General features: G+C 40.3%; 1 protein-coding gene across 1 annotated transcript; it reads left to right on the top strand.

The window, feature by feature from the left end:
• The first annotated feature begins 27209 nt into the window (after positions 1-27209).
• On the top strand, positions 27210-69710 carry A2ML1 (alpha-2-macroglobulin like 1). The gene is made up of 36 exons (XM_079714499.1): positions 27210-27292; positions 27780-27963; positions 28274-28436; positions 29161-29213; positions 36646-36666; positions 37387-37546; positions 38178-38262; positions 38755-38881; positions 39366-39480; positions 39815-39924; positions 40927-41094; positions 42598-42825; positions 45217-45277; positions 45525-45670; positions 46131-46280; positions 46869-47063; positions 48342-48426; positions 49075-49186; positions 49802-50030; positions 50198-50324; positions 51469-51590; positions 52157-52208; positions 52571-52654; positions 54283-54459; positions 54622-54703; positions 55063-55219; positions 58024-58098; positions 58280-58442; positions 60031-60245; positions 62849-63064; positions 63447-63574; positions 63762-63852; positions 64156-64224; positions 68327-68429; positions 68863-68904; positions 69425-69710. Exons 1-35 carry the CDS (start codon positions 27228-27230, stop codon positions 68901-68903), a joined length of 4359 nt encoding a protein of 1452 aa, XP_079570625.1. The 5' UTR covers positions 27210-27227; the 3' UTR covers position 68904; positions 69425-69710.
• Positions 69711-72089: the final 2379 nt, after the last annotated feature.

Below are 72089 nucleotides of genomic sequence, written 5' to 3'. Positions count from 1 at the left end.
CTATCCTCTGGTATACATGCTCTATCTCCCTTTAAATGGGACCTCTGAGTATGATGAACTATCATCTTGTGATTAGGTTATGTTATATGACAAAGGTACAGGGATTTTGCAACTCTTAAAACCTCTAATCAGTTGGCTTTAAATTAATCAAATGGGAGATTGTCCTTGGTGGGCTCAACCCAATCAGTTGGGCTGGTTAAAAGAAGCTCTAGAGGACAGAGAGGAGAAATTGGATTTGGAACAGCAGAGACACCCCTGGTGGCCTTGAAACAAACTGCCATGTGGAGGGGAGAAGAGAGGGCGAGGAAGAGAGTCACAAGGAACTGAATTCTACCAAGAATTTGCAAGAGGAGCCTGAGACTCAGATGAGATTGCAGCCTCCTGACACCCTGAGAAGACCTGTGCCCAGACTCCCTACCCGTGACAATTGTGAGATAATAAATGTGAGTTCTTTTAAATCCCTAAATTTGTGGTAGTGAGTTATACAGCAATAGAAACCTAATACAAGTATCTTTATAGTAAAAATATGTATGTAAAATAAATATATACTTACTATAAATGTATATTTACATGTAATATATTTTCAATATAAATAATGTTTTAATCTATGTATAAATATACTTTATATAAATATTTATAGTATATAGGTGCTGTGGCAGATTTGTGCTGCCTTGTCTGATAGTGGGATAACATGTACTGGGCATAGCTTATAGCTTCACAGGCACAGGGGTCTAGTACATTGAATGATTTAGGGCAGTAGCATTGTGTAATGGAAAGAGCAGTGGATTGAGAGACAGGAAATAGTATTCCGTGCTGCCTCAGCCATTGACTAATTGAGTAACCCTAGATAAATCACTTACTTTTGAGAAGCTTCAGTTTCCTCATCTGGAAAGGGAAGGAATTAGACTGGGTTAATTCTGATGTCCCTTCTGGCTCTAAGCTATATTAAATGTGTCAGTTATATTGTACGTAGGATGTAGTCAAACCTGGAAGGGAGGATAAGCTTTCCAAAGTGGTGACACAAAAATATTCAGGAACAAAAATGTCCTGTGTGCGTACAAAGACCAGGTCCGAAAAGGGAAGCAGCAGGGACAAATTTATGAGAGTGATGAGGGATGAGGACAGGGAGATTTGGGGGTGGGGGGAGGGATGGAAAGAGAGAATCTATAGGAGGTGAGTGTGAAAATAAGGGAAGAAGTGAGTTTCTCCATGCAGCTGAGATGTGAGTTGTGAGAAATTGAACTTGACAATTTATGGCCACTCAAAGGATGACAGGCAATAAATATTGTGTACCTTCTATAATTCTCTGGCCTAAATGGGAACACCAAGATAATTACTACCTTGGAAAGCAAAAACCATGTTTTAGAACTGCTGCGGGTACTATGTGCTGCTCTATCTTGAGCAGACGGAGACCTCAGCCCACAAACTGCTGCCAGCTTCAAATGAGGTGGCCCACCGCGTAGAACTCCACCCTTCTCAAGGCCGGGAGAATTGGTACTGGCAGATATCACAGAATGGAAGAACGGAGGAACCGCCAAGCAGTCTTCCTAGTAAGGTATATTTGAAGGAAAGATGAGATCTGACGTTATGGAAGAGGATTGAGTCTAGGACACATGTTTTTCTTCTTAGACAAAGAGACCTGTAAGTCTTTCTGCTTCAAAGACAGAACACAAGATGTGGTTGAATCACACAGAGAATTAGGAGGTCCTCTGGGCTTTATTCATGTTTTCTCCTGCTTTTACTTATACTGTATAACTAATCTCTTCAGGATATTGAAGGAAGAAGTTTCTTTTTAAGTCAACAATTATATAGGTGGATAAATACTTTTAGAAAAAATTTTTGTTGCACTTTTTTTGTTGTTTTCATTTAAGAATGGTGGTATTGAGGGAGTTTCCTGGCAGTCCACTGGTTAGGACTCAGTGCTTTCACTGCCGAGGGCCCGGGTTCAATCCTTGGTCAGGGAACTAAGATCCCACAAGCCCTGCGATGCAGCCAAAAAATTAAAAAAAAAAAAAAAAAAGTTATATTGAAACAGTTCTGGAGATGGATGGTGGTAATGGTTTTACAGCAACGTGAATGCACTTAATACCACTGAACCGTACCCTTTAAAATGGTTAGAAGGGTAAATTTTACGTTACGTACAATTTACCACTATTTTTTAAAAATTGAAAAGTTTGCAACACAGTTCTACCGTTAGTTTCTAAGGTCCCATTTCACATCTTCATCAGCATTAAAAATCTTGACAAATAGGTTTTTAAAGAAGAATGGTGGTCTTAAATAACAAGTCTTCAGATAATTCTAGTAGGAATAATATTTTCCAAGTACACATCCAAGCTCCTCCTGAAGTTCTGCTATTAGACATTTTTGCCCTTTGAAGTCATGTTTTTGAGGTATTTCAGGCTGAGCTTAATATCAGGTCCTGCTTCCCACAGTTTGCGTCACTGTATCCCCATCTCAGCCCAATCTCTAGGTTAAATTCTGCTCTTCGGTAAAACACATTAAATATCTCTCATCCAACAATAACACTTCACATCAAATGATCTTTGTTACTGGCAAGACTCTGATATTATACTCCATTTTTGATAATTGGATTTCTTTTTTGTCTCCTGTGGCTGAGTGCCTGTTTTGTAACTTTCCTAATACCCTAAATGCTCTGTGATTGGGCTCAGAGTTTCATCCAACAAATATCTAAGGGATCTACTATGTGCCACACACTATTTTAGATGTTTGGGTTAAATCCTTGCCATCACTTGCTTTATGGTACAGTAGGGGAAACAGATAGTAAATAGTAAATGTTCTTAGCTGGAAGTGTGCCTGGAATGTTTGAGGAACAGCAATGAGGTCAGTATGGATGGAGCACAGAGAGCAATAGTAGAAGAAAGGTATTTAAGGACCAGATTAAACGGGCCTTAAGATAACTGCAGAGACGTTGTTTTATTTTGAGAGAAATTGAGAAGCATTGGACAGTTTTGAGCAGAGAAGTAATATGATCTAACTTACATTTTTAAAGGATCATTTTAACTCCATTGTTGATAATAGACTCTGGACAGGTAGAAACAGGAAGACGACTGCAGTAATACTGGCAAGAGGACTTCAGCTTCTGGCCAAGATGAAGTACCAGAGACTGAATTTACCCTGCCATCTGAAACAACTAAAAAATAGGACATAGTCTATATAACAGTGGTTTTCAAGCACTGGACATCAGTTAGCCCATGGTAATGATCCCTTAGAGATGGAAAACAACTCGGGTGAGCCCTGTGATTGCTCCATCTTACTACATGGGGAGTTTTCAGGTCACAGTGCAGGGGAAGGCAATCTTAAAGGAGCTTAGTGGTCCCACTGAGTTGAAGAAATGGAGTTGAGGGTTAGAGGGCCAGCCTGCTGGAATTCTCAGGGCAGAGTACCAGAGAGGAAAGATGACTACAGAGAGAATGCAGAGATTTGCAGAGGGTCTTGCTGAGTTTTTCAGATGAGTCTTACCAGCATATGCATGCGAAGAAACTACCCAAGGGCATCAAAAGAACCACCTGAAATTATTAGTAGGAATGGTCCCTGGGGCTAACAAAAGGACTGGAATAGTTTGTATTCCCACCAGCCACAGTGGAAAACCCAAATATATCATGGGACAAAAAGTAGAGAACTCAGAAGGGTATTGCATCAGGAGTGGGAAAAAATTGCCACAGACTACAAGCCATTCAGGAACTTCCCCGATGGTCCAGTGGGTAAGACTCCACGCTCCCAATGCAAGGGGGCCTGGGTTCGATCCTTGGTTGGGGAACTAGATCCTGCATGCATGCCACAACTAAGAAGTCTGCATGCTACAGCTAAAAGATCCCGCATGCCACAACAAAGATCCTGTGTGCCGCAGCTAAGACTCGACGCAGCCAAATACGTACATACATAAATAAATAAACAAATAAATAAAAGCCATTCAATCACACAACAAAGCTTAAAACCAAGCCTTAACAACAAGGACCTACTGTATAGCAAAGGGAACTCTACTCAATATTCTGTGATAACCTATATGAGAAAAGAATCTAAAAAAGAATGAATATATGTATATGTATAATTGAATCACTTTGCTGTACACCTGAAACTAACACAACATTGTAAATCAACTATACTCCAATAAAATTCAAATATTAAAAAGACAAAAAAAAGAAGCAAGCCTTGATCACAGCTGGGGCAAACAACAGATTAACCAAAAAGCTTAAAAGGGAAAAAGCTGAAGGGGCTTCCCTGGTGGCGCAGGGGTTGAGAGTCCGCCTGCCGATGCAGGGGACACAGGTTCATGCCCCGGTCCGGGAAGATCCCACATGCTGCGGAGCGGCTGGGCCCGTGAGCCATGGCCAATGAGCCTGCGTGTCCGGAGCCTGTGCTCCGCAACGGGAGAGACCACAACAGTGAGAGGCCTGTGTACCGGAAAAAAAAAAGGAAAAGCTGAAGAATGAATTGACCATAGGGGCTTTGAAAGCTTCAACATATTCCTGGAATCTAGGAGGCCATGTGCATGAGTCAGGCTGTGCACATGCTCAGGAAGGACTGTAAGGAAAAAAAAAAGAAAAGAAAAAGGGAATTCCCTGGTGGTCCAGTGATTAGGATTTGGCACTTTCACTATTGTGGTCCTGGATTCAATCCCTGGTCAGGGGACTAAGATTCTGCAAGCCACACCCCACGACAAAAAAAAAAAAAAAAAAGGAAAGAACTGAGAAGGCCCTAAGCTCTCGCCTCTGACTGACCTTGAGACTCTGCGCAAGCAGGAAGTGAAGACTAAGATACTGTTGCAAACTGCCTGGCTAAATCTGAAGATATGCTCCAATATAACCACAGAGCTCCTCAGCAAGACTGAGAGGTTTATTGGTTTGAGGACATTTTTTGCCTTAAAGAAATCTCTCTCCAGTTATTAGTTGACCACTAAGCTAACTGAGTAAGGACTTTGGTGGCGGCACACAAAAAAGAATATAGACTTTACAGAATCAGTACAGGAGAGTCACTAAACCATCAACAATTACAAGAAGAAGAAACAACAATGAACTGGGAAGAGGAGAGACTCTGACTGCCAGAGTTGCTACATTATATTACTTGAAATGCCCAGTTGCTGACAAAATGTTAGGACACATTAAATCAGCTATTTAAAATAGTTCAAAGAAGTAAATGAAAACTTTGTCTGAAGAACTAAAGTTTGAGAACAATATCTCATCAAATAGAGAATACCAATAAAGAAATAAAAATTATAAAAGGAGCCAAACAGGAACTCTGGAGTTGAAAAATATAACACCTGAAGGGAAACAAGCACTAAAGGAAATCTGAGCAGGAATAAGAATCAGCAAACTTGAAGATAGGTCAATTGAGATTATACAGCATAAACGTAGGAGGGAGTGGAGCTATGTAAGAGCAAAGTTTTTGTGAACTGTTGCAATTTATATTAATCCAAGTTAGATTGCTACCAATTAAGGTGTTAATAGTAATCCACAGAGCAACCACTAAAGACATAATTTAAATATATGCTGGGACATAGTGAGAGAGTAGCATTGACATATACACTACCAAATGTAAAATAGATAGCTAGTGGGAAGCAGCTGCATAGCACAGGGAGATCAGCTCGGTGCTTTGTGATGACTTAGAGGGGTGGGATAGGGAGGGTGGGAGGGAGACGCAAGAGGGAGGGGATATGGGGATATATGTATATGTACAGCTGATTCACTTTGTTATACAGCAGAAACTAACACAACATTGTAAAGCAATTATACTCCAATAAAGAAAAAAAACATTTAGTAAAGAAACAAGGAAATTTAGTGATATCTACAACAAAAAGGAATGCAGTAATGGAGGAATTGAGGAACAAAAAGACGTATAATAAGCAAATGGCAAAATGGCAGACATAAATCCTAACTTATCCTTTTTCTTTTCCTTTTAGCTTGTTTATTTTTAAATTTTTTCTTTTTTTTGAATTTTATTTATTTTTTTATACAGCAGGTTCTTATTAGTTATCCATTTTATACATATTAGTGTATATATGTCAATACCAATCTCCCAATTCATCACACAACACCCCTCCACCCCCACCCCTGCCGCTTTTCCCCCTTGGTGTCCATACATTTGTTCTCTACGTCTGTGTCTCAATTTCTGCCCTGCAAACTGGTTCATCTGTACCATTTTTCTAGGTTCCACATATATGTGTTAATATATGATACTTGTTTTCCGCTTTCTGACTTACTTCACTCTATATGACAGTCTCTAGATTCATCCACGTCTCTACAAATGACCCAATTTCGTTCCTTTTTATGGCTGAGTAATATCCCATTGTATGTATGTACCACATCTTCTTTATCCATTTGTCTGTCATTGGGCATTTAGGTTGCTTCCATGACATGGCTATTGTAAATAGTGCTGCAGTGAACATTGGGGTGCATGTGTCTTTTTGAATTATGATTTTCTCTGGGTATATGCCCAGTAGTGGGATTGCTGGGTCATATGGTAATTCTATTTTTAGTTTTTTAAGGAACCTCCATACTGTTCTCCGTAGTGGCTGTATCAATTTACATTCCCACCAACAGTGCAAGAGGGTTCCGTTTTCTCCACACCCTCTCCAGCATTTGTTGTTTGTAGATTTTCTGATGATGCCCATTCTAAGTGGTGTGAGGTGATACCTCATTGTAGTTTTGATTTGCATTTCTCTAATAATTAGTGATGTTGAGCATCTTTTCATGTGCCTCTTGGCCATCTATATGTCTTCTTTGGAGAAATGTCTATTTAGGTCTTCTGCCCATTTTTGGATTGGGTTGTTTGTTTTTTTAATATTGAGCTGCATGAGCTGTTTATATATTTTGGAGATTAATCCTTTGTCCATTGATTCTTTTGCAAGTATTTTCTCCCATTCTGAGGGTTGTCTTTTCATCTTGTTTGTAGTTTCCTTTGCTTTGCAAAAGATTTTAAGTTTCATTAGGTCCCATTTGTTTATTTTTCTTTTTATTTCCGTTACTCTAGAAGGTGGATCCAAAAAGATCTTGCTGTGATTTATGTCAAAGAGATTTCTTCCTATGTTTTTCTCTAAGAGTTTTATACTGTCCAGTCTTACATTTAGGTCTCTAATCCATTTTGAGTTTATTTTTGTGTATGGTGTTAGGGAGTGTTCTAATTTCATTTTTACCTGTAGCTGTCCAGTTTTCCCAACACCACTTATTGAAGAGATGGTCTTTTCCCCATTGTATATCCTTGCCTCCTTTGTCATAGGTTAGTTGACCATAGATGCATGGGTTTATCTCTGGGCTTTCTATGCTGTTCCATTGATCTATGTTTCTGTTTTTGTGCCAGAACCATATTGTCTTGATTACTGTAGGTTTGTAATATAGTCTGAAGTGAGGGAGTCTGATTCCTCCAGCTCCGTTTTTTTCCCTCAAGACTGCTTTTGCTATTTGGGGTTTTTGTGTCTCCATACAAATTTTAAGATTTTTTTGTTCTAGTTCTGTAAAAAATGCCATTGGTAATTTGATAGGGATTGCATTGAATCTGTAGATTGCTTTGGGTAGTATAGTCATTTTTACAATATTGGTTCTTCCAATCTAGGAACATGGTATATCTCTCCATCTGTTTGTATCATCTTTAATTTCTTTCATCAGTGTCTTTGAGTTTCCAGCATACAGGTCTTTTGTCTCCCTACGTAGTTTTATTCCTAGGTATTTTATTCTTTTAGTTGCAATGGTAAGTGGGAGTGTTTCCTTAATTTCTCTTTCAGATTTTTCATCATTAGTGTAAGGAATGCAAGAGATTTCTGTGCATTAATTTTGTATCCTGCCACTTTACCAAATTCATTGATTGGCTCTAGTAGTTTTCTGGTGGCATCTTTAGGATTCTCTATGTATAGTATCATGTCACCTGCAAACAGTGACAGTTTTACTTCTTTTTTTCCAATTTTTATTTCTTTTTCTTCTCTGATTGCCATTGCTAGGACTTCCTAAACTATGTTGAATAATAGTGGTGAGAGTGGACATCCTTGTCTTGTTCCTGATCTTAGAGGAAATGCTTTCAGGTTTTCACCATTGAGAATGATGCTTGCTATGGGTTTGTCATATATGGCCTTTATTGTGTTAAGATATGTTCCCTCTTTGCCCACTTTCTGGTGAGTTTTTATCATAAATGGGTGTTGAATTTTGTCAAAAGCTTTTTCTGCCTCTATTGAGTCGATCATGGTGTATGATCCTTTTAATCTGTTGTTGGATGCTGTTTGCTGGTATTTTGTTGAGGATTTTTGCATCTATATTCATCAATGATATTGGTCTGTAATTTTCTTTTTTTGTAGTATCTTTGTCTGTTTTTGGTATCAGGGTGATGGTGGCCTCATAGGATGAGTTTGGGAGTGTTCCTGACTCTGCAATTTTTGGAAGAATTTGAGAAGGATGGGTGTAAGCTCTTCTCTAAATGTTTGATAGAATTCACCTGTGAAGGCATCTGGTCTTGGACTTTTGTTTGTTGGAAGATTTTTAATCACAGTTTCAATTTCATTACTTGTGATTGGTCTGTTTATATTTTCTATTTCTTCCTGGTTCAGTCTTGGAAGGTTATACCTTTCTAAGAATTTGTCCATTTCTTCCAGGTTGTCCATTTTATTGGCATAGAGTTGCTTGTAGTAGTCTCTTAGGATGCTTTGTATTTCTGCGGTGTCTGTTGTAACTTCTCCTTTTTCATTTCTAATTTTATTGATTTGAGTCCTCTCCCTCTTTTTCTTGATGAGTCTGGCTAAAGGTTTATCAATTTTGTTTATCTTCTCAAAGAACCAGCTTTTACTTTTATTGATCTTTGCTATTGTTTTCCTTCTCTCTATTACATTTATTTCTGCTCTGATCTTTATGATTTCTTTCCTTCTGCTAACTTTGGGTTTTGTTTATTCTTCTTTCTCTAGTTCCTTCAGGTGTAAGGTTAGATTGTTTCTTTGAGATTTTTCTTGTTTCTTGAGGTAGGCTTGTATTGCTATAAACTTCCCTCTTAGAACTGCTTTTGCTGCATCCCATAGGTTTTGGATTGTCGTGTTTTCATTGTCATTTGTCTCTAGGTATTTTCTGATTTCCTCTTCGATTTCTTCAGTGATCTCTTGGTTATTTAGTAACGTATTGTTTAGCCTCCATGTGTTTGTGTTTTTTATGTTTTTTTCCCTGTAATTGATTTCTAATCTCATAGCGTTGTGGTCAGAAAAGATGCTTGATATGATTTCAATTTTCTTAAATTCACTGAGGCTTGATTTGTGACCCAAGATGTAATCTATTCTGGAGAATGTTCCATGTACACTTGAGAAGAAAGTGTAATCTGCTATTTTGGGATGGAATGTCCTACAAATATCAATTAAATCTATCCGGCCTATTGTGCCATTTAAAGCTTATGTTTTCTTATTAATTTTCTGTCTGGATGATCTGTCCATTGGTGTAAGTGAGGTGTTAAAGTCCCACACTATTATTGTGCTACTGTCAATTTCCTCTTTTATAGCTGTTAGCAGTTGCCTTATGTATTGAGGTGCTCCTGTGTTGGGTACATATATATTTATACTTGTTATATCTTCTTCTTGGATTTATCCCTTGAGCATTATGTAGTGTCCTTCCTTGTCTCTTGTAACGTTCTTTATTTTAAAGTCTATTTTATCTGATTTGAGTATTGCTACACCAGCTTTCTTTTCATTTCCATTTGCATGGAATATCTTTTTCCATCCCCTCACTTTCAGTCTGTATGTGTCCCTAGGTCTGAAGTGGGTCTCTTGTAGACAGCATATATATGGGCCTTGTTTTGGTATCCATTCAGCGAGCCTGTATCTTTTGGTTGGAGCATTTAATCCATTCATGTTTAAGGTAATTATTGATATGCATATTCCTATTACCATGTTCTTAATTGTTTTAGGTTTGTTTTTGTTGGTCCTTTTCTTCTCTTGTGTTTCCCACTTAGAGAAGTTCCTTTAGCATTGTTGTAGAGATCGTTTAGTGGTGCTGAATTCTATTAGCTTTTGCTTGTCTGTAAAGCTTTTGATTTCTCCATCATATCTGAATGAGATCCTTGCCCAGTAGAGTAATCTTGGTTGTAGGTTCTTCCCTTTCATCACTTTAAATATGTCATGCCACTCCCTTCTGGCTTGTAGAGTTTCTGCTGAGGAATCAGCTGTTAACCTTATGGGAGTTCCCTTGTATGTTATTCATCATTTTTCCCTTGCTGCTTTCAATAATTTTTCTTTGTCTTTAATTTTTGCCAATTTGATTACTATGTATCTTGGTGTGTTTCTCCTTGGGTTTATCCTGTATGAGACTCTCTGTGCTTCCTAGAGTTGGGTGGCTATTTCCTTTCCCATGTTAGGGAAGTTTTTGACTATAATCTCTTCAAATATTTTCTCGTGTCCTTTCTCTCTCTCTTCTTCTGGGACCCCTATAATGTGAATGTTGTTGTGTTTAATGTTGTCGCAGAGGTCTCTTAGGCTGTCTTCATTTCTCTTCATTCTTTTTTCTTTATTCTGTTCCGCAGTAGTGAATTCCACCATTCTATCTTCCAAGTCACTTATCCCTTCTTCTGCCTCAGTTATTCTGCTATTGATTCCTTCTAGTGTATTTTTCATTTCAGTTATTGTATTGTTTATCTCTGTTTTTTTTTTTTTTTTAATTCTTCTAGGCCTTTGTTAAACATTTCTTGCATCTTCTCAATCTTTGCCTCCATTCTTTTTCCGAGGTCCTGGATCATCTTCACTATCATTATTCTGAATTCTTTTTCTGGAAGGTTGCCTATCTCCACTTCATTTAGTTGTTTTTATGAGGTTTTACCTTGTTCCTTCATCTGGTACATAGCCCTCTGCCTTTTCATTTTGTCTGTCTTTCTGTGAATGTGGTTTTTGTTCCACAGGTTGCAGGATTGTAGTTCTTCTTGCTTTTGCTGTCTGCCCTCTGGTGGATGAGGCTATCTAAGAGGCTTGTGGAAGTTTCCTGATGGGAGGAACTGGTGGTGGGTAGAGCTGGGTGTTGCTCTGGTGGGCAGAGCTCAGTAAAACTTTAATCCCCTTGTCTGCTGATGGGTGGGGCTGGGTTCCCTCCCTGTTGGATGTTTGGTCTGAGGTGACCCAACACTGGAGCCTATCTGGGCTCTTTGTTGGGGCTAATGGTGGACTCTGGGAGGACTCACGCCAAGGGGCACTTCCCAAAACTTCTGCTGCCAGTGTCCTTGTCCTCACAGTGAGACACAGCCACCCCCCACCTCTGCAGGAGACCCTCCAACACCAGCGGGTAGGTCTGGTTCAGTCTCCTATGTGGTCACTGCTCCTTCCCCTGGGTCCCGATGCACACACTACTTTGTGTGTGCCCTCCAAGAGTGAGTCTCTGTTTCCCCCAGTCCCGTCGAAGTCCTGCAATCAAATCCCGCTAGACTTCAAAGTCTGATTCTCTAGGAATTCCTCCTCCCGTTGCCAGACCCCCAGGTTGGGAAGCCTGACGTGGGGCTCAGAACCTTCACTCCAGTGGGTGGACTTCTGTGGTGTAAGTGTTCTCCACTTTGTGAGTCACCCACCCAGCAGTTATGGGATTTGATTTTATCGTGATTGTGCCCCTCCTACTGTCTCATTGTGGCTTCTCCTTTGTCTTTGGATGTGGGGTATCTTTTTTGGTGAGTTCCAGTGTCTTCCTGTCGATGATTGTTCAGCAGTTAGTTGTGATTCTGGTGTTCTCACAACAGGGAGTGACCTAACTTATCCTTTAATACATTAAATGTAAGTAGATTAAATTATCAAAAGGCTGAAATTGGCATACCGCTATATAAAAGGAAAAAAGTGATCCAATGATACGTTGTCATTTTTGATTCAAAGATGCAAGTAGGCTCGAAGTGAAAGGACAGAAAAAGATATGCCATGAAACAGTAACCAAAAGAGAGCTAGAGTAACTATACTAATATTAGACAATACAGACTTTCAGACAAAAATTGTTACTAGAGACCAAAAAAAGGACATAATGACAAAAGGTCAATCTATGAAGAAGAAATAACGATTATAAATATATGCACCTAATAACAGGTCTGAAAAACAAGCAAAAAATGCACATAATTGAAGGAAGAATTAGACGATTCAACAATAATAGCTGTAGAATTTTATATCCCACTTTCAATAATAGATAGAACAACCACAAGGAAAATCAACAAGGAAATAGACTTGAACAACAGTACATCTAGCAGACATCCATGGAACACTTCAACACCCAACAGCAGCAAAATGCATTTTCTCTAGTGCATATAAAACATTTTTCAGGATAGAATATATGCTTTACAACTTCAGAATCTCTATTTAGGTCCTTTAAAAACTTTCTATCTCTTTATTGATATTCTCTATTTGATGAGACATCATTCCCATACATTCTTCAGCTCTTTAGACATGATTTCTGTTAGCTCTTTGATCATATTTAAAATAATTGACCCAAAGTCTATCTAGTAAGTACAACATCTGGGCTTCCTCAGGGACTCCTTTCTTTCTTTCCTTTCTTTCTTTCTTTCTTTCTCTTTCTTTCTGGCTGTGTTGGGTCTTCGTTGCTGCATGCAGGCTTTCTCTAGTTGCAGTGAGCCAGGGGCTACTCTTTGTTGCAGTGAGTGGGCTTCTCATTTCTCATTGCGGTGGTGGCTTCTCTTGTTGCGGAGCATGGGCTCTAGCCACACAGGCTTCAGTAGTTGTGGCACACGGGCTTAGTAGTTGTGGCTCTCGGGCTCTAGAGTGCAGGCTCAGTAGTTTTGGCACACGGGCTTAGTTGCTCTGTGGCATGTGGGATCTTCCCGGACAAGAGCTCGAACCCATGTCCCCTGCACTGGCAGGCAGATTCTTAACCACTGCACCACTAGGGAAATCCCAGAGACTATTTCTATTGATTGTTTTTTTCCCCTGTGTATAGGTGATACTTTCTTGTTTCTCATAATTTTTTTTTTATTAAACATCTCAAGTAATAATATGTGGCAGCTCGGGAAAGCAGATTCTCCTGCCTCCTCAGGGTTTATAATTTTGCAGCTTTTTAGACTAGTTATTTGTTTGTTCAGTGACTTTTTCAAATAATTCCAAAGAATTTATCAGTGTCAGAGTTTTTCAAAGTCCCTATGGATATCTCACGCCTCAGCTTTTCTTGTTAAGCTTTCTGGTTAGTCTACTGTGTGTGTCAACATCTCAGGCAGCTGTGATGTTGAAACATTCCGGAAAAGCTCTTCCCTCCCTCCCTAAGGTGGTTAGTATCAGGCAAGTTTGTGTGAAGTTGAATAAAGAGCCTTTCCAGTGGTCTTCCAGGGAACCCCTAGCAGATAGATCAAATAATGACATTTCTTTGGGAATGAGATCATTTCTGCTCCCTGCCAGTATTAGAAGTGCAGGCTGTTATTTTAAGGCTGCCATGGAACTGGGGGGATGGGACTAAGGTAAGTTAAAATGCCACAAACCTCATTGCTGTTACCAGGGTTCAGCTCTTTTTCTTAACTAAATGTTCCTTGGATCACTGAAAGCCTTAGGTTAATTTTGAATTCTAGAGCTGATTCTGACCATTCTTGCCAGGCTTTTTTGGTTGCTTTTATGGAGGGACAAACTTTTGGAGGTTCTTACTGTATGATTTTTGCTGAAATCACCTTAATTAGGCCTTTTTGCTCTCATTATTTTTTTCATTCTTTCCTATTTATTAAATGCCTACCACAGCCAGACACTGTTCTAAGAGGCCTGAGGATACAGTGTGTTCTTCCCTGGGGCTCACATGTTATATAACCACAGTAATAAAATAGTGGCTGGTGGTATAATGTAATTTTATCCAGTATCTTGCTGTGAAGAATTTGTGTCCTGTTGGTTAAGTAGTCAACAAAAACGTATTGAATGCTTACTATGTGCCCAGCATTGCTGACTTTCCAGGAAAACTTTTGTTCCACTCTCACGTCAATCCCTTATGGTCTACTTCTCCAGAAGGAAGGTTATACTTCACAGGAAGCACTTACATCTGTTCTGCTACCTCTCCCCCTCCTCCCCCCTCCCCCAAATAGTCCAGTCAGATGCAAAAAGAGTGGCTTAGTATGGATAAGACAGTGCCTCAGTCAAAATAATATGGTTAGGCCTGAGGAGGAAGGTCCTGACTTTCAGAAAAGAAGATTTTCTTTTGTTGAGGCGGAGGGGTGGGGGGGTGGGCAGTAAAGGATTTAAAGTTAAAAAGTAAGAGCGATAAAGGCATAATGAAAACCTGTATGAAAGAGGTTCCCTGAAACTTCTCAATTACACACTGTACTCCTTTGAACTTTTCCTTATAACTCTAACCCAGCCCACAGGTCTGTCTTCTAAATGAGTAATACCTGTAGCATGCTTTAGGTACTAAATCATATGCTATTCAAGGCATTTCTTTAGTATTTTTCTTATTTGTTATTAGACTTTTTGTGTGTATCTTATGTTATGAAATATTTTCTTTGAAGTCAAAGAAAAGGTCTTCAAATATTTCCCCTATTATGTCTGACATGCTGAAGGTGTTTTATATATATAAATCAAATACACACACACACACACACACACACACACACATACCATTTATAACTGGCTCATGTGATTTTGGAGACATGTCCAAAATCTGCAGGGTCAGCTGGCAGACTGGACACTAGCTACAAACACAGTCACACTCTGAGGTACTGATTGGGGTTAGGGCTTCAACATATAAATTTTGAGGGGACACAATCCATTCTATAACATTGATCAATAGATATTTGTTGGAAAAAAGTCCTTTTCCCAAGTATAATCTGAGCACGTGATCTCTCTGTTTCTCCTTTGCCTCTTTTATTAGGAACTTTCAGTTTTCTTTCATTTCTTGCTTAGGAAACTAAATGCTGGCTCAGGTACTGTCGAAGCTTGGGTGGGGTTGGGTGGCAACTGCATTTGCCCTGATGCATTCATATTTGAACATTGACATATTGCATAGTTCACTTGAATGGGTTTGGAAAAGAAAGAATTGAGCCTATAATTAGTAGGGAAGGGTGGAGGAGACCCAGAGATAAGCAAGGAGTGGCCCCAGCTTCGGGTGGTTTTCCCCTTCCATTTCCTCAATAGTATGACTCGCTTTGGTTACTTCCTGCTCTCCAGAGGTGTAGTCTCAGATCAGCAGACCTACAGTGGGACAGAAACAGGCTTTCTCTGCTGGCTTCCTCTGGAATGAGGAGAGCAAAAAGCTGGCTTGCTGAGAATATCATAGTACTAATGTGTATCCTAGGAGACTACCAAGTAAAGAGAGCTACTCACATTTTGGACAGCAAAGTATTCAAAGAAAATGTTAGCAGATGGAAGACCAAAGAATATGTGTGAAAAAGTGGAAATAATCTGGAAATGAGAAAATAACATCCTGGAGCAGAAGGGTGTGGGACAAAATATAAAATATATAGAAAAGGATCAGGAAAGCTTGGATGAAATAAAGAAAAAAATTCCAAACACACCAGAACAAATTTTTTCCTTAGTTGTACTGAGTACTTATTACCACTATTTTTTTGTTTTTTTTTTTTTGAGGATGAATAGGAAATTTTTATGAGTACCCCTTAGTTATGCCTAAGATAATACATAGAATACTATAATAAGCTATTAGGATAAGATAATAAGATAATCTATAATTATATGATATACTATTGATATAATTCTTACTCCAGAAATACTTTTATTGTTTACAGTAAAAGGTCCGTGGACAAGAACTCTTTCAGATAATATATTATGACATCTATTTAGGCTAGCACTCTCAAGTCAGGATTCTAATACCCAAACAAAACCAAGTGAGCTAACTCTTTTTAAAATACCCTTTAACACAGCTGCTTTTTCTGTTTGTACCACATGATATGCCAACCACAAGACTTTATGCAGCCTAACTTTTGGAGATTTTTACACCCTCGACATTTTCCCCCGCCAAATTCCAGGCATATTATCAGGCTGTTAACTACATTTACATAGATTTTAAAATGGATCATAAAAGAAAAAAATAATTGGTGGGCCAATTTGACTGACAAGAGCGGTAAAGGAAAATAAACAACTTCCAATGGAAGATCAGTTAGGCTTCTACAGAGGAGCTGGTATTACTGGAGCTGGGCGATTCTCCTTACACAGAAAGCAGAGACAGAGTGATGGACAAAGGAGAGACAGAACTTGCCAAAATCAAGCTTCAATCAAGTTCCTATCACATGCCAGTGTTACCGGCAAACCACATTCATGGGGACTTCAGGGAGTGTTTATGCTCTGGAGTTTATTCAAATTCAGCTGCAGTTTGATTGAAATTGAGAGCAGAAATGGAGAGGTTTCCTGATTTTAACTCAAAGTAGTGTATTTGGGCTACATTAGTATTAATATAATACTTAACTAGTGAAGCATGTTTGAAGTTTCTTTTTCTCCCCAACCTTACTGATATATAATGGATAAATAACAGTGTGTATGATGAAGGCATATAATGTGACGATTTGATAAATGTATATGTTGGTAAATGGTTACCACAATAAGGTGAGTTACCACATCCATCACCTCACATAATTATCATTTTGTGTGTATACGGTGAGAATATTTAAGATCTGTTCTCTTTGCAAATTTCAAATAGACAATACTGTATTGCTAACTATAGTCATCATGCTGTACATTACATCCCCAGAACTTATTCATCTTATAACTGAAAATTTGTACCCTTTGGCCAACATCTCCCCATTTCTCCCACTCCCCAGCTCCTGGCAACCACCATTTCACTCTGTGTCTATGAGTTTGAGTTTTTCAGATTCCACACATAATTGAGATAACACAGTAGTTGTCTCTCTCCGTGTGACATTTCACTTAGTGTAATGCCCTCAAGGTACATCCATGACATCTCAAATGGCAGGTTTTCCTTTTTATGGCTGAAAGTATTCCATTGTATGTATGTATATATATATATATATATATATATCACATTTTCTACATCCATTCATCCACTGATGGGCACTTAGGTTGTTTCCATGTCTTGGCTGTTGTGAGTAATGCTGTGCTGAACATAGGGGTCCAGATGAACCTTAGCGATAGTGATTTCATTTCCATTTGATATATGTGATATATATAAGTGGGATTGCTGGATCATATTGTAGTTCTACTTTTAATTTTTTGAGGAACCTCCATACTGTTTTCTATAGTGGCAGCACCAATTTACATTCCCATCAACAGTGAACAAGGGTTCTCATTTTTCCACATTTTTGCCAACACTTGTTATGTCTTTTTGGTAATAGCCATCCTAACAGGTGTGAGACAATATCTCATTGCAGTTTTGATTTACATTTCGCTGAAGATTTGTGATGTTGAACACCTTTTCATGTACCTGTTGGCCATTTCTATGTCTTTGGGAAAATGTCTATTCAGGTCCTTTGCCCAGTTTTTTTTTTTTTTTTTTTTTTTTTTGGCCGCACTGCACAGCTTGTGAGATCTTAGTTCCCTGACCAGGGATCAAACCCGTACCCCCTGCAGTGGAAGCGTGGAGTCCTAACCACTGGACCACCAGGGAATTCTCTCTTTTGCCCATTTTTTAAATTGAATTGGTTTTGCTATTTTGCTAGTTGTATAAGTTCCCATATATAGTGGATATTCACTCCTATCAGTGTGCAGATATTTTCCCCCATTCCATAGGTTGCCTTTTTATTTTGTTGATTATTTCTTTTGCTGCGAAGAAACTATTTCATTTGATGTATTATTTATTTTTGCTTTTGTTACTTATGCTTTGGGTGTCATATCCAAAAAATTATTGCTAAGACCAAAGTCAACGAGCTTTTCCTCTATGTTTTCTTATAGGAATTTATGGCTTCAGATCTTACATTTAAGTCTTTAATTAATTTTAATTTTTGTGAGTGTCGTAAGATAGTATTCCAATTTCATTCTTTTGCATGTGAATATCCAGTTTTCCCAACACCATTTGAAAAGACTATACCTTTCCCAATGAGTATTCTTGGACCCCTTGCCAAATATTATTTGACTGTATGGGCTTATTTCTGGGCTCTCAATTCAGTTTCATTGGTCTATGTTTCTGTTTTTATGTTAGTACTATACTGTTTTGTTTACTATAGCTTTGTAATGTAGTTTAAAAATCAGAAAGTGTGATGCCTCCAGCTTCGTTCTTCTTTCTCAAGATTGCTTTGGCTGTTTGGGGTCTTCTGTGGTTTCATATGAACTTTAGGAGTGTTTGTTCTATTGCTATAAAAGTGCCACTGGAACTTTGCTAAAGATCACATTGAATCTACAGATTGCTTTGGATAGTGTGGGCATTTTGACAATATTAATAATTCTGATCCATGTATATGAGCTATCTTTCCATTTATTTGTGTCTTCTTCAATTTCTTTCATTAATGTCTTATAGTTTTCAGTGTACAGATCTTTCACCTCCTTAGTTAAATTTATTGCTATGTATTTTATTGTTTTAGATGCTGTTGTAAATGGGATAGTTTCATTTTTTTTTTAGATAATTTGTTTTTTGAAATTTCTAAAGTCACGACTGGCCCTATCAGCAGTTAAAAAAGCTATCTGATACTACCCTTCATGGTCACCTCAGGGAGGGGTAGATAGAAAAGGAAAGGGTTGGTTTAGGATAGAAGCATATACTTAAAAGGAAGTAGTTATTAATAATAGAAAAAAGATGAAATACAGTTCAGGATATCTCAGAATTCTGATTTCATGTTTCTCTAAATTGGTATTCATTTTCATATAAACTTTCTGTAGACTATGATTGTATTTGTAATAAAACTGATTATTTACTTAAGAATTTATTTAATGTAGAATAAAATGTAAATTGGATGTACTGGTTTTCCCTTCTGTCCACATCAGTCAGAGCCTGCAAGAATCAACCACAAAATGTTCCATACCTAACAAAAAGCTTTGGCATGTGCATGTATTTGTGTGCCTATTGTGTGTATTTGTCCTAGGATCCCACAAGCCACGCAGTGGCATGGCCCAGGGGAAAAAAACAAAAAACAAAAACCAGCAACAAATACAAAATTGCAACTGAGAAAAGTGTTACAAAAAACTTGTAAGAGATTTTATTAAAGGAAGTTGCACAAGTAAATGGGTGTCAGAGGAGGTCTTTGTGAGCAGAACTTCCCTCAGACCCTGGGAACTGGGCTCCTGCCCAGGTTCTGTGCCTCAGTAGACCCAAACTTTGGAATGCTTTCCTCAAAAATTTACAAGCCCCATTCTGATGCCTGGGACAAGCTGAGGCTGTAGGAATGAGGGGAACATGGACGGATTATTTTAGACTGTAGATAGGAGTTCCCTAGTGCATTCCTAACAAGGATCTGATGGGATATTTATGGACGATCCAATCATGATCTCATCAATGCCCACCAGTATTGACTGATTAACTGAAAGTTCCTAGGTGCCAGGTACTATATTAAATGTGGGAGATACAATAATTAGCAAAACAAAGTCCCTGCCCTCACAGCTTATATAGTCTGACTGTGCACACTGGAGAGGTTTCCAAATGAATTTAGATGTGACTCTTACATTCTGGGCCTTCAAATGCTAACTACTCCAGGGTGTAGCTTTAAGTTAATGTTCACTGTTTTCCTTATGCATCATTGCTTATATGGATATATCTTAAAGAAAATAGTAGACAATAAAGCACAGAGGCAGCCCTTCATATTTTTCTGAGCAATTCTCCTTTCCCATCAAGGGAGAGTTCATTTGGATTCATTTCACAAAGACCTCATTAATGTTGGCATCTTATTTCTTCTATCCCGTATGGTTACTATTTTCATTTTATTCCAGGTAGCAGAGTGCCAAACTAAAGAAGTCCTAGGAGGACCAAACTAAAGAAGTCCTGGGAGGACCAAACTACAAGAGACAGAGGATGAAGAGAGAAGGAAGACAGTTTCATGGCCTCTTTCTTTTTTAAAATTTTTATTTTTTAATTTTTTATTGAGGTATAGTTGATTTACAATGTTGAGTTAATTTATGCTGTACAGCAAAGTGATTCAGATATATATCTATATATAGATATATATATCTTCTTTTTTAGAAATATTCTTTTCCATTATGGTTTATCATAGGATATTGAATATGGTTCTCTGTGCTATACAGTAAGACCTTGTTGTTTATCCATTCTATATATAATAGCTTACATCTGCTAATCTCAGCCTCCCACTCCATCTCTCCATCCCTCCCCCAATCCCCTCCCCCTGGAGTCTCTTGGCCTCTTTCTATTGGGCTTTGGTGGGAGCAGTGCAGAAGAGAGGTTGACATTCTGTACCTTTATTATCAGAACTTTGCTCTAAACTCCAGGAAGCCTTTCTGACTAAACTGCTCTTAGAGCCAACATTACAGCGCAGTTCTCAAAGTGTGGTCCCTGGACCAGCAGCATCAGCATCACCTGAGAACTTGTTCAAAATGCAAATTCTCAAGCCCAGCTACAGACCGATGAATCAAAAACTCTGGGACTGGGGCCCAGCAAGATGTATTTCAACAAACATTTTTTTGTGTCCCCCTTATTAATAAATCAATTAAGACAAAAGATGGGTTCTTCTCCCTATAGTATATGAAGTATGTGAAGTTACCTATAAGAAAGAATAATTACTTAATAATGCCACAATCATAAAGTCATACCAAACAAGAGCCCCAAAGAGGGAAGGACCATTGAAAGGGTTTGGGAGAGCAGGAACCAAGTGAATTATTTTGAAGGTAATGAAGAGATGGATAGGATGAGACATAATTTTTGCCCTTTACTCCTCATTTATGTGTTTATACTGAGTACCCAGGCTAGGAGAAGGAAGACGGTTAAGCTTTAATTCTCACTGTAAAGAGTTTGACAGTATGGGTGGGGAAAAGAGGCATGTAAGTAAGTGACAAGACAAGGTAGATAGTGCTGTGGTCAATTCACTAGGTACTGAAGTTTGGAGCAGAGAAGAAAGGAATTAGTTCTATCTGGAGCAGTGGAGTATATGAGGTGGATTAGGAATGCCTTCATAGAGGTATTAGTTGAATCTGGAAGGACAATGAGAAATTCTCCCAGTAGAGAAGAAAAGGCAATTCAGGCAAAGGGAATGGTATGAACAAAAGCATAGGTATGAAGAAGCAGTCTTTCAGGTTTTTTCCATCTGCTTTGCTGTGTCACTCTGTGCCTTCTGCTGATCATGTGGAACCCTCAATGCCCCAAACAGAAGTAAATATCTTTCTACAAATCTTTTTCTTTTTAATGAAAGTTGCAAGTTTTTTAATTTAAGAAATACTAGAACTAATTTAATTTGTCCTATTTTTTCTGACCTCCAGATCTTTATTGATTATCAATTATTATATTTTAATTTTTAATTGCATTAAAATACATAATATAAAATATACCCTTGGGCTTCCCTGGTGGCGCAGTGGTTGAGAGTCTTCGCCTGCCGATGCAGGGGACACAGGTTCATGCCCCGGTCCGGGAGGATCCCACATGCCGCGGAGCGGCTGGGCCCGTGAGCCATGGCCGCTGAGCCTGCGCGTCCGGAGCCTGTGCTCCGCAATGGGAGAGGCCACAACAGTGAGAGCCCCGTGTACCGCAAAAAAAAAAAAAATGTACCCTCTTCACCATTTCTAAGTGTACACAGTTCGGTGTATTCACATTGTTATGTCACAAGTCCACAGAGCTTGCCTTATTTTACTCTTCAAAATGTTAATTGCTTGAAAGTTGCTAACCCTACGAAAGGGTGCTCCATCATAATTTTTAATAACACTAAAGCAAAATTTGCAAAAAGCTTACTATGTGCCAGACACTGTGCTAGGCACTTTCCATTCATCAAGTCATTTGATTTTTATACCAACTCTATAATATAGGTGCTATTATTGTTCTCATTTTATAGATGAGGAAACAAAAGCATAGAGAGGTTAACAACTTGTCATGGGTCACACAACTAATAAATGGCATCCTCTGTACAGATTCTTTGCACAATTATCTTTCTTCTGCAAGCTTGGTGTCTTATGGTTGCTGGAGCAGTAAATAGATGTTTTAAATCTCCCTTAGCAGTGAAGTTAACTTCCTAGGTATCCAAGTTAAATACATGTAATGTAAATAAGCACCCCTCCCTAGCTTAGGTATTACTATTTTTTCATGGCATAGCTAATATATTATTGGACATGCACAGCTGGAACCACACCTGTCTCCATTCTCACTTCTCTTTTAGATCCACATGGTTGGAAAATGTTCAGCAGAATCCCAAAGTTAAAAAATCTTATAAACTAAAATCAAAGGACCAGGGTAAAAGAAGATTCTTGGCTGAAGAGAATGAAGGTGTATTTCTGTGATTTTAGAAAAGCTGTGAGAAGTAGATGTGTAGTGGTGGGCCCTGAACATGTTACAAAGGGAAGAAGAGGGGAAAAATTTTAAATCAGGAAATTCAAAGTAGGAGGAGAGACGGAAAAGGTGCCAAAGGAAGTATGCTAAGCAGGTTCTACAAACTTTCTTTCTTCATTTTTCAGTTCCTTTGTTTTGACATGTGAAACATTACGTCTACATTGCAGCTCAGAATGAATTATATTTTTGCTTTAGGCAGTCATTTATCTTTTAGAGTGATTAAAAATTGATTTAAATGCCTTTTATATTTTATTTGATATAATTTCCAGAGATCTTCATTTATTTGTGCAGTTTCTGTATGGTGTCTTATTCCAGGGGTCGGCATTTACTTTTTTCTGTAGATAATCAGATAGTAAATAATGCAGGCTTTGCATGCCACATAGTTTCTAATAATCCCGCAAATCTACTATAGCACAAAATAGACACTGATAATATGTAAACAAATGAATATTACTGTGCTCCAATAAAACTTTATTTACAAAACCTGTGAAAGGCTGGATATGACCAACAGGCCATAGTTTGTCAACCCCTGTTTTATCTTCTGACTTAATTAAGAACTCCCTTTAATATTGCTTGTAGCATAGATCTGCTGGCAATAAATTCTCTCAGCTTTTGTTTGTCTGAAAAACTCTTTATCCCCTTCATTATTGAAAGATACTTTTGCTGGGTATAGAATGCTGATTTCCATTTATTTTCCCCTCCTTTTAGTACTTTAAAGATGTCAATCCACTGTCTTCTGGATAATATTGTTTTTCATGAGGAGTTTGCTGTAATTCTTTTTTTTTCTTGTGTGTAGTGTGTCTTTTTTTCTCTGGCCACCTCCAAGACTCCCTATTTATCTCTGGTTTAGAGAAGTTTGAACATGATGGATTAGGTGTGTTTTATTTTAGCATTTATCCTGCTTGGACTTCTCTATGATTCCTGGATCTATTGTTTGATGTTTTTCATTACTTTTGGAAAACTCTCATGTGTTATCTCTTCAAACATTTCTTCTGCTTGTTGTTTCTCTCTTCTTCTAGGATTCCAATAACTTGTACATTAAACAATTTGATATTGTCCCACAGCTCTTGGATACTCTGTTCTATTTGTTTCTCCTCTTTTCTCTTGATGTTTCAGTTTGGGTAATTCCTAATGACCTATCTTCAAGGTAGATATTGGTTTATTATTTCCTCAGCTGTGTCAGGTTTACTAATGAGCCTTTAGGAGGAGCTGCTCATCTCTGATACCATAGTTTTTATTTTCAGCATTTTTTTTTGCGATACGTGGGCCTCTCACTGTTGTGGCCTCTCCCGTTGCAGAGCACAGGTTCCGGACATGCAGGCCCAGCAGCCATGGCTCATGGGCCCAGCCGCTCCGCGGCATGTGGGATCTTCCCAGACTGGGGCACGAACCCGTGTCTCCTGCATCGGCAGGCGGACTCTCAACCACTGCGCCACCAGGGAAGCCCTATTTTCAGCATTTTTATCTGACTTTATCACGTATGTCTTTATTCTCAAATTCCTTATCTGTTCATGGATGTTGTCCACTTTTTTCATTAGATCTTTTATAAGATTGCTCCCAGCCATTTTAAAGTCCTTCTTTGATACTATTAACATGTAGATCATCTATGAACCTGGTTCTGTTAATTGCTTTGTATTTTGAAGACAGGTGGTTGTCTTCTTCGTTATTTTTCTTTTGGTAGATTATATAATTTTTGATTGAATGCCAGACATCTTGTGTAGAATAGGAGGGATTTAGGTAAACACTATTTGTGCCTCTTCTCAGGCAGTTTAGCATGGTGGATAGAGTCAATCTAGTTAAAAGGTGAGGTGGAGTTAGGTTTTGCTTTGCCGAGATTACTTCCAGTGCACCATAAGCTTCAAATTCCTCTTAAGGTATCTTAGGCGTAGGGTGGGGTCTGGAATGCTGGAAAGATCTCTCAGTGTTTGTTCTCCACCCTCAACTCTCAACCTTCTTTATACACCTTGTAGGAGTATACAGAGGTAGTTTCTCTCCAAGTTCTTGCTCCTCTGCCAGTGGCAGACTGCTACTACTAGTTACTTGGTGTTTGCTAGGGTAGTGGTGAGGGGTAGGGTGGTTCTCTGTGGTCCTCTTCATTTTCAGGCTTAGGTAGTTTCTATATACCTGGACATTGGAGAATGAGATTTCTCAGGATTCCTGCCTCTACTCCCTACCTACCTCTGCTGTGTATCTGTGGCGGGTCTTGTGTGGGAAAGATTTTCCTGCCCCCCCTTCAGTTTTAGGAGACCTCTGAAAGTACTGGCCTAGAACTCTTGGCTGAGGACTGTTTCTTTTCCCTCCCCCAGGGTAGATTTTTTTTCCCTCTATCCTTTTCTTGGCAACAGTGGGTTTTTACCTGTGCAACAATGGGGGCAACAGTATTTGCTGCTCCTCCCCAGAGGCTTAAGACTTTTGAGAGAAGAGTATGGGCATCTGGGCCCTTTCCTGCAGTGATAGATAATATTGTCCACTCTGCCTGTACTACTAAGAGAGGCTTAATTTAGTCTGTCATCCTCTCCTAGTCTTTCTTGTGAGCACCTGGTCAAGGTCTTGGAAAAGAACCCGTGAGTAACAACAAACTTCCCTTGCTTCTGTTGCACACAGAGGTTTTTTTGGTAGTTACTCAAGCCCACATAGGCCTTTAGTAGTTCATTAAAACTTTAGCTGTATTTTTCTTACTTGCTTCTATGATGGCCCCAATACATCCCATGTTCTGGCACAGATGAGACAGTCCACACATCCAGTCTCTGCTCTGGAGGAACTGTGTCTCCTTAGATTTCAGGGTACTTAGTTGAGCTGCAGCCTTGACTCAGCTCTCAGATTCAACTTTTTGGTTCAAGAAAAGTTGTGATTTTGCAGTTTGTCTGGCTTTTCCTCACTGCCAGGGAGAGAGCAATGTTCTCTCCAGTTGTTTTTACATCTATAAAAGAAGTAGAAATTCCTAAAAATTGTTTTGTATCATATTTCCTCCCCCACCACTTCAGTTAGTATTGCAAACAATTCCTTTTGTCCTGAAAACATTATTTTAAATGGCTGAATAGAATTGCTTTGTATTAATATGGCAATTTATTCAACCAAGCTCATATTATTGGGCATTGAAATAGACTTAAAGTTTTATTTCCCCAGCATCTTTACCCCAACTCACTTCTTTCTTCCTTTTTTTTTAAACTGTGATTTTCTTCCTCCCTCCCTTCCTTTCTCCCTCCCTCCCTGCCTCTCTCCCTCCTTCCTTCCTTCCTTCCTTCCTTCCGGCTGTACCGGGTCTTAGTTGTGGCACACAGGATCTTTTAGTTGCAGCATTCGAACTCTTAGTTGTGGCATGCATGTGGGATCTAGTTCCCCGACCAGGGATTGAACCCAGGCCCCCTGCAATGGGAGCGTGGAGTCTTACCCACTGGACCACCAGGGAAGTCCACAACCCACTTCTTTCTTTAGAGAATTTCTCCTCCCCAATTCCATGTGGCTCTATGGGGCTGTCAATCACAGTAGCCTATCACTCAGGCCTCAGAATGACCCAGGAACTCCCAGTCATAGTAGCCTGGCTACAATGATTGATTCAGAAGTGAGCATGTGAAAGGAGGAACAAAATCTTCAGAAATTTCTATAACTTAGATGAAAATTTTTATCTACCAGGATCCTAGAGCTGGAGATTCTGGATTGAGGACTCACAGCTGCCATCTTTCCCACCACTTGAAGGAAATCCTATGTGAGGCAGGAGATGAGCAAATAAGACAGAAAGATTGGGGGGTGGGAGATGAGTCCTGGCAGGATCAAGTCTCTAATTCCAGGTCATAAAGTTTTCAGAGTTTCTCTGGTTCAGTTCTTTCTTTATGTCTGATCCTCCCCAGTTATTCAAAACTCTTTTTTGTTTAAGTTGGCTTGATTTGGGTTGGTCATTGGTCCTAGAAAGTATCCTCACTAATTTATACTTTAGGTGGCTTTCAGGTCTTGCCATTATAAAGAACACTGGGAAGAAACTCAGAGTGGACACATTTTCTGCATACGTGCCTGCCCTCATTCCCCATAAAAATACGTTCCCAGAATAGGAGTCAGAGAATATGCAAATCTGAAAGGCTCTTGATGTGTATTGTGAAATTGCCCTTTAAGATTGTCCACTTTGTATTTCTTCTATGAGTTTATATGTTCCTATTTCCATACAGTCACAATAATACTTATTATTAATTTTAAAAATTCCCAATTAGAGAAATGTATACGACTTTTGTATTCATACTGCTCCCATTCCTGTGCTCCCAAATATGTCTTTTTTTTTTTTTATTTTAAGTGAGTGAGTTTTTTTTTTTTTAATTTATTTTTGGCTGTGTTGGGTCTTCGTTTCTGTGCGAGGGCTTTCTCTAGTTGCGGCGGGCGGGGGCCACTCTTCATCGCGGTGCGCGGGCCTCTCACTGTCGCGGCCTCTCTCGTTGCGGAACACAGGCTCCAGACGCGCAGGCTCAGTAGTTGTGGCTCACGGGCCCAGTTGCTCCGCGGCATGTGGGATCCTCCCAGACCAGGGCTTGAACCCGTGTCCCCCGCATTGGCAGGCAGACTCCTAATCACTGCACAACCAGGGAAGTCCCCCGAATAAGTCTTAATAGAATAATAAAAAGAGAAAAAAAGATCCAATGGGGATGGGAATTTGGAATAAAGCCAGAAAAAAGGGAAGGATCTAAAGCTTGTTCTTAGAGCTTTACCGCTATGAATACTCAGCACGTTTTTTTCCCCCTCAAACAGGTTTTATAGACTGGCTGAGCCAGTGTGAATGTTTCAGGGAGAAATAAATTTGAGGAAGTGAATAGAAGCCCTACCTTGGTATACCACCTCTGCCTGAGGCCCCAAAAGGTGATTGGCTGCGGCATCAGCCGTAGCTCCATATATATGCTACAGTGGGTGAGCAGACCTCTGGTTCCTGGGCCTGAGGAATCTGTCCCACCCACAGAGATGTGGGCTCAACTCCTTTTAGGAATATTGGCCTTATTGCCAGCCATGGCAGAAAAACAACCCCTGTAAGTGACTGGTGTCAGCGTTGATTTAGGGCAGGCGGCTTCTTTGTCTATCCTTCTCAAATATAATTATGGGGAACAGGAGATAACCTCTGGTTTATTTTAATTTCCTTCTCATCTTTTCCCTTCTTTGGTTTCACTTTTCCTTTACCCAGAGAGAAAAGGTAAGATGACAGGAAGAAACTTAAAAAAAAAAAAGATATTAAAATATAGTAGCCTTCCAGTACCCTGTTCTCTGTAAGAGAACTAATTTCCTCCGTGGTACCCTAGGTCCAGGTTCTCAATGATGGTCTACTGGTGGGAGGTTTAAGGCTGTACACTGAGTTATCTGTTACTTTTCTGCTTCTCCCTTATAGAAAATAAGGTTCATAAAGACAGGGGCTTGGTCTGTTTAATTCATTGCTATAGGCTGAGTGCTCAGGAGAGGGATTAATTTTGTATTAAATAGATGAATCATTACTGCCCTGAAATCCTTTTGCTTCTTCAATAGAAACTACCTGGTGACGTTACCAGCTTTGCTTAAGTTCCCTTCTACTCAGAAGGTTTGTTTGGATCTGAGCCCTGGGTACGATGATGTAAAATTTACTATTACTTTGGAGACCAAGGGCAAGACCCACACCTTGCTAGCACATTCTGGATCGAAGACGAAGCTCTTACATTGCAAGTCCTTTTCGGTAAGTACAGGCTTAGCCCAACTGTAGTCCTCAACTTTCCTATTCTCCTCCCTGGGTATTCACTATAATTTCTCTTTAAGTATGTTTTCTGTAATTTTACTTTTGCCATGGCCTTTAAACCTATCTCTCCTAAACTTTAATTCCTGGACATAACTTCTGATATTATTCTCTGGCCACTTTTAAATGGCTCTACCCTTGCTACCCCCATCTAACTCATTTCTTTCCTTTGATTCTCCTTCTTGGGTTGAGACGGGTTGATTCTGTTCCCCCAATCTCCTACTCCTCCCCTGAGCTCCCTTGTCTTGGCCAGGTACCAACTCCTTCGGGTGGCACAGAAGAAGTAGCCACGGTCCGGGTGAGAGGAACTGGAAATAAAATCAACATTGAGGAGAAGAAAAAGGTTCTAATTCAGAGGCAGCAGAATGGCATCTTTATACAAACTGACAAACCTGTCTATAACCCAGGGCATGAAGGTAAGAGGCACACAGGTGGGATGAGATAAGAGCCTGGGAACAGCTGCACCCATCGGTAGAGGGGCTTTGCAGGTTGGTGGCAGGCCGATGGACCAAGGAAGAGAGGGGGGTCTGGAGGGATGAAGGGTTATGGGTGTTGAATACATGCAGTACTACAAACGCAAAAGACTAGTTGGTGGAGTTGCTACTGTGTGTGTGTATCTAAAACAAAATACAGGGAATTCCCCTGGTGGTCCAGTGATTAGGACTCAGTGCTTTCACTGCCTTGGGCCTGGGTTTGATCCCTGGTCGGGGAACTAAGATTCCACAAGCCGAGTGGTGCAGCCAAAAACACAAATAAGTCAATAAATAAAATAAAACAAAATACACATTTCTCTTGGAATGGAATTTGGCAGGTGTAACTAGATCCCTGGTTCTCACAGCAAGCTGCTTGTGTGCAAATCAGAAAACATCATCAAGGGCATTTGGCTGGAGCCCTGCGATTCGTATTTGTTCCTTCTGCCTTAGAAGGGGATTCCATTCTGAGGTTTCAAAGTCAGGAGCCATGAAGAAAAACTGTTTGGGGCGTGAGCTCTCTCTCAGACTAGGTTTTATTACAAAAGTAAAACCTGATGGGATTTCGCTGACTAAGAAGTATGTGTGCGGAAGCAGAAAGGGTGGAAGAAAGAAACATTCTGAGAGGGGAAAAAAATCCCCTTTGCTAATAATGCCTGTTTCCTTCTAGTGCATTTTCGCATCGTCACCCTCACCAGCAACTTTGTTCCAGTGAATGACCAGGTGAGAATTTAGTTGGGAAGAGGGACAGGGAAAGGGAAAGAGGTAGGGCTGACTGAGAGAGAACAGGGAAGAGGAGAAGAGATTCTTTCCAGGGGGGGAGGCCCTCTAGGTGCAGAACGCTTGTGGGAACTGGAGTTCTAGACTCCGAGCACACATCCAAATCGTCCCCGCCCTTGTCTGCCTGAAAACATGCAGAGGCATCTAGCTGCCATGTTTGATAGCTGAGAACATCAATTAGGTTAACATTCCTGAGAGATGGTTCCAGTTGCTGCTGTTTTTTAAGAGTTTCTTGCAAACTTCAAGACTTTCCCTCCAGGAGTGACACCTAGTGGCTCTGCAGTTCAAATACTAAGAAATAATTCAGGAGTGTATTTAACAGAAGGAAGAAATAAGAATATCCACCCCCACCATCTTTTTTTTTTTTTTTTTTTGCTATGAGGCAAGGTAATTTATAGAGCAGACAATTCTTTTAAGGTAAAGTTCTGTTGCCAAAGGTAAAAATGTGGTAACATTTGGTGAATACTTAAATTTTCCTTGAACTACTTGATCGCTAGAATCATTAGCCTTATGATAGGTTTGCTCTCAATTTTTTTTTTCTTTTGTCATTTCTAAGTGCTTTTGAAAGACCTCTCAGACACTCCTGGCTGTCTTCTTTTTCCTTCAGTTACAGCCCATGTATTCAAATGAAAATTTTAAAGATAATTTTGGAGAAAGCATTACTTATATTTCCATCTCCATGTTTTCAGAACTGCTGTTTCCTTTCCCAGTTCACAGGGAAGCTATAAGCTTATTATTAATTGGTAGCCTCCTGCAACCACTACTTTCTTTCCTGATTTAGAATTCTTTTCAGTTTCTTCTTCCTATCAGCTGTATTCTTTATCAGTTGGGTGTAATATTAAGTACTTACTTCTTAAACAGAGTGTTGATTCCAGAGCTGAAAAGAGGGTATGCAAGGGTTAAAGTGTAGCCACAGCCAGTTATTTTAGACTCTACTGCCCCCTGGAGGTTGATCTCATTAGCTACCCCTCTTACATTATCTTTCCTCTGCTCAAATTGAGCCGAATTGCTGAGAGGTGCTCTGATTTCCATAGCTATGCTCTATTTCTGTTGTCAAATTACTCCTTCCTCCTCACACCATTTCTTTAGTCAGCCCCCGCTCCAAGTTCCAACTTGAAATACTGAAAATTTGAAACACTGAATTTGAAACTCCAAATGAAACACTGAAAGTAACTAAACATTTTTTTACTAGGCAACAGAGTGGCAAAAATTGTGAGTTTACAAAGCTCAAGATTTTATCCTCAAGCAACTGAAGGATACATGACACTAACTGATTCTATCTAGCTTGGTTGCTGTACCCATTTATTCAGAAGCCTCAGGCAGCTTCCAGTGCAAATGCTATCTTCCTAGTTGAACACTTGTTTCCTTCCAGAGACTGCTTCTGCCTGACTGGTGTCCAAATCTGCTTCTTGACTCCCTATGTGAGAAAAGTACTTTGCTATCTGAGGAACTGGGTTTTTTGGTTTGTTGTGGGTTTTTTTGTAGAATTTATAGCAATCCACAGTAATCTCAGTGATACTTGCCTCCTTAATGTGTAAAGAGCCCGGTTTGTACATGTCCTATTCTTCCTTTCAGGAAGGAGGGCAGAATATTCTCCCCACCCCTTAACTGCCACCCCAAATGTGCCACTTTGGCATGTGGATTATTTTGAGCTGAAGGCAATCAAGGTCCCAGAGAGTCAGGAGAAACTTTTACTTCTTTCTTAAATGCCTAAAAGAATGTAGATGGGGGTGGGGGGTGTGTATGGGTGGGATTGGGCCAGAAAGAGAGCTATTACCTGAGATAACTTTTTTTTACTTTCCAGTTTTATTGAGATATAATTGGCATACAGTACTGTGTAAGTTTAAGGTGTACGATATAATGATTTGACTTACATCATGAAACAATTATTACAATAAGGTTAGTGAACATCTATCATCTCATATAGATACAAAATTAAGGAAGTAGAAAAAAATTTTCCTTGCGATGAGAACTCTTAGGATTTAATCTCTTAGCAACTTCCATATATAACATGCAGAAGTGTGAATTATATTTATCAGGTTATATATTACATCCCTAGTACTTATGTTTCCTGTAACTGGAAGTTTGTACCTTTTTTTTTTTTTTTTTTTTTTTTTTGTGGTGCGTGGGCCTCTCACTGTTCTGGCCTCTGCTGTTACGGAGCACAGGCTCCGGACGCGCAGGCTCAGCGGCCATGGCTCACGGGCCCAGCTGCTCCGCGGCACGTGGGATCCTCCCGGACAGGGGCACGAACCCGTGTCCCCTGCATCGGCAGGCAGACTCTCAACCACTGCGCCACCAGGGAAGCCCGGGAGTTTGTACCTTTTGACCATCTTCATCCAATTCCCCATCCCCCCATCCCCTGACTTGGTAGCAAAAAAATCTGATCTTTTTCTTTGCCATGCCTCATGGCTTGCAGTATCTCAGTTCCCTGACCAAGGATTGAACCTGGGCCTTCAGCAGTGAAAGCGCCGAGTCCTAATCATGTACCGCAGGGAATTTCCAAATCTGATCTTTTTCTATGAGTTTGTTTGTTTTTTAAGTATAATTGACTTACAACACTATGTTAGTACCTGTTACATCACATAATGATTTGATATTGCTAAACATTTCAAACTGATCTCCATAAGTCCAGTTGTCATCTGTCACCCTACAAAAATATTACATAGATTTGGGCTATACTCCCCACACTGTACATTTCATACCCATGACTCATTTATTTTGCAGCTGGAAATTTGCACCTCTTAATCACCCTCAACTATTTCTTTCCTTTCTGCACCCCACACCCATCTGACAACCACCAGTTTGTTCTCTGTATCTATGACTCTGTTTCTGTTTTGTTATGCTTGTTCATTTGTTTTGTTTTTTAGATTTCACATATATGTGAAATCATACAGTATTTGTCTTTCTCTCTCTGGCTTATTTCACTTAGCATAATGCCCTCTAGGTCCATCCATGTTGTTGCAAATGGCAAGATTTCATTCTTTTTTATGGCTGAGTAATATTCCATTATATATATATATATATATATATATATACACACACATATATATATTACATCTTCTTTTTAAAATTTTTTGGTTGCATTGGGTCTTCATTGCTGCATGGGCTTTCTCTAGTTGTGGCGAACGGGCTACTCTTTGTTGCACTGCACGGGCTTCTCATTGCGGTGGCTTCTCTTGTTGTGGAGCATGGGCTCTAGGCATGCAGGCTTCAGTAGTTGCAGTGCGTGGACTCAGTAGTTGTGGCTCGCAGGCTCTAGAGCACAGGCTCAGTAGTTGTGGCACATGGGCTTAGTTGCTCTGTGACATGTTGAATCTTCCTGGACCAGGGCTTGAATCCGTGTCCCCTGCATTGGCAGGTGGATTCTTAACCACTGTGCCACCAGGGAAGTCCTGCCCATTTTTTTTTTCTTGGGTTGCTTTTTTTGATGTTGAGTTGTATGAAATCTTTGTATATTTTGGATATTATCCCTTAATCAGATATATCATTTGTAAATATCTTCTCCCATTCAGTAGGCTGCCTTTTCATTTTGTTGATAGTTTCCTTCACTGTGAAAAAGCTTTTTAGTTTGATGTAGTGCCATTAAAAAATTTTTGCTTTTTCTTCCCTTACCTGAGGAGACATATCCAAAAAATAATTACTAAGACCAATGTCAAAGAGTTTACTGCCTATGTTTTCTTCTAGAATATTTATGGTTTCAGGTTTAACATTTAAGTCTTTAATCCATTTTGAATTTATTTTTGTGTATGGTGTGAGAGAGTAGACCACTTTGATTCTTTTGCATGTAGCTGTCCAGCTTTCCCAGTGCTATTTATTGAAGAGGATGTCTTTTCCCCATTATATATTCTTACCTCCTTTGTTGTAGATTAATTGCCCATATATGTGTGAGCTCACTTCTGGGCTTTCTATTCTATTCCATTGATCTATGTATCTGGTTTTGTGCCAGTACCATACCATTTTGATTACTATAGGTTTGTAGTATAGTTTGAAATCAGGGAGCATGATGACTGCAGCTTTGTTCTTCTTTCTCAAGATTGTTTTGGCTATTTGGCATCTATTGTGTTTCCATACAAATTTTAGAATTATTTATTCTGGTTCTGTGAAAAATGCCATTGGTATTTTGATAGGGATTGCATTGAGTCTGTAGATTGCCTTGGGTAGTATAGTCATTTTAACAATATTAATTCTTCCAATCCATGAACATGTTATATATTTCCATTGTTTGTATCATCTTCAATTTCTTTCATCAGTGTCTTATAGTTTTCTGAGTAGGTCTTTTACTTCCTCTGATTTATTCCTAGGTATTTTATTCTTTTTGATGTGATTGTAATTGGGATCATTTTCTTAATTTCTCTTTCTGATAGTGTGTAGAAATGAAACAGATTTCTGTATATTAATTTTGTATCTGTAACCTTACCAAATTTATTGGTGAGTTTTAGTTATTTTTTGGTGGCATCTTTAGGATTTTCTATGTATAGTATCATGCTGTCTATAAACAATGACAGTTTTACTTCTTTGGGAATCAATGTCTTGCTCCTGATCTTAGAGGAAGTGCTTTCAGCTTTTCACTGTGGAGTATGATGTCAGCTGCGGGCTTGTCATACATGGCCTTTATTATGTTGAGGTATGTTCCCTCTATACCCACTTTGTTGAGAGTTTTTTTTTCAATTATAAATGGATGTTTAATCTTGTCAAAAGCTTTTTATGTATCTATTGAGATGGTCACATGATTTTTATTCTTCAATTTGTTTGGTGTTTCACATTGATTGATTTGTGGGTATTGAACCATCCTTCCATCCTTAGGATAAACTCCACTTGATCATGTTGTATGATCCATTTCATGTACTGTTGGATTTGGTTTGCTAACATTTTATTGAAGATTTTTACATCCATGTTCATCAGTGATATTGGCCTTTAATTTTCTTTTTTTGTGACATCTTTGTCTGGTTTTGGTATCAGGGTGATGCTGACCTCATAGAATAATTTGTAAAGCATTCCTTCCTCTGAAATTTTTTGGAATAGTTTGAGAACTTTTCTCTAAATATTTGATAGAAGTCATCTATGAAGCCATCTGGTCCTGGACTTCTGTGTGTTGGGAGTTTTTAAAAAATTACTGATTCAATTTTATTAATGATAATTGGTCTGTTCATATTTTCTATTTCTTCCAGTTTAGTCTTGGGAGATTGTACATTTCTAGAAATTTGTCCATTTCTTCTAGGTTGTCCATTTTATTGATGGGTGATTATTCATGGTAATCTCTTACAAACCTTTGTATTTCTGAGGTGTTGATTGTCACTTCTCCTTTTTCATTTTTGGTTTTATTAATTTGAGCCCTCTCTTTTTTTTCTTGATGAGTCTGGCTAAAGGCTTATGAATTTGTTTATCCTTTCTGAGGAATCAGCTCTTAGTTTCATTGATCTTTTCTTTTTTTTTTTTTTTTTTTGCCTCTATTTCATTTATTTCTGCTCTGATCTTTATAATTTCCTTCCACTAACTTTGGGTTCTGTTTGTTCTTCTTTTCTAGTTCCTTTAGATGTAAGGTTAGGTTGTGGGGTTTTTTTGAGCTTTTTCTTATTTCCTGAGGTAGGCTTGTATTACTATAAACTTCCCTCTTAGAATTGCTTTTGTTGCATCCCATACATTTTGTATCATTGTGTTTTTGTTTCTGTTGTCTCCAAGTATTTTATTTTTTGATTTTTTTTCAGTGATCCATTGGTTGTCTAATAACATGTTGGTTAGCCTCCATGGGTTTATGTTTTTTGCTGTTTTTATCTTGTAGTTGATTTTTAGTCTCATAGTGTCATGGTTGAAAAAGATACTTGTTATGATTTCAGTTTTCTTAAATTTATTGAGATTCTTTTTGTGTCCTATCATGTGTCTATCATGCTATAATGTTCAATGTACACTTGAAAAGAATGTGCATTTGGCTGCTTTTGGATAGAATGTTCTATATTATATTATATATATAAATATATCTATGTATATGTTCATATTTATGTGAACATATATATATTCATTTGGTCTAATAAGTCATTTAAAGCCAGTGTTTCCCTACTGAGTTTCTTTCCGGATGACCTGTCCATTGATGTACATGGGGTGTTAAAGTCCCCTACTATTATTGTGTTACTGTCAATTCCTCCCTTTATGTCTGTTAATATTTGCTTTATTTATTTAGGTGCCTGCATCTTTTAAAAGTGTATCTTAAATAATCATCATATTATTATAACACCTTAGAAAATTAACAATAATTATTTAATATCATTTAATGTTCGGTTCTAATTTTTCCAAAAACTGAGTTTTTTTTTCCAAACTATGATCTGATCAAATTCATGCATTACATTTGATTGTTACATTTTAAAAATTTCTCTTAATCTAAACAAATCCCCCTTATTTTCTTATTAGATTGACTATTTTTTTTGAGAGAGAGAGTGAGAGAGAGATCAGGCTAGATGACTTATAGAATGTCCACATTCTGGAATATGATATTGACTTTTGAGGAAGCCTAGTTGTCTTATGGAATATTTGATATTCTTGATTTGCCTGATTATTTCCTTACTTTGTAATATAACTTGCTCCTTTATCTTCTGGAAGTAGCTCTGAAGTCTTAATTAGGTTTAAGCTAAACTTTCGGTAAAAATACTTGGTGAAAGAAAAATAGGTAATGCTGTGAACCTCAAATACATCTCTGGAGGCACATAATGTCAGGTTGTCCCGTTATTAGTGATGGTGAGTTTGATTACTTAGTTAAGGTGATGACAGTCTAATTTCTCCAATGATAAGGTGTGTCCTTTTTTTGAAATTAGCAAGTAATTTTGGGGTGACACTTTGACAACTAACACAATGACTCATTCTCCAATTAAACTTAGTGGTTTTAATATCCATTTGCTTGAGGAAATGGTACATGATCCTTTGATGGAGCTCTTTTAAACATTTTTTTTAAAGAAATTATTTTGCAATGCTTGAAAGGTTCCTGCCCACTGGCATTCAGAAAGTGGTGGAGGAGGCCAGGAGAACATCAGCTACCAAGAAGAGGTTTAAACATGGTGGAGCCTCCAGATACTAATATTTTCTCTTAGGGCATGTTGTGGAAGAGCTCAGTCACAGAGCACTGACCGATGCTGAGGGTCTGAAGTTCCATTTCTTCAAATTTTTTGGAGACTGGCAATCCCTTTAGGAAAGCTCTTCTTTCTCCTTCCCCAGCCAATAAGCCTTTGCCCCACTGTTACTCTTACCAGGGCACAAAAGAGACATTTAGAAAGGAAGGAGTGGGCAACAGAGAAAGAGAGAGGCCTTCGTGAACTTTTTGCTTTCAGCAAGCCTATCCTTATTGGTAGTTCTTCTTTAACCCATATTATCTGGTTTTCCTTTTCAGTACTCCATTGTGGAACTGCAAGTAAGTAGAAGTTTCTTTTTCTTTTCTGTCATTTGTGGAGAAGGTGGTTGGTGCTAAAGCTTGAAGTCAGCAACGACTCTGAGATCTTGGCCCAGAGCCTGAGACTCTGCACCAGCACAAAGTACCTGCAATCCCACCTAAGCTGTGCCTGTTCTCTAGCCTCTGCCTACCCTGCCCCTCTCAGTGTTAAACCTCTGTACATAAGGACACCAACCTCTATAGTGATGAACCTTCCTACTCTGATGCCTGTACCTTCTCTGCACTGTATCAATCCAACGAGGGTTTGTTCTGTACTCTTAGTCTTTGGGTTGGCTACTATCACAGACACTCAACCATTGAACATGACAAGAATACCTGTGAGAAGTATTAAGAAGGCGAAATTCCTCACAGCTTCCCCTCCATTTTTCTGTCAAATTACCTATCATTCAGGTATCTTACAATCCGTCCCCTCAGCATTGCCCCACTTAAGGGACCAAGAATAATCACTCTTTGTAAAGGGCACCCTAAAGCCCACTTTCTGAAACATGATAACATTTTAAAGGACTCAGTCTGATTGTTTGAATCCACAAGGGCCCTTTTCTTCCTGGACACAGACCATGGGGGTCACAAGCAATGAGTGGGATTCTTTAGGTTCTTTTTGCTTCTTTACCTGCTTTCTGCAGTGCAGGGTGGGAATCAAAGAGGCAGGCACGTCATGGGATTTCTTTTTAATGGACACAGGATCCAAACAACAATAGGATTGCACAGTGGCTGAACGTGGTGCCCGAGGAAGGCATTGTAGACCTGTCCTTCCAACTGGCACCAGAGGCGACGCTGGGCACCTACGCTTTGGCTGTGGCAGACGGCAAGACCTTTGGCACCTTCAATGTGGAAGAATATGGTAGGTGGGAGAATTAGTAGGTCAAAGTGTTGGACATAATCTTGTGTCAAAATCAGCAAAGGTCAAGTAAAATCTACATGGAACTAGGTCCAAGATGGTGGAAGATTTGACTTCCAGTGGAACTTGAGCCTCATTATATGCTCATTGTAATACATTAGCATAAGCTAAGTGGCACACCCACCAGAGCCATGACAGTTCCCAGGCCGACCATCAAAGATCAAAAAGTGGACAGTGGCCCAATTACTGGAAATCTCTGCCCCGTCCCCAAAATAGTTGGAATAATCCTCCCACTCATTAGCCTTTGAAATTACCCAGCCCATAAAAACTAACTGCCCCATGTTCTTGGGCCTCTCGCCTTCTGAAATGGCCCACACTCTATCTGTGGAGTGCGTTTCTCTCTAAATAAATCCACTTCTTACCTAAAAACAAAAAAAACCCAGAGGTATTATTTATTCCTTTTAGTGCTAAACCGGCTAATAACTTCAGGAGCATTTTACCTTAATAATGCACTGTTAATTTAATTAGCTAATTAATTATCACTGCTTTATACCCCTCTACTTTAAACTACCTCTTTTTAACCACTACCTGTATGGTAAAACCTTCTTTGTCTTCGTTTTCCATCTCTCTCCAGTGCTGCCTAAGTTTAAGTTGGAAGTGGTGGAACCCAAACAGTTATCAACGGTACAAGACTCTTTCTTAGTGAAAATTTGCTGCAGGTAAGAATAAAGCTCTGGATCCAGTGAGGATTAAAGCTATATTGAGAGATGTTGTGAGGGAGTGTTATGGAAAGAGGGATTGTGGAGGTAGTAGCTAAACCTTGGGATGCTTTATGTAGTCCAGAGTCACGAGGTCTGCAAGAACACATGTTCTAATTGTGCTTCTGTCCTTACTTTCCACTGCTCTCTCAGCCAGCATTATTGATTTAGTGTCTCCTGTGTACAGAGCACAATATTGAATCCCATGGGGAAATAGGAGTAAGGAAAAAGAAAGACACTGTTGTTGTCCTTTGGATGGTATTTATGTGAAATGGCAATACTCTAAGGCTTTGAGCAAAGCAGGGATGTGAATGAGAGCTGGAGAAGGCTAGGACTGTCAGAGTACTTCCAGAGGTGGGAATGTGAGAGAGAAGGAAAAGTGGTGTTTGGGGAAGGAGGGTTGGATCGTAAGTAGAATTGCCCAACTCTGACTCTCATGCTTTTCTGGGTTAGGTACACTTATGGAAAGCCCGTGGTAGGGACAGTGCATGTATCAGTGTGTCAAAAGGTATATACTTACCGGCTTCCAGAGCCAGAAGGGGAACACCTATCTGACAGATGCAAGAATATCTCTGGAAAGGTGAGTAAATGGGATGTAGAAAAGGAACCTTAATTCCTATGTCCTAAAGAGTAAGTAAGTAAGCACCAATACAGAAAAGTGGTTAAAAACAAACAAACAAAAACCCAAAGTAGAAAGCATTTCACGTGGTTATTATCCCAGTTCCAAAGAACAAGGCAGTCTTTTTTATCCCCACAAAAGATAAAGCCTTTTAGAATCTGCCTTGGAATCAAGAAATTAACCTAAACCCTTGGGAAATAAAATTTTCCTGTTCTGAAGTGGGTTCTTTTCTCCTCCTATCTTGGAACTTCCAAGTTGCTTTATGATTATATATGTGTGGGTGTATACTTCATGTTATGGGATGGGGTTTCTATCTTAAAAATGGAGAAGTGAAAGTATAGAGATGAGAAATTATTTTCTTCTACAGGACATCATGACATGGAAGTAAAGATTAGGTTATTCATCCTCTCTCTCCCTCTCTCTCTCTCTCTGATTGTGTCACTAGACTGACAAAGCAGGATGCATCTCATCTTCTGTGGCCATGTCTATCTTCAACCTCACTGGGCGTTCTTACAGTGACGAAATCAGTATCGTGGCTACTATGGTGGAGGAAGGGACAGGTAAGTGAGATACTCCTTGGTTCATTAAGAAAAGAGAAAGGAAAAGAGCTGTCCCAGAGACAGACCTACTCAGAGGACTCAAGACCCACCCTCATCGCTGTTTGGAAGGAACTCTGTTCCTAGTTCACAGTCAAAGGGAAATGCCAGATTCCTTCTGCCATCCACTCCCTGTTTCTCCAAAAGTTAGGGGAGGAGGAGTTGGTTTGGATCTTTGGCCAGAAATATATTCAGCTTCCTACTTCCAGTGGCACCATCCTTTCAGGGATTTTATGTTAAACATGAAGGTGAGGATATCAGGTTTTTAGATAATCATACATCTGGTTTCCCTCTGCAGGAGTGGAGGCCAATACCACTCGGTATATCTACATTTCTCCACAAGAGGGATCAATGACCTTTGAAGACACCAATTATTATTATTACCCTAATTTCCCCTTCAGTGGAAAGGTATGTTAAAACTTGTCTCTGAACAGACAAAAAAATGCTTAACCATCCACTGTCACCTCCTTCCTGTACACATATAATAATAGCTAACTTAGCATTGTTTGAAGTACTTTATGTGTATTCACTTCTTTAATCTTTACAACAATCCTGAGTTGGGCACTATTATTGGCCCCACTTTACAGATAAGGAGGCTGAGGCACAGAGAGGTGAAGTGATTTTCCCAGGGTCATAAGCTCATAAGTGTTAACTGTGATCAAAGCCAGGCAGCCTGCCTCTCGACTATGTGCTTAACTCCTTGCACTGTGTGTCCTTAATCTCATATGACATGTGCCTTGTATATTAATGTGACTTCAGTGCCGTTCCTAATGCCAGGGGTTCACATTCTCATGTTTAAATCTTTGAATTTTAGAGCTGCAAGTTATCTGGAGAGATCATCTAGTCTGAGCTTCTGCATCTAGGCAAGGTTAATATCAAGCTTCCTGTGACAGAGAGCCATTTATAGCTCCTTAAGCATTGTTTTTAGAGATTTAAAAATTGGTAGTGTTTTCTTGCTGATTCCTAGCAATCTACCCCTCTCTCTAGCTTAGTTTTCTTCACTTCCCAAACAACTGCTGAACATAAGAATGTTGTACATATTTAGATCCATTTATTCCTTAGTCATCTTTTCTCTAGACCAAGAGTAGATCCGGACTTTCTTAGAGCCTAAGGATTATGCAATTTAGGAGTGGAAGGGGTCTCTCTGTAGGAAAATGAAAGCAAAAATGTACAGAGCCTTGGCAGGGGTGTATGCAAATGAAGGGCCCTGACGCTTCATAACCCATGTGGCAAATCTACTTCTGCTCCAGGCCAAGCTACTTCTGTGTGTTTCTCAGTTCTTCATGGATCCTACTTTCCAACCCCTGAATCACATTTACCTTTCTCTGGACTCTTTCCTGAAATGTATTCTTACAGTTTCAAACTTACACTAAACCTGACTCTAATGCCTTAATGACCTTCACCCCTCAGATAAGAGCTAGGGACCATGATGACTCCCCCCTCAAGCGTCATTCAGTGTTTCTGTTGATTCACGGCGAAAAAGGAACCATGAAGCAGACCCTAACTACTGACAACGAAGGTCTTGCTCCCTTCAAGCTGGACACGGTTAATTGGGACAGTAAAGGCATTTCTCTGGAGGTAAGCACTGGGAGGTCCAGCTTTCCAGGAAGGAAGGCCTCCCTGAAGGAAAACGTCAAAATTTTCCTTTTTCGCCCACTACACCACCACCCACCACCCCTGGGGAATTCCATCTCCCCCATTCACCAGTCCTGCCCTTCAGCTGACAAAAAGTTTTTCTTAGATCCCATTTTTAATACCAATCAAATAAATGACCTTCAGATAAAAATTGCCATTTCTACTAATTCATTTTATAACTTAACTCCATCTCTATCTGATCCTTTATTTGAAATCAGATTAGGGAGGAAAAAGTGGTTCAGAGTCATCTTCTTCCTCCTATTCCCCTTTTCCCTCTTTCGGTTACTCATTAAAATAACAAAGAAGAGAATTCTAGGTTTTGCATAACTTATAGGGAAGGTTACTTGTAGCAGTTATCAATTGCCACACACTACTGCTTAGCAGACAACTACAGAACTTTAGTGTACACAACAGGAAGTGTTTATTGCTCCTGTAGCTGGGTAGACAGAAGAGCAGCTCTACCCATCTTGGTGGACTTCCTTACGTCTGTGGGTCAGCTGACTGGAGGCTGGCGCTCCACACGTCTTATGATCCACCGAGCTACAGGTATATTCCCATGGCAGTGAAGAGATGCAAGAGCAAAAGCAGACGTGCAAGGGCTTCTCTAAGCCTCTACTTATCTTGCATATGCTAACACCCATTCCCAAAAACAAGTCATATGGTAGGTCCACAGTCAGACTAAAAGGGCACACTTGGTAAAGTGGACTTCCCTGGTGGTGCAGCGGTTCAGACTCTGTGCTCCCAACGCAGGGAGCCTGGGTTCGACCCCTGGTCATGGAACTAGATCCCACATGCACGCTTCAACTAAGAGTTCAAATGCCACAACTAAGGAGCCCACCAGCCGCAACTAAGGAGAACGCGTGCCTCAACTAAAGGATCTGGCAAGCCGCAACTAAGGAGCCTGCTTGCCCCAACTAAGACCTGGTGCAACCAAATAAAATAAATAAAATTAAGAAAAAAAAACTATAAAAAAGGATGTTGCTATGGGGAGGGATGAAGAATTGAAGCCTTTAATGCATTCATCCAGCTACACTACTCAAGCAAATACATGTTATTTCTGCTGTGGCTAATTTATGTATTTCTGTACTCTAGGCATCATTCAATCACTCCACTTAGAAATGATTATTATCCTCTATACCTAGTTTTCTTACCTCTGAGATATATCCTTTAATTTCTTAGTCATAGTTATCTCTTCACTGCTTCAGTCTGTGAAGGTATATCATCCACAATTTCCTACTTATTTTACTCCCCTTTGTACCAACATGCTGCTGCATATAACCACTATTATGGACTCCTGAAATATTCTTGGTTGAACCTCTAGTGAAATATCTACATGCCACTCTTAGGCAGTACAGATTTGAGAGTCATAACAAGTCCATGGGGTCAATACGGTTGGGGTACATGAATTTTAAGGCCTTTTTTTCTCTCTCTCTCTCTCTTTCTCAGGGGAGGTTCCAATTGGAAGAAATGCCATATGATCCAGAAAGAGTGCCTCGTTACCACAACAATGCCTACATGTACCTGGAGCCCTTCTACAACACAACTCACAGCTTCCTTGCCCTCCAGGGGCCAAATGGCATCTTGGAATGTGGCCGGCCCCATGAAGTGCTGGTGGATTATTACATCGATCCAGCTGACGTGGAACCTGACCGGGAAGTCATCTTCACCTACTATGTGAGACTGGGAAATGGGGATGGGTGAGAGTGTGTTGGGAAGGAAAGGGAATAAAGACAGTGAGCTAGACGGGGTGAACAGACAGTCTGGATAGAGATATAATGCAAGCCACGTAGATAATTTCTAAATTTTTAGAAGCCACATTAAAAAAATTAAAAGAAAAGAGGAAACTAACTTTTAAAATATATTTTGTCTAACCTAGTATATCCAACATATGATCATTTCCACATGATGTCAACATAAAAAATTATTAATAGATATTTTACATTCTGTGTTTCAGCTGCATTGCAAATCTTTGAAACTCAAAGTATGTATTTTATACTTAAAGGAGTTTGGACTAGTTACATTTCACAGGCTCCAGTAGTCACATGTGGCCAGTGGCCACTGTGTTTATATAGGTATAAAAGATGGGGGGAAATGGGGAATAAAGAAATTTTGAACAGGAGTCCAGGGAAGTTGTGTAGGGAAATAAAACTAGGAATAAATGAGACAACGTTGCTGACCAGGGCTGAAAGGGAGCTGGGTGGGTGGGTAGGAGGGAGGATGAGGAGGGGATGGCAACTCAGAATAAATTTCATTGGTCAGTATTTTTAAATAGATGACATAAGGTTAAAAATTAACATTGAGGGCTTCCCTGTGGCGTAGTGGTTGAGAGTCCGCCTGCCGATGCAGGGGACACGGGTTCGTGCCCTGGTCCAGGAAGATCCCACATGCTGCGGAGCGGCTGGGCCCATGAGTCATGGCCGCTGAGCCTGCGGGTCCGGAGCCTGTGCTCCGCAACGGTAGAGGCCACAACAGTGAGAGGCCCGCGTACCACAAAAAAAAAAAAAAAAAAGAAAATTAACATTGATAGCAGCTCTGCTGGGGAAATAAAGTCACAACTTGTAGACTGAAAGAAATATAAAGGCTAGCAGTTTTACTGGTCATCTTGATGATCGTGAGGAACTTAGACTCATGTGAACCTTGGGTTTGATGGTCTAGAGTCTCTTTATTCCCTTATCATCTCCTTAAAGTCTCTGAGAGAATTTCTCCCCCTGAATCATTCCAGTGTCTTCATCAAGTTAAAACAATCATCCTAAATAACAGAATGAGGAGAGGTAGGTGGGAAATAATAAGGCAGAGTGATAATACATGTACTGTCTTCGGGACAGAAGTGTGGCGAGGCCTAGGAGAAAAGTGGAGTTGGGGCTGATCAGTGTGGAAGATAGTCTGAGAAACTGGCCATAGAGCCCTTGACTGGAGCCTGAGATGCCTGCCTGCTTAGAAGGCATCTCAGTGAATTCAGTTTCAAGGGAGAGTGAAGAGGAAGGGAGAGTTAAAAAGAGATTTCTCCTCCAGAGAGTCAAATGTCAGAAGGACTCAAGACAATTTCAAGGTATACTCATTTCCACTGAATTTTTAAAAAATTTTTTTTATTGATGTATAGTTGATTTACAGTGTTGTGTTAGTTTCAGGTGTACAGCAAAGTGATTCAGTTATATATATATATATATATATATAATTTATATATATATATTTAATTTGTATATATATAAATTCTTTTTCAGATTCTTTTCCCTTATAGGTTATTACAAAATATTTATAGTTCTCTGTGCTATGCAATATGTCCTTGTTGGTTATTTATTTTATATATAGTAGTGTGTATATGTTAGTCCCAAACTCCTAATTTATCCCCAACCCCTTTACCCTCCACCGAATTTTCAATTGAGTGATAATTTTTAAAAGGTTGTAAGAAACAGAAACAGACTCACAGATATAGAGATCAGACTTGTGGTTGCCAAGGGGAGGGGGGAGGGAGATGGATGGACTGGGAGTTTGGGGTTCGTAGATGCTAACTATAACATTTAGAATGGATAAACAACAAGGTCCTACTGTAGAGCACAGGGAACTATATCTAATCTCCTGCGATGAACCATAATGGAAAAGAATATAAAAAAAGAATGTCTGTATAACTGAGTCACTTTGCTGCACAGCAGAGATTGGCATGTCATAGTAAATCAACTACACTTCAATAAAAAAAATTTTTTTTAAATAAAAGGTTGTAAGGATGGATTTTAGTAGACTTTATGTTACAAGGATTATAAAAGAATAAAACTTAGAGATCTTCAAGAAAAGGTGTCAGCTATCTATTCTCTCTGGCTCCGTGGCAGTGGTGGCCTTTGTCTCCTCCCACCCACCCCATGGTTCTCACAGACCTCCAACTGGAGGAAGAGTCATCAGGGCTCTTGGTACCATCCAACATTTGACAAGCTGAAGAACGCTCCATGAAGTACTGACCTGGGCTCCAGAACTACGAAAGGAGCCTCTCCTTATGGAGAGATGCAGGGATTGGGCCAAGGCTAAACTCCTCTAACTTCTATGTTGTTGATGACTTCTTTTTCTCTTCCTTAGTTAATAGGGAAAGGGAATTTGCAGATGGAGTGGCAGAAACGCGTGACGTCTAAGAGAAAAGGTGAGTGTTCATGCATCTCTTGGAATACTTAAACTTTAAATTTCCAAGAAATAGTTCTTATACTAGAAGCAAGAGTAAGAGCAATGAGAACAGACCATAACAGTAACCACAGAAGAATAGGATAGTGTGAAGCAACCTGCACCACGAGACCTGCAGCTGGCTCAGGAAGAAATGCAAACACAGGGTTGGATGTCATTGGTAGGTGAGTGTGTACTCCCATTCCTGAATATCCCCTCTTCTCTTTCAGGACTAAAAGGTTCCTTCTCTCTCTCATTGACCTTCAACTCCAGACTAGCCCCTAATCCTTCCCTGGTGATGTATGCCATTTTTCCCGGTGGAGGTGTTATAGCAGACAAACTTCAGTTCTCAGTGGAGATGTGCTTTGACAATCAGGTAAAATGGCAGTTGAAGAGGGTGAAGGAAATGTCTGGACGTAGAGAGAGAGCCTGTGTATGCTGGGGTTGGAGATAAGGCAGGGGCGGGGAAAGAAGGAGTTAATATTGAAGCTGGATATCATGTTCTCTATCTTTCGCACGGTCTGTTGAACTCTCCCGCTCTCCCACTTCTTTTAAAAGGTCATGCTGGGAAGTCATATGTTCTGTATAGCTATTCCACAAATTCTCTTTCTTTCTACTTTCTGTCTTTGAAACTTTCTACATTATTCTACCGTGCTGCTTAGTTTTTCCAATTGTATTACAAGACACTGTTTCTAAAGGGCAGTACTTTACAAAGAAAAATCAGTATAAAAATGAAGGAGTGAGCTGGGGACCATACTTAGGGCATGTGGGTGATGCCTGTTTCTCCTCCTCTCCAGGCTGACCTGAGCCCCACATTATCCTTTTCTCTTCCCCAGGTTTCCCTTGGCTTCTCACCTTCCCAGCAGCTTCCAGGAGCAGATGTGGACCTGCAGCTCCAGGCAGCTCCCCAGTCCCTGTGTGCGATCCGGGCCGTGGATGAGAGTGTCTTGCTGCTTAGACCAGAGAGTGAGCTGAGCAACCGCTCCGTGAGTGGTCTGCTGACGTGGTGGCAAGAGGGAGTCAACAGAGAAGACAGGCTGACCGCATCAGAATTAAGAGAATTAAGAGATGGATTCCAGGCAGTGGGAAAGAGAGTCACAGGGAAATATTGCATCTCCACAAGGTGGTAGCAAAGCTGGTGTGGAAATGAATGTAGAAATGACGATATGGGGACTTCCCTGGCAGTCCAGTGTGCTTTCACTGCCGTGGGCCCAGGTTCAATCCCTGGTCAGGGAACTAAGATCCCGCAAGCCATGCGGCATGGCCAAAGGAAAAAAAAAAAAAAAAAAAAGAAAGAAATGATGATATGAGAAGGACACGGTTAATACGGTCACAGCGATCAGTATCAGGAAAGATGAAATAGGAGATAAGGGTGACAGATTATGAAAAAAGATGAACTAGAGGAAGGGGTTATGATGGAAGAAATTGTGGAATAATGAAGAGAAATAATACAAGAGCAGTAAACTGTGCCACCAGAATGAGAATCTGAGAGAAGTTTCTCAAGTGATTTCACTATGTCAATATTTTACTTTCTTAAGAAAAAAAATTTTATTTCCTTTTCTGTCTTTTCTCAGGTCTATGGAATGTTCCCATTCTGGTACGGTAACTACCCCTATCAAGTGGATGAATATGATGAGTGTCCAGGGCCTCGCCCATGGGAGTTTTCCCAGCCCCGCATTGATGCAGTGCCTGAGGAGCGTTGGGGCAGGCTTTCTTACATGTGGAGGCCTTGGTACTATGAAGGCGTAGCTCTTTTCCATTTTTTCAAGGTAAATGTTCTTACCCATTTTGTTCTCGTAGAAACAATTGTGGTGGGAGGGGCAAAGGAAAACCCACATCTAATAAAACGGGCAGAGTCATATGGGCACTGGCAGGGGCAAAATCTTGAAAGAAACTCCTGATGGGTAAGGCAGCCTCACTTGGTCCTCATGCTTGTAGAAGTCACCTACTGTCTGAGGCTATACACTAGTCCTCTCTCTGGGGTCTCCAAACATTGAATTCCATGGGATCAGCCAAGAAGGAAAATGAAGAAAGGTAGACCAGAAGTCTCTATTATGAAAGCTACTGCACCTATTTTATCCACAGAAGTTTGGGATGCTTTGGCCCACATCTGACCAGGAGGTCTCCGAGGTCAGGTAGTGGGTCTTGTTCATCTTTGTATTCTCTATAATGCCTGATCCTTCATAATGCTCAATATATTTTTGTTGAATTGATTGAGCTGATACGGTCTCTGCCCTTAGAAATTTCAGTCCAAGTCAAATAATAAGGATACAGTTACTACTATTTGGAAGAAGTATTAAACATATTGAACGATGAAATAAGTGGAATACTACTATTCAGCCAAAAAAAGAATGAAATCTTGCCATTTGCAACAACCTGGATGGACCTTGAGGGCATTATGCTAAGTGAAATAAGTCAGACAGAGAAAGACAAATATCGATTGATCTCACTTATATGTGGAATCTAACAACAACAACAACAACAGCAACGAAACAAGCTCATAGATACAGAGAGTGGATTGGTAGTTGCTAGAGGTGGGAGGTGGAGGGGGTAAAATGGGCGAAGGTAGTCAAAAGGTACAAACTTCCAGTTATAAAATACGTAAGTCTTGGGAATGTAATGTACAGCATAGTGACTATAGTTAGTGATACTGTATAGCATATTTGAAAGTTGCTAGAGAATAGATCTTAAAAGTCCTCATCACAAGAAAAAAATTTTTTGTAATTATATATGGTAATGGATGTTAACTAGACTTGTTGTGGTGATCATTTTGCAAAAATGTATGTATATGTGTGTATATACATATGCAAAATACATCTATCTCTCTCTATATATAAACACAATGAAATAAGTTTAATTGAAAAGCTTTCACACTAGGTGGAATAGAAGTGAACCAATCTTGGTGGCTGAGTATTTGTCTCACAATTAATAGGCAAAGAATGTGTTGGTTTAACCCTTTGAGGGTGAAATTTCGAGGCAGTAGCCCCTGTAGTAAGGGAGAGGACCCCCTTAATTCTTTATTCTCTGGTCCCTTTGGTGCCTATCAGGAAGTGGGCCTGAAAATACTGTCCAACGCCAGAATCAAGAAGCCAGTAGATTGCAGTCGCCGAACTTCAGGAGACAACGCTGCAGGTAAGCTGCCTCTGTGGCTTGCAGATTCACTGAGATATTTAGCATCATGGAACTCTGAAAGCTCCCTCTTTGCCTCCTATTCTTGCACTGAGCCAGTAGCCAGAATGATAATGGATTGTGGGTTATAGATGAAGGCAGTTTCCCTAGGATCTCATTCTCTCTCTGTCTCTGGGGAGGGCTTTTGAAGCCTGAAGCCCTTATCTACTCATTTCCTGGCCAGACGTCCGTGTCTATCATTTCCCCTGGTAGCCTCATGACCAGTCAGTTCCTCAGTGGTCCTTCCTCCTCATCTCTCTCTCTCTCTTTTTTTTAAACTAATTAATTTATTTATCTTTTTATTTTTGGCTGCGTTGGGTCTTCATTGCTGCTCATGGGCTTTCTCTATTTGCGGCAAGCGGGGGCTACTCTTCATGGAGGTGGCTTCTCTTGTTGCGGAGCATGGGCTCTAGGCGTGCGGGCTTCATTAGTTGTGGCATGAGGGCTCAGTAGTTGTGGCTCTCGGGCTCTAGAGCGCAGGCTCACTAGTTGTCCTCATCTCAGACTGGATGTTCTCTGCTTCCCTCTGAATTTCTTGCTGGTTTTCTCTCCACCTCAGTTTATCACATGACATAAGTCTTCTGCTTTTTCCCTTGTTCTTGGTCTCCTTAGAAACCAGTGAACTTCGTCCAGGGACTTTCAGGATACCATCAGTTCAGTCAGAGGATTCTCAGGTTCGCCAGTACTTCCCGGAGACTTGGCTCTGGGATCTGTTTCCTGTTGGGTAAGTGATGCCTAAAAGGTATAACAAAATTATATATACAGTGTAGATTCAGCGGAGAACTGACTCAGATAATTTCTAATGAACCTAAGTCTCAAGCCAAGAAGGTTTAATGGGGATATGAGAACATGTTTCTTTCCCTGAATTCTTAAACAGTTATATACAATCACTCAAAACAAATTTACACGTCTTCACATTTGCACAGTGCAGACAGTGCATTCTCACTGCAGGGCCACACAAACGGAAAGGCACATTTGATATTAGTTTGGTTATTGCCCACTGCTTACCACCTCATTTTGACAAACCCTAAGAAGGCATATTCTCACCGATTCAGAGGGCACTGGGCTCTCTTACAGATATGTTTGCACACAGATGCTCACCCACACGTGCTCCCCCTCCTCACATCCTCAGACAACCCCCCTTCTCCCATACTTGTACATCCTCTCTTGAAGATTCACACTCTGAGATTCATGTGGGCCACCATTTCGGTTGCCTTTTTGCTTTTTCCCCCACACACAACAGCAACGAAATATTCACTTCTGCAGACAAATTTGTAGCTTAATTCCCAAATGCCTTTCTCCTGCTGTCTGCTTCACCTGGGTTCTTGTATTCTCACAGTAACTCAGGGAAGATGTCTGTCCCCGTCACAGTTCCTGATACCATCACCACATGGAAGGCCATGACTTTCTGCACTTCCCAGTCCAGAGGCTTTGGTCTTTCACCCACTGTTGGACTGACTGCCTTCAAGCCATTCTTTGTTGATCTGACTCTCCCTTACTCGGTAGTTCGCGGAGAATCCTTTCGTCTTACTGCCACCATCTTCAATTATCTGAAGGAGTGCATCAGGGTAAGAGCTGGGGATGCAAGAAGCAGGTGTCATTCCCTAAACTGGAAGCATACCAATTTTCCCTGAGAAAGAAATGAGATGTCGGTGTCTCTGCGCCCATATTTTCCTAAACCTCTGTGTATTGTCTCCTTTACTCCGACCCTTTATCACTCAAATATCTTCTTCAGGTTCAGACTAACCTGACTAAATCAGAGGAGTACCAGGTGGAACCAGGGACAGACTCTCAGGCCTCCAGCTGTCTCTGTGCTGATGAATCAAAATCCTATCACTGGAATATCACAGCTGTCAAACTGGGTAAGAGAAGGAAGTGGCAGATGGGCAAGGAAAGCACAGAGACTGAGAACTCTACCCTTTCCTCTACTGTATTTGCTTTGTTTTCTCTTTCCTCTTCTTTGTATTTGCCTCTATTTTTCTCCCTCCCAAGTCTATGTTATAAAAAAATAAGCGAATATTCTTTGGTAGATGACCAAAACATTATCCACACTGGACTATTTTGAGAGTGAAAGAGGGAGATTTTAATATTTACGCCAGGACAAGAGATATGTAACTAGTCAAATACTTACTATGGGCCAGGCACTGTCCTAACTGTTGTACATGAATTAACTCATTTAATCATCAAAATAATCCTATGAGATGTCATTTGCTCTTGGATTAAGTCCTTGCAACTCAAAGTACAGTCTTTGGGTGTATTAGTTATCTACTGCTGCTTAACAAATTACCCTAAAATTTAGCAGCTTAAAAGAACAAACATTTATTATCACACAGTTTCTGTGGGTCAGTAATTTGTGCAGTTTAGCTGGGTGCCTCTTGCCCAAGGTCTCTCATGAAGTTCAGCCAGGGCTGTGTTCTCATCCAAAGACTTGCCCAGGAGAGAACCCACGTCCAAGCTCCTTCCAAAGCCTTTGATCCTCATGGGCTGTTAGACTGAAGGCTGCAGTTCTTGGCCTCAAGTGTTGGCTAGTGGCCTCCTTCAGTTTCCCATCACATGAATCTCCCCACTGGGCTGCCTCATGACACGACAGCTGGCTTCCTCCAGAGGTCATGGCTTGAGAGGAAGAGTGCACCTGAGACAGAAGCTGCAGTCTTTTTTATAACATAAGCTCAGCCGTGACATCTCATTGCTTCTGCCCTATCCTCTCCATTAGAAGCGAATCACAAAATCCAGGCCACAGACAAGGAGAGGGGATTACACAACAGTGTAAATATCAGGAGGCAGGGATCACTGGGGTCCCTTAGAGGCCACCTACCGCAGAATGTGGGCCCCACCCTAGATCTACGGAAATAGAGTTTGTATTGTAACAGACAAGAGCCGCAGGTGATTTGTATGCCGTTAGGTTTTGCCGTTAAGTTTAAGAAGCACTAGTCTAGAGGGGAAGAGACCTCATTGGTACCTCTGCCAATAGGGCTGATGTCTCCCTTTTGCCCTCTTTCTTCTCAGGTCATGTAAACTTCACCATCAGCACTAATATTCTGGACAGGAATGAACTCTGTGGGGACCAGAAGGGGTTTGTTCCAGAAAAGGGCCAGAGTGACACACTCATCAAACCAGTTCTGGTCAAGGTGAGTTTTCTGCAGGCCTAGCTTCAGAGGTAGAGGCAGCAACCAAGCCAGGGATGTCCAGTGTGTGTCTAACCATGTCAATTAGTCTCTTGAAGCAGTCTTACTCCAACTCCAATCAGGCAGCTCATCTTTATCCTTCCCTGACCCCCTTCTGCCCTTAACTACTTGCATAACCCATACTGATGGTCTATGGAAGTACCATACAGTACCTGTTACTTTGTAGACACTCAATGAATGTTAGCTTCTCTTAAGAAAATCCCTAATGTCATCATTCGCTGCTTCCTGTCATCATGAACCCCATTGTCAATCCTGTCTCTTAGAAGTTTCCTAAATTTATCCTTAGCTCTAGCCCAGAAAGAATTTTACTGAGAGGCCCCTCCCTGGTTTGAAATGGAGTCCTTCCGAATGTCAAAGAGAAGCTCTGTTCTCTCCAGTTCTGAGTGAAGCCCTGGAGCACAGGCAGGGCCTCTTCTCCCCATTTCCCTTCCCCTTCCTATTCCTTCAGTGCCACCTGCCCTGATACTCATCTATGTTTTTTCACCCATCCTTGTCTCTCTCCATGGCAGCCGGAAGGAGTCCCTGTGGAGAAGACACACAGCTCGCTGTTGTGCGCCAAAGGTGGGTGAACACAGAGAGGGGTTGGTGTGAGAATTCCCTTAGCAACAGGAGATCTTCTTAGGCAAAAGGAGGAATATACAGGACAAGAAGAAATAGGAGAGTCTAGGGGTGCCATTCCCAATGGGGCCAAGTAACTGAAAGGCAGGATGAAGAAGAGAAAATGTACAGCACAATTATGTCTCTCACTGGAATTTATTTTCAGCAAAGACCACTGTGAATAGGGTAAAAAAATCTACCTCCAACCTACGGAAAGCACTGGGTACAGAAAACCCTGGATTATGGCAAGTTTCTCTGTGGTTTGGGCGTGAGAACCCCCACTATTTACACCTTTTATTGTTTTACCTTTTCTCTGCCCCTCATAGGAAAAGTGGCTTCAGAATCCATCTCCCTGGAGGTCCCTGTGGATGTTGTTCCTGATTCAGCCAAGGCTTATATTACTGTTCTGGGTAAGCAACCAGAGATTCTTGGCTCAAAAAGGAAAAATGGGGCCAGAGGCTGCCAAGGTGTGGCATGGGTTGAGGCCTATGGCCCTACCTGGAGGAAGGTATGGTAGATTAGAAGTGATGAAGGAAGAAGAACTTATTTTACAAAGTGGGCAAATACAGCCTGTGCAGTGCAGATGGGATTAAACAGACGTATACTCTGGTTAAAAACAGAAAAGAGTCTGGGCAGGAGGAAGTTAAAAGTCGTTGAAGCTTGATATGTATTTAGGTTTAGGTCTATAAATTGGGTGGAGGGGAGATGAAATGTTTGCAGGAACCATTTAAAAATGAGGACTTTATATATTTGAATACAGTTTTGGGAAGATTCAACCATATTTACATAGGACATGCCACTTCTTTAGGCAAGGAGAGGGAGCAAATAGAAAAACATGAGCTTGAAAGTTGTATCAAACTGGCTTAGGATCCCAGTTCAGCCATTTAATAGCCATGTGACCTTGGATAAGTTAATGAACAATTTCGGGGCTGCCCTGGTGGCGTAGTGGTTGAGAGTCCGCCTGCCAATGCAGGGGACATGGGTTCGTGCCCCGGTCCGGGAAGATCCCACATGCTGTGGAGTGGCTGGGCCCGTGAGCCATGGCCGCTGAGCCTGCGCGTCCGGAGCCTGTGCTCCGCAACAGGAGAGGCCACAACAGTGAGAGGCCCGCATACCGCAAAAACAAACAAACAAACAAACAAACAAAAACAATTTCGATCCCTCTTTTCCCTTCTGTAAGCCAGTGATAATAACCTACCTTTCAGGATTGCTGTAAAGATTAAATATAATAAATTTCCCAGCACAATATCTAGCACATAGTAGAAGGCCTATACATGTTAGGTTCTTTCTGTACTCTAACCCCCTACCCAGATCCCTTCCAGGTTAAAGTGTCTCCGTTTTGGCTGTATTTGATTCATACCTCTGGTACAGCACTCACCTCACTGTATTATAGCTCACTGTCTCTGTCTGTCTTCCACACTGCTTTGAGCGATCCTTGAGGACAAGGGCCATGTCTTTTTCATGTTTGTTCTTAGTACAGTTCCTACAGTTGACTTTCAGTACATATTTGCACATTTGAATTGAACTCAATGACTAAAATGCAGATGTTCAAGAGTCACAAGCTTACTGGCTTGTGACGTATATGGAGTGGTCAAGAGACATAACGAGGAAAAGCGTATCAGGAGTGTGTGTGTGTTTGGGAGAGACTTGGTGGTTTGGAGGGTGATGTATTTATATGCAGTGGAGGCACTTAGAGATTGAGACTAAGCATTGCAGGTTTTGTTACAAACCTCATCAGCTTCTTAAAAGCCATGAACGCCCTCAGGTGGCCTACATACCTCTCTGTGTACTCCAGCACCTTGTACATACCCGATGTTATATATGTTATACTTGCTTATAATAAATTAGCATTGCAATGTATTGTAATTGTTTGCCCCCCTGACTATGGGCTCTTCGAGGTGGAGACTGTTGCCCCCAAGGTCACAGAATAGGGACTCACTAAATGATAGTGAATACGTGTTTGTTAAATGTATGATAATAACTCATAAGGGTTCCTTCTTCTGCCACCACCTTCCTTTCCTCTCCTTTTGGATCCCAGGGGACATCATGGGCACAGCCCTGAAGAACCTAGACAGTCTGGTGCAGATGCCAAGGGGCTGTGGGGAGCAGAACATGATCTTGTTCGCTCCCATCATTTACGTCTTGCAGTACCTGGACAAGACAGGGATGCTGACTAAGGAAATCAAGTCTCAAGCAATGGATTTCCTGAGGCTAGGTGAGTTGGTTCACTCTTTCTTCTTGGACACCTTGTCTAGCGCCTATGATTGGTGATAAGACTCAGGGAAGTTCAGCCCCTGAAGTGTCCCTCATCCTTGAAAGCCATGGGGGTGTTTTTTGAAGTTATCACTGTCATCTAAAACCACATCTGTCTTCCCAGGGTACCAGAGGGAGCTGATGTACAAACACAGCAACGGCTCCTACAGTGCCTTTGGGGAGCAGGATGAAAATGGAAACACATGGTAATGTTGCCCAGTTCCCCATGAGTTCTGTACCCCAGAGCATAATTCCTGAACCCTCTGGAATTATTCCTCTACCTCTCCCCTTAACCCCATTCCTTCTTGCTTTCTATCCTCTACCACTTTAATACTGTTTATTTCAGCTTCATGTATGGTCAAGCCCCTCACTCTTCTCTCTGACCTTATACCTCCCAGTTCTTGCCCCCATGAATGCCAATTAATGCCTCCCTTTTCCAAGCTTCCTATGGCATTATGTTTCCTCAACTCCCCTTCTGGGACCATTCAACAGAATAAATTGTAGAACTATTGCACCATCCCCTGGAAATCCACCCTTATGCCACATTTCCCTTTCACCCATACAGGCTGACTGCCTTTGTCACAAAATGCTTGGGCCAGGCTCAGAGATTCATCTTCATTGATGAGATGAACATCCAGGATGCTCTCAGGTGGATGGCGGGAAACCAGCTCTCCAATGGCTGCTATGCCAACATGGGAGAGCTCTTTCACACAACTATGAAGGTGCGGACCTGCCCAGGGGCCCACAGCCCACTACTGTGTCTGGGAGGAACTTGTACCTCTGAGTGAGCAGAATCAAGAGAGCACCGGCCTAAGAGTCAGTTCTTCAGGTCTCAGGCCTGGCTCTGGGTAACCTTGGTCAATATTCTTAACCAGTCTGAGCATTCAGCTTCCACATCTGTAAAATGAGAATATGTACTAGAATATGGTTCTCAAAGTATGGTCCCCAGATCAGCAACATCGGCACCACCTGAGAACTTGTTTGAAATGCAAATTCCAGGGACTTCCCTGGTGGTCCAAGTGTTTAAGACTTCGCCTTCCAGTGCAGCGGGTATGGGTTCTATCCCTGGTCAGGGATCTAAGATCCCACATGCCTTGCGGCTAAAAAAGCAAAACATAAAACAGAAGCAATATTGTAACAAATTCAATAAAGACTTTAAAAATCTTTTTTAAAAAATCAAAAAAATCTTAAAAAAAAAAAAAATACAAATTCCAGCTCTCACCCCAGACCTACTCTGAGGAACTCTGAGAGTAAGGGCAGCAGTTGTGTTTTAACAAGCCCTCTGGGTGACCCTGATACTTGCTAAAGTTTGAGAACCACTGGACTAGAAGATCTCTGAGCCTTTTACTATTTCCCTAAGTCTGAAGTAAAGCCGTTTCCTCTGGTGGGGACTCCTAGACAGCCCAGTGTCTTTTGTAAGGGGTTTACTCTCTGGCAGGCACTAAGTACTCTATCTGATATTCATATTTAATGTTTACGACAAATCAACATGCTAAGCACTGGCATATCATTATTAATTCCATTTTACAGATGAAGAAACTAGGTGCAGGGGTTAAGTAAATTGCCTGAGGTGAATGCTAGTGGGCGGCAGGACTGTAATTTGAACCACAGCACTTGGATTCCAGGGGCACTGTTCTCGCCCATTCACTGCACTGCCTGACCTTTCCCAACACAGCAAGGTGTCAGGGTGCGGGCAGCTTGTTCAATTCAGAGCAGACCGAGTGAGAGAAAGACTGTACCAACTTTCCTAGAGGAATCATTATTGCTATTCCAGGACCTAGATTAAAAATCTTGAGTGCCGGGACTTCCCTGGAGGTCCAGTGGTTAGGACTCTGCTCTTCCACTGCAGGGGGCATGGGTTCAATCCCTGGTCTGGGAACTAAGATCCTGCATGCCGTGCGTTGCAGCCGAAAAAAAAAAAAAACAATTAAAAAAAAATCTTGAGCATTGAAAACCAAATCTCTATATGATTCATTAGTGTTCCTTATGCAGGATCTTCCCAGTGTCCCCCATATGGAGGAGTAGTACAAGCCAGGACGTGACTAGAACAAGATCTTAGAGGTTTCTCTTCCTCCTGTCTTACCAGAGCCAGCCAGTCTCTCAAGAAACCCATCATTTATGTTGTCAAGCTTGGTGGCTCGGTCCTTACCGGGAGCTCCAGAGTTAAACCCACTGGGTTCAAATCCCAGTCCTTCAGCTTATTAGTTGTGTATTTTTTAATATAAATTTATTTATTTTATTTTGTTGGCTGCTTTGGGTCTTTGTTGCTGCGCTCAGGCTTAATTGTGGCGAGCGGGGGCTACTCTTCGTTGTGGTGCACAGGCTTCTCACTGCGGTGGCTTCTCTTGTTGCAGAGCACAGGCTCTAGGCGTGCGGGCTCTAGAGTGCAGGCTCAGTAGTTGTGGTGCACGGGCTTAGTTGCTCTGCGACACGTGGGATCTTCCCGGACTAGGAATTGAACCCGTGTCCCCTGCATTGGCAGGCAGATTCTTAACCACTGTGCCACCAGGGAAGCCCACAGTTGTGTATTCTTGAACAAGCTATTTAACCATGTTAAGTGTTTGTACTCTTATCTATAGAACAAAGATAGTAATTTAGATTACATATATATATTTTTAAATTTGCTAATATCCTTCTGTGAAAGGCATTAATCAAGGAAGGTGTTACTGGGCTTCCCTGGTGGCGCAGTGGTTGAGAGTCTGCCTGCCGATGCAGGGGACACAGGTTCGTGCCCCGGTCCGGGAAGATCCCACATGCCACGGAGCAGCTGGGCCCGCGAGCCATGGCCGCTGAGCCTGCGCGTCCGGAGCCTGTGCTCCGCAACGGGAGAGGCCACAGCAGTGAGAGGCCCGCGTACCGCAAAAAAAAAAAAAAAAAAAGGAAGGTGTTACCTATTCTCCCCTGGAGAAGAAGCTGGGCTTTATGCCACTTGAGGGGAACGTCCATTTGGGGGAAGCTCAGATTCAGTAAAAAAATCTGAGAATAAGAGATTTTCTCCTTATCCCCCCCCGACCCCATTTTTTTAAACCTGTTATCCTTCCTAACACCTTATCTTGGGTTTCCTAAATACCCACTCAGAGCTGAAGACCTCATGTTACTTCTTGCAGGTTACCGTATAAGGCTGTGCAGTTATTGGAGTCCAGCCAGTTCTCCCCTCCACTGTGTGTCCTGGAGGCTTGGGGCTGCGGTCAGCCTGTGGAAAGGAGCACTTTTTTTTAAAAAAATATTTATTTATTTATTTGCCTGTGCCAGGTCTTAGTTACGGCACTCAGGATCTTTGTTGCCGCGTGCGGCATCTTTAGTTGAGGCATGAGGGATCCAGTTCCCTGATCAGGGATGGAACCCGGGCCCTCTGCGTTGGGAGCTCGGAGTCTTAACCACTGGACCACCAGGGAAGTCCCAGGAGCGCTTTTTAAAAAATAATAATAATAATTCATCCGTTCAGAGGGGACACCTTTTTGCAATGTGCATGCAATTCTTCATGTGCTGGCTGCTGCCCTGACTTCCTGTCTCCGTTTCCATCCAGGGTGGAGTTGATGACAAGGTCTCCTTGACTGCCTACATCACGGCTGCGTTGCTGGAGATGGGAAAGACCGTAGATGTGAGTTTCTCTAGCTCCTCCCCTTGACACTCTCCTGATCATGCCTGTTTCCTAGAGAAAGTCACCTATTTTTGTCCCTAGCCAGCCTTTTAAACTCAAAAGAGAATATGATGATTTCCTTATCACTGCCCCTTTTAAAAGGAATGCCTTATAAATTCAGTTCTTCATCTTCACTTTTTAGAACCCGATGGTGAGTCAGGGTCTGCAGTGTCTCAAGCCTTCCGTCTCCTCCACCACCAACCCCTACACACAGGCCCTACTAGCTTATACTTTCACTCTGGCTGGGGATATGGACGTCAGAAACATTCTTCTTGAAAAGCTAGATCAACAGGCTATCATCTCAGGTATGTTGGCCATGTTAGGAATTTTTTGCTTTCTTGTTTTTATTTTATTTATTTATTTTTGGCCATGCTATGTGGCTTGCGGGATTGAACCTGGGCCCACCACAGTGAAAACGCTGAGTCCTAACCACTGGACCGCCAGGGAAATCCCAGGAGTTTTTTGAAATTGTGAAAATATGTGAAAAATTTCTCTAGTCTCCATAGTCCCACATATATTCAATTCTAGGATTCATTTTAGTAAAAGTTAAGTCATAAAATCGTTGTTAACAGTTTTGCGGGAAAGCCCCTGAAAGTCCTCAAAGGCATGTTATATTTTTAATATGAAGAGAAAATAGATGGTAGAAGCTAGTCAGAAAACGTATTGGCGTTGGAGAACCACCCTTTCGTAGATATTTAACAATTCTTTGGTGTAAAATCATGGAGTTTGATGGGGTACGACTTGAACTTGGATATTTCTCAAGGTCCTTTTCAAACTTTTGGATGTATTTAGAATAATATTTGATATTCTGGGAATTCCCTGGCGGTCCAGGGGTTAGGACTCGGCGCTTTCATTGCTGAGGGCAGAGGTTCAGTCTCCAGCCGGAGAACTAAGATCCCGCAAGTGACGTGGTGTGGCCAAAAAAAAATTCGATATTCTAACAGATCTTGTAAATACAATATTAATGAATTTTATTTACCTAGCTGTTTATTTAAAATTATACTTCCAGGCAGAAACTTAATCTCAGCTTTCATTTATACGATTGTCATTGTCAAGTTGTCCTCTCATATGGGCTCTGGGTAGTTTTTTGGCCTGTGTATAAGCAACTCTAGTCGTGGAATGGGGATCTCAGACAGTGGGTGGAGTTATATCTGCTCAGGTGTATATTAGTTTAATGTGATTAACTCTTCTCCATTACCTTGCATTTCAGGCTCACATGTTTTCTTTTGTTCTTCCACTTAGATTGCTTCCTGTGGGCTATGTATTTATTTTCTCTAACCTTATATTTAGTTAGACTTCTAGCTTCCACTCTTCTCATTTCTACTTGCTGTTCTTTGTCTTCAAGTTACCTGCCATTGTGGCTGTCATAGAGTCGGGATTTGGTCTCATATTTTATTTGCTCGCCCTCATTAGCGTTTCTTCTATGGTTTCTCAGAGTTCTTATGCATGTTCTGCCATTTTTATTCTTCTTAAAATGTTAGACCTTTGATTAAGGAAAATAAATGCTGAAAATTAATAAAATTTTGTAAGCCAAAAAAAAAAAAAGACCCCAAACACATAAAATTCTTAAAAGAAGTTTCTACTTACATATCCCCATTAACATAAGAATTTATAAATTAACAAGGGAGGTTTTGATATCATTGCTGGAGGCATTTATTGATGCTCCCAGGTTTACCCTGGGGAATTATGTGTGGGTGTACACACACACACAGACACACATCCTTGCATATACATTGTGGCCAATAAATCAGAAGATTTGAGAAATCTTTTTTTCTAACTCACAATTAATTTTTGGTTGGTACTTTCTCTGATTTAAGGTGTAGCATTTACAAAGTAAATATGGGAAAGTCATTTCCTTCTAAGACTTTCCTAATTATGTGTTTTTCTCCATAGGAACGTCCATTCACTGGAGCCACAAACCTACTCCATCATCGGATGCCAGCCCTTGGTCTGAGCCTGAGGCTGTAGATGTGGAACTTACGGCATATGTATTGTTGACCCGGCTTAGCAAAGCCGACTTGACTCCAAATGAGATAAACAAGGCCACTGGCATAGTGGCTTGGTTGACCAAGCAGCAAAATGCATATGGAGGGTTCTCTTCCACTCAGGTAAATAGCCTGCTCTCCTGCCACTTATCAGGTAGGATTAGATCCCATGTGGAGAGAGAGGAAAAACTATCGCCCTTGCCCTCTAGGTCCAGGGACTAATCATTCTATAGAAAGGGAGAAAATCATGCAAAAAATATATAGACGGGTTCATAAAATTAGGTCATTTGAGCACATAAATAGTACTATATGCATTTAAGTCTCTTTCTTTGTAGAGTATGAAACATCATGAGATCTATGTTCTATGTGAAAAAAGGACATGTATAATTATGGCTAGATTTACATAGTCACAAATTAGAAAGCCAATTATGGGGTCTGTAAGCTTTTGCAAGATTTTACGGGTATACCTCCTATTTCAGGTATTGGAAAGCTGGTAAGATATAGTCTTTAAAAAGTTTACAATCTAGAAAGAAAACTAGGAAAAGTTGTGTATATTACATAGCAGGATCTGGTTACAGAACAAAGATACAAAAGGTACAAAATATTGAATTTCAAGAGGGAGAGAGACCTCATATCAGCTTGAGAGATAAGAAAAGTCTTCACAGGGGAATGGCATTTGAGGGAGATCTAAAGGGACATGTGAAAATTTTAGGCAACTATTGAAAGGAAGGGGGAATAGTCTGAGTAGAGACACCCATTTGCAAAACCGTAGAATGGCTGTTGGGAAAACTGGTTTAGCTGAAGCATAAAGGGACTTAGTTGAAAAGGTAGGGTAGCTTCATATTATGAAGGGCCTTGCATGTCAGACTCAGTTTCTGCCTAATTCTGAGGAGCCATTAATTTTTTTAAACTTTGTTTCAGAAAGATTAATCTGTCCCTTGGACATGGGATGGTTTAGAGGAGAGAGACACTGGATTTGAAGAGATCAGGAGACTATTTCATTTGTCTAGGTTAGGGGTAAAGAGAAATCAAATTGGTGGGGTGGCAGTAGGGAAAAGAGGAGGTAGAATTGTGTGATAAATTCAAATAATGTCATAAAAATCATCTTTGATGATCACAAAGAGAATAGCCATTAATTCATTTGTTCTGTAAATAGTATTAAATCCCTACTCTTTCCACATCACTGATGATACAGAGGTAAACAAGAAAACACATTTTTTGTTCTCATAGTGATTATAGTATGACTTGTTGAAATTAGGGCCAGTTTCACTGAGGATGTAACGTGTAAAGTAGACCTGGAAGAATGAACAGATTTTAATAGATGAAGTGTCTGGTGTAGATGTTAAGAGATGATGTTAAGACCTTGCATATGGTAATGACTTAATTGGAATTTTAAAAAGTTATATGGTACTATGTTTCCTTATTTCAGGGAAATTCTTGGCCAAAGATCAGGAAGGATTTCCTTCTCCTTGCTGAGCCCTAAATAATTATATAATTTTAGAAAGCAGAGGATGGAATGTTTAGAATTCTCAGTGACAGGTATATGCCAGAGTTGCTTTTCAATAAAATCCTTGGCTATTACAAGAAGTCACATATCATCCACTTTGGTTTTTAGGTGATGGTGAGGTCCCATTCCTTGAATTGTCTCCACATGTCCAAGGAATAAAGCCTTCCTGGGCTCCAGGTCACAGAGCACAGACAAAAAGTTGTTTGTAGAGGGCCAAGCTGCACAGATATAACTTGTTCACAGCTTCCCCTGGGTTGATACCTGTCTTCCTATCTTTATATGACAGTGTGATGTCTAAATATGACTGTTCTTTTTTGTTTGGGATAGGGAGAAGTGGGGTTCCTTTATTCTGCAGTAGATATTTGACAAAGTTTTGAGCATACAGAAATTCTCATAACACAGAGTGAGATCTGACAATTTTGCAGAATATCTCATTCTTTTTTTCTTTCCTCCAGTTGTAATTTATATAAATCATGTTTTCAGAAAGGAAAGGCTCACACTTTTTACGTGATGCCATGCTCTTTTAGAAACAGTTTATCTGTCTTTTTCCCAGATGAAGAAAAGATTGTCACATGTCATAATAGCTAAGAAGCTTTGTCCTTCAAGGAGGGGTTTTCCAAGGATCCCCTGATACCCTGTGCCACAGAAGATCATTATGCAATTAAATAACTTTGAAGAGCATGCAATTTTTAGGGTTATCAAGTGACTGCTGTTTCTTCCCCAAATAAGGAAATTGTAAAATATATATTGAGCAGTGATCCACTCACTTCTTTATTTTTTTAGTTTTTTTTACCAATTAAAAAAGAATTGGAGTATAGTTGCTTTACAATGTTGCATTAGTTTCTGCTGTACAGCAAAGTGAATCAGTTATACGTATAGATATGTATACTCTTTTTTGGATTTCCTTCGATCCACTTACTTCTAACAATAGCCCGTTCTGAAGCTAGGTTTCATTGCTGAATATAAATATATGAAATTAGCCTAATGACCCATGAATGTTCAAGAATGACTTGATGGTGATTTTCTATGCAGGTAAGATATTATGATTTCTATGTCAGCTTCCCCAGCATTGGTGAATGTGGTTCTTAGATACTTAGAGGAGGTATCATCCAAGCTAGCGAACAACAATCAGGTGTGTAGGTTACAGGGTTGTTGGAGGTTAGTTCCAATGGCCCACAAAACAGTAAGCATATGCCTGATGCCTGACTGTTTTCCTCAGGATACTGTAGTTGCTCTCCAAGCTCTTGCCAAGTACGCCACTATTGTCTATGCGCCGTCTGAGGAAGTCAACCTGGCTGTAAAATCTGCTCAGAATTTCCAGCACACTTTCAACGTTCAAGCTGCCAACCGGTTGGTGCTTCAGCAGAAGACTCTGCCCGATTTCCCCGGAGTGTACACCTTGGAGACTTCAGGCAAGGGCTGTGTCTCTGTGCAGGTAAGCAGGGCTCCAGGAGGACTAGTGTGCGTTGGGAAGGAGAGTCTGAGGACATCTCTGCCTCTAGTAGAACTTTCTCTCATCTACCTTATTTGCAAGGAAAGTCGTTCGAACCGTACCCTCTTTTTATTTTTTATTTCTTTTTTATTGGAGTAAAGTTGCTTTACAATGTTGTGTTACTTCCTGCTGTACAGCAAAGTGAATCAGCCACATGTACACATCTATCCCCTCTTCCTTGGATTTCCTTCCCATTTAGGTCATCACAGAGCACTGAGTAGTGTTTCCTGTGCTGTACAGTCAGTTCTCATTAGTTATCTATCAAACAGAACAAGCTTTAAAATCCTTCCCAACTCTGATCTGGTTATCTGTTTCCTCCAACTAGGTGGTGCTGAGATATAATATTCCCCTTCCTCAAAGTGTGGATGCCTTTAGTCTTAGTGTGGACATAACAAAAGCTCGGTGTGAGCCAAGTATTTCACCTCGATCCTTGGCTCTGACCATCCGTACCAGGTGAGGACAGCGGAGGTGCGGTGGGGGGCACCTAGTCCGTGGAAGCTGAGCTGGAGAGAGTGAGAGAGAGAGAGAGAGAGAGAGAGAGAGAGAGAGAGTACGTGTGTGTGTGTGTGTGTGGCAGATGCACAGTGTGCCAAGAGGGAAGATAATGGACTCACACAGGTTTTCTTCTTTCTGCCCTCAGTTATGTGGGGAGTCGCAGCTCTTCCAATATGGTTATTGTGGAAGTAAAGATGCTTTCCGGGTTCAGTCCAATGGAAGGCACCAATCAGTTAGTAAGTTGCTTCTGTTTTCTATCTCTGAAGGGGGCTTATTATTATAGCTTTTAATTATCATTAAAAAGCTGGTGAAATGGGCATCATGGTTTATACATACAACTCATGATTTTATTATCTAAATGGGCTACAAAGGTGCACCGGATATATGATGTGGAACCTGTTATAGTCTTGGTTCCTTTTTCTTACCTTTTCCACAGTATATATTGTTTCTGCAACCATGGCAGAGTTTTGGAAGATTACTCTAGGGGATAGGGAAGGCTCTGGCTCTCAGTCTCCTTTTTTTTCTCCTTTCTTATTCAGCTTCTCCAGCAACCACTGGTGAAGAAGGTTGAATCTGGACCTGACACAGTCAACATCTACTTGGAAAAGGTAGGGATCAGGAACCTAACCAAAGAACTTGATCACTTATGTGTCTTTTCAACTTCCCTTCTAATGTACATATACTACTGTCACATACACGAGGACGAGGAACCTGGGAGATGGAGTTCACAACCACAAGATGAACTCTACTGGTGTACTATAAAATACCCCTTTGCATCTCCAGGACAGCACTATCTAACAGATACAAAATGGGAGCCATCTGTGTTATTTAAAAATTTCTAGTAGCCACATTTAAAAAATTAAAGAGAAACAGATAAAATTAATTTAATTATATATTTTATTCAATTTTATATACCCAAAATGTTTTTTTATTTCACCATGTAATTAATATACAAAAGTGTGAATGAGGTATCTACATTTTTTTTTTCTTACTACATCTTTGAAATCCAGTACGTGTTTTACACTGACAGCACATCTCACTTCTGACTGGCTACATTTCAAGTGCTTAATACCCACATGCAACATGACAGCTCTGGAGAATAACAGAGTGGTTAATAGCTGAGGCTCTGATGCCAGAGTGCTTGGGTTAAAATCCTGTTTCTAACATTGGCTGCAATTGTTGAATGATTGTTTCCTCATCTGTAGAATGAGGGTGGGTAGTGGTAAAAATAGTTACCTATCTCATAGAGTGGTTGAAAGATTTAAGTGATTTAAGACATGAAAAAATATTTGGAATTGTACCTGGTATGGAGTAAACCCTCAATAAACATTAGCAATTATTATTATTATTTTATAATGTAATGTTAATGTTAATTAATTTTCATTAGACATTGTATGTAACTTTTCATTTCAACCAAATAAGGAGTTCTCAAGGACTAGCAGTATTCTAAAAACTGTTACGATGCTTATTTCATCATACTCTATTTAGCACAAGGAAGAAAGGTGGCATTATTATATAACTGACAGACAAGACTATCTCCAATTAAAATTTACTGTTGTTAGTAATGTTTTCTGCTCCCACACCAACTAATTCATCTAACTGTGGTTTATCTGCCAGGGGGTGGTTCTTTAGGGTAAGTCCTGTATAGTTTCTTTTGAGACAACTCTGGCTAGTGTATCGGGAAAAACCCTGAAATCATGATATTGTAGTTGTTTAAACATTTTGCAAAGTTTATGATGCTTTCATACACACCTTCTTTGAGTCTCACACGGCACCCCTCCTTCTATGTAAGGAGGCTGAGGCTGAATTGATAGAGTGAGTGTGCTTGTCAAGTCATCCTGTTTGTCAGTGTTCAAGCTGGGAGTAGCACCTGGGGATTCTAATTTCCATGACACCATTCCTGAGACTGCAATGGCAGGCCGGTCAGTGTATCCAGCCAGCTTTGTCAGCTTCTAATCTGAGACATCAAGTCTAATGGTCTAAAAGCCAATCGTCATGATTATATCTGTGACTATTTCCTTTTCCTATGTATCTTCTCCCCTTTTCTCTTGATCAGCATCACCAGAGGACACTCTGATTCACATTTAACAAGTTATTCTTGGTTTTATTCCTCTTCTCTGTTGTTTTTTGTTATTTGCTTGCTTGGTTTGGGAGGTCTGTTTCATTAATTTCTTCATTATTTCTTTTCTTTATTTTGGGCTGAAGGGAAGGGGAAAGGACATTTTTTGTTATTCTTTGTCTAACTTCTTAAGTTGAATGCCGATTTGTTTATTTTTAGTCTTTCTTATTTTCTGATGAATATGAACTATAAATTTCCCTCTAAGTATACTCTGTCTTTGTCCCACAATTTTTGACAAGCATTGTTTTTATTACCATTTAGTTCTATATCTTAATTTTTGGGGAAATTCATAGGATATTTAAAGCCATCTTTTTGTTACTAATTTCTAATTTTATTGCATTATGGTCTGAGATCATGATAGTGAGCCTCTGAAATTCATAGAAGTTTCTTTTGTGACCTAATATATGATCTTTTTTGGAAATATTCATTGTGTGCTCCAAAAGAATGTCCATTCCCTTTCTTTTGGGTATGGATTTGATCTAGATCTAAAAGTCCAAGACGATTATTTCTGTTGTTCATGTCTTTGTTATCTCTGCTTATTTTTCTGCTCAATCTATCAGTTTTGGAAAAGGGCTTGTTAGAATTTCTAATTACAATTATTGATTTGTCCTTTACCCATTTATCTATGCAATTCTGTCAGTTGTTTCTTGATATATTTTTCAACTATATAATTAGGTATGTATATGTTATAAACATATCTTTTTCAGTTTTCCTTTTATTAGTATACACTGTGCTTCTTTTACACTAACTATATGTGTGTGTGTGTGTATATATATATATATATATATTTCTCTACTTTAGATTTCTACGTACACATGCACTTTTTTTTTTTTTTTTTTTTTTGCCTTAGATTCTATTTGGTCAGATATTAAGGCTGCTATCCCAGCTTTCTTTTGGTTTATATTAGTCATTTACTTTACATCTTTATGGTAACTAAATGTTCAACGAGAACAGTGGTTCTGAAGATTTTTTTCCAGGACCCCTCTCTACTCGTAAATGACCTCAAAGAGCTTGTGGTGACGTGGGTTACATCTATTGACATTTAACTTATTAGAAATTAAAACTGAGAAAAATATTAAAATATTTATTGTCATTTAGAAACAACAAAAATAAACTCACTACATTTTAATATAACATTTTATGAAAAATGTATTTCCCAAAACAAACAAAATAAGAATAGCAGATTGTTTTATGTTTTTGCTTTAATATTTAGCTTAATCAAAGAGAGTGAAATTCTCCCGTCTGCTTCTGCATTCAATCTGTTGCAATATCACACATCAGGTAGCCCCCTTACACTAGTATAGTGAAAGAGAATGAGAGTGAAAAAGGCAAATAATGTCTTAGTATTATTCCAAAAAGAATTCTGATCTCACAGGCTGCCAGATACAGTCTTAAGGATCCCTGAGAGTTCCTGGACCATGCTTTTAGAAGCACTATATCTAAAGAAATCTCTTTGGAAATATCTTCCAATTAGGTGTTTCTAACTTCCTATCTAAATTTACAACATAGGGACTTCCCTGGCAGTCCAGTGGTTAGGACTCCACTGCTCCACTGCAGGGGTCACAGCTTTGATCCCTGGTTGGGAAACTAAGATCCTGCAAGCCACGCTGTGCAGCAAAAATAAAAAAGTAAATAAATACATAAATTTACAACATAAATCTTATTTTCTTTTTATATTAGATTAATTTATGCAATTGTTTTGAACTCTCCATTTATTCACTTATTCAACAAATACTTATTGAGCCACCAATATATGCCAGATACTCTTCGACGTGATAGAGATGCAGCAGTAAAAACAGTAGACATGACCCCTGCCTTCATGTGTTTGATATTCTAATGGAGAGACAAGCAATATGCAAATTTTAAAAGTACACATATATGTGCGCACACACACACACACGCATATTCAGGAATAATTTTAGTAGTAATCAGTACTATGCAGGAGTGTGGTGGGGGTAGGCCAGGATGTGATTGTTTTAAAGTAACGCCATCAGGGGACTTCCCTGACGGCCCAGTGGTTAAGACTCTGCCTTCCAGTGCAGGGGGTGCGGGTTCCATCCCTGGTCGGGGGAGCTAAGATCCAACATGCCATGGCCAAAAAACCAAAACAGAAATAAACCCAGAAGCAATATTGTAACAAATTCAATAAAGACTTTAAAACTGGTCCATGTCAAAAAAATCTTAAAAACATAAATAGATAAAGTAAGGTGGTCAGGAAAGGCCTCTCTGAGGAGACGTCATTTGATCAGAGACCTGAATGAAGAGAGAAAGGCGATCGGGAACATACAGGTGTTGGAGTGAAGTGGAAGCCTCCATTCCTTTGGCCACTTCACTTAATTTAGTGGAGGAGCCACGGGTTAGAGTAGACCAGGAACAGACCCATTTTACAGAAGGACCAGGAAGCGGTAAGATGCTAAGAAGAAAAAGCCAGGAAGACAGCAGGAGGCAATATTAGGAGGAGTGGCATAGAGTGGAGGTAGGAGGGCTTCAGGAAATCTGTGTGAAGACAGCAAGAGTCTTTTAACCTCCACCTGACAGAGATGGTATTTTCACTTTTGTTTTAATGTGATGTTTGTCTGTCTTCCCCACAGCTTATTAAGGAGACTCAGACCTATACCTTCACCATCAGCCAAAGCCTGTTGGTCACCAACCTCAAACCAGCAACCATCAAAGTCTATGACTACTACCTACCAGGTGATGGCCAAGATTTATCTGCATCTTGCAACATACTTCTACTTCATTCTTCATGATATCTTTCTTAATTTTACAGATACTCCTTTCCAAGCCAAGTGCACATAATTATATTATCTGATCTCCTAAAGCATTTTAATTCAATTATATGCCACTTAAAAAAGTCTTCTGCACTAGACATATTTTATACAACGTGGTCCATAGACTGAAAGAACGATGTTCTCTAAAGACTAACTATTCTTAATATTTTTGCTGCAATGACTAATTTACTACAAGTGTGCAAATATTAGTCACTGGAAACTTGCTGTAATTCTGAATGTGCTCATAACCTGTAGAAATCTTTTGAAGAGGGTTAAAGCAGTAACTTTTATGTAGTATTTTCTCTCTGAATGTATTAGGCCTGCAATATAATAATATATGTCATTTAATTTTACAGATGAACAGGCAACAATTCAATATTCGGATCCCTGTGAATGAGGTAAGCCCAGAAGAAAGAAGGCTGGGCTTTTGGGTTAGGGTGGCAGTATTCAGAAGTTAAGGAGACGTTCTTCTGAGTTAAGGGTATTATCTTTTGGAAGCTTATTTTTGATAAAGTGGACTTTCCTTTTTTGTCCTGAACTCTTTTATTAAAAAAACCTGAGGTATAGTTGTTGTACAATATGTCCTAAACTCTTGAAGAGAGAATAATCATCTCCATAGTTCACATCAGAAAAAGTTAATAGTGGCATTTGTGTGAGGGGTTCTATGTGATTTTTAAAAACAGTATTTTCTTTTTTTGGCTAAAAATTTTCCTAATTATTACATTATATATCTTTTTATATAAAAATACTAAGACAAAAGTAAAGATTACCTGATTCTACTTCCCTGAGATAATACTCTAATAATCCCATCGTGTGTTTTGTGAGATTTTTTTTTTTCTAGTCAGGAAAAAACTCCTCTATAATTGTGAAGACTTTCTGTGTATCATAATGTCTTCTGTCTTTGTTTTTTCCCTCCAGGGTAGAAGATGGAAAGAGACTAAATGAATTCTCCACGACATTACTGGACAGCATTCTTCAGTCTCTTAAAGCAGAACCCGTTCGATCAAACAATTTGGTTTCCCTTGTTAAAAAACAAAATGCAGGACTTCCCTGGCAGTCCAGTGGTTAAGACTCCACGCTTCCACTGCAGGGGGTTTGTGTTCAATCCCTGGTCATGGAAATAAGATCCCACATGCTACGTGGTATGGCCAAAAAATTTAAAAAAAAAAAAAAGCAACCAAATAAAATTGAAGATTGAATGGCCTCTATTAGGTGATTTATGAATTGAGCAGCATTTCGTCTAGCAACCAGAAGGGTGCTCCAAGGGGTTGTACAAAATTGAAGATTTTTATATAAACAAGGGTAGGGCAAAGGAGCTATTAGCAAAAGAAAAGAAAGACTTTTTTTTAGGCCACGACATCTTTTTTGGGGGACTGAGGGGGAGGGAATGGCAAGGGTTTTACGGCATAGATTGCCTCTTCTTCCTCTGGGGGATGGAGAAGGCCCACGTGGCAGATGACCTTGTTGGTGCTGACTGGAAAACTCCAGACTAGTTGATTAGGATTACATTCCTGGGGAAGGTGGAAATGGCAGTTAGGTCAGGTATTAAATCTAGGTTTGGTATCAGGGGCTTTAGCACAAGTGACACCATTTTGGGCCTGTGGTTTTTCTCTTTAACACTCTGATTGACTAGTGAGTGGGTAACAGATGGGTAGGCCTGAACCTCAGCTACTTTCTACGACTTCACAGATGCACAGGTGCCGGAATAAAGGGCTGGGGAGGATGGGCTAGGAATCATCACACAAAGGAGGAATTATATGGGAAAGCTCCTTGGGGTAGGGTCATTGGTTTAACCATTCTGTTGAGCCATTTAGGAGACTCTCCAGAGAGGAGATGGTGGTAGAAGGTGTTCCAGGGAAGATAAAAATGTCTTCCTGGAGGTTAAATCTAAGGGAAGATGTAATTTAGGTCTTTGGGAATAGACTAAAAAGATTTTTTTCTTTTCTTTGAAAAGAAAATCTGTGTGCTCGACTCTGTGCATATTTCTGTGGTTACCAAAGGTTCTGTTTAAAGATATGGTTATTCTTTAACAAAAACTCACGACTTGGCTTCTTCCTTAAACCTTTTGACCCAGACTTCGCAAAGAATCGAGTCAAGTATTCAGAGAGAGGTCCAAAGAGAATCCTAATTAAGGGGCTGTGTTCAGCCAGTCTGTCACTGCCGGGCAAGCAGTGATTGATAACAAGAAAAGTGGCTGGCCACAATTCCCTATCATCTCTACTTTTCTCCGGCCTGATCCCCCCAGCCTTTTCCCACTTGGGATACCTATCATGGTGTAAACTCTTCCTTGGGGCAATGTTTTTGTTTTGGAAACAAGTTTGGAGGCAATGGGGTGGGGGTTGGGGAGCGAATAGTGATACTTAAACAGAGTCGATTCTCTAGGTAATTACACCCTTTGACCTTGGATGTCCACACACTGATCTTGCTCCTCTTAGATCAGAAACTCTGACCAAAAGAGTCAGGGAAAAGTAAGTCCATGATGTAGATATTTCCCTAAACCCAAGGCCACACTTGCATAAACTATTTGTTCCTGACCTCCTCCACCCTAGACTTTGCCTTGCTCCTCTTAGGAGTTCCCAAAGTGAGAGAAGATGGGGAACATACCCAAAGGAGGTCATCCCTAAGCCTGCCTTACCCTTCAGTATGATGGGAAGAGAACAGAGAACTCTAGAGAAAAGAGAGCAGTCATGAATGCTCCTCCCACACAGTGAAAGCCCCACCCCTCTGTACTTTTGGGTCTGTAGCTCCTGCCAAACCTTCCCATTTTTTTTGCAATGGAAGGAGGTGGTGGTCCTCAAGATTTAAGAAGTTATATCTGGCCAAAAAAACATATCAGATGATTACAAAAACTATTCTTGTGTCTTTGGGGTTGAAAGAATATCTTATGATTTAATATTATCAACTACACTGAAAAAAGGAATGTTCATGAGAAAATTTACATTCTTCAACTTACTGAAATATAAACGTTTGTGCATATTTGAGAAGCAAGGTGATTTTAAGGTTTAAGTAGTGTTTAGCATTAAAGTGACAGTGTTCTAATATTTATAGTTAAGTATTCAATACAGGCATTTATTATATGCCAGGTACTTTGCCAGGCCTGGGAATACAGAGATAAATAAAGTAAGGTTTCTGGGACTTCCCTGGTGGCACAGTGGTTAAGAATCTGCCTGCCAATGCAGGGGACATGGGTTCGAGCCCTGGTCCCGGAAGATCCCACGTGCCGTAGAGCAGCTAAACCTGCGAGCCACAACTACTGAGCCTGTGTGCCACAACTACTGAAGCCCGCGCGCCTAGAGCCCGTGCTCCGCAACAAGAGAAGCCACCGCAATGAGAAGCCCGCGCACCACAACGAAGAGTAGCCGCCGCTCGCCGCAACTAGAGAAAGCCCGCGCGCAACAACGAAGACCCAATGCAGCCAAAAATAAATAAATAAAATAAATAAATTTATTTTTTTAAAAAAGTAAGGTTTCTATCTTCAAGGAGCTCACAGACTATTGGAGTGAGAAAAAAAACCAAATCAACAGTCATGATATAGTGAGACAAAAAAATAATGATAGAAAAATGTACATAAAGCTATGGGAGT

The sequence above is a fragment of the Hyperoodon ampullatus genome (assembly GCF_949752795.1).
Source record: "Hyperoodon ampullatus genome assembly, chromosome: 11".
NCBI classification, from domain to species: Eukaryota; Metazoa; Chordata; class Mammalia; order Artiodactyla; family Ziphiidae; genus Hyperoodon; species Hyperoodon ampullatus.
This window is presented reverse-complemented; position numbering and strand designations above follow the sequence as displayed.

Bases quoted from the DNA above. Each gene is read 5' to 3' on its own strand.
- A2ML1 (XM_079714499.1), top strand. From the start codon at position 27,228: ATGTGGGCTCAACTCCTTTTAGGAATATTGGCCTTATTGCCAGCCATG. The intron at 27,293-27,779 runs GTAAGTGACTGG...CTTCTTCAATAG, and splicing joins ATGGCAGAAAAACAACCCCT to AAACTACCTGGTGACGTTAC. The intron at 58,099-58,279 runs GTGAGTTTCTCT...TTCACTTTTTAG, and splicing joins AGATGGGAAAGACCGTAGAT to AACCCGATGGTGAGTCAGGG.